This window comes from Apodemus sylvaticus, chromosome 2 (assembly GCF_947179515.1).
Source record: "Apodemus sylvaticus chromosome 2, mApoSyl1.1, whole genome shotgun sequence".
NCBI classification, from domain to species: domain Eukaryota; kingdom Metazoa; phylum Chordata; class Mammalia; order Rodentia; family Muridae; genus Apodemus; species Apodemus sylvaticus.
The window spans coordinates 152,426,195-152,487,789 of record NC_067473.1 but is presented as its reverse complement, the minus strand read 5'-3'; the positions used below and the strand labels follow the sequence as shown (position 1 = coordinate 152,487,789).

At 46.9% G+C, this 61,595-nt stretch overlaps 1 protein-coding gene across 1 annotated transcript; it reads left to right on the top strand.

The window, feature by feature from the left end:
* Window positions 1-14,171: 14,171 nt before the first annotated feature.
* On the top strand, window positions 14,172-19,469 carry LOC127678084 (histone H2A.Z-like). The gene is given in 2 exon segments (XM_052172893.1): window positions 14,172-14,178; window positions 19,081-19,469. Coding segments are annotated over 2 exon segments (390 nt in total). The 3' UTR covers window positions 19,464-19,469.
* Window positions 19,470-61,595: the final 42,126 nt, after the last annotated feature.

Genomic DNA, 61,595 nt, shown 5'->3' with positions numbered 1-61,595 from the left:
CCCTATATATTTCCTGGTAAGTCTGTACATCCTTAATATCCAGAACTGGCATTCTTTTTTTTATTTTTTTATTTTATTATTTTTTTTTGTTTTTGTTTTTTTTTTGTTGTTGTTGTTGTTTTGGTTTTTTTGGATTTGGTCTTTTCCGAGACAGGGTTTCTCTGTGTGGCTGTCCTGGAACTCACTCTGTAGACCAGGCTGGGCTCAAACTCAGAAATCCACTTGCCTCTGCCTCCCAAAGTGTTGGGAGGATTACAGGCTTGCACCACCAACGCCCGGCAGAACTGGCATTCTTTATAGGAGCCGCCTGGGTGTTTCAGTATGACCAGGAAAGCTTCGTTATCTTTCAAAGACAAGGAACAAGTCAGGGCTGGTTACCCTTTGGGCTTGTGACCACCACAGGAAGCTGAGTCAATGGTACTTGTTTGCCCACAGCCTTTCACCCCTTGCCAGCCCAGGCTGCCCTCCATAGTTACGGCAGAATACCACACTCGCAGCTCCCAGCTCTTGGAGTAGCTGTCATCCTGCGTTGGAGACGCGGTTGGACATAAAGTCGTCAGTTAGTCATCCTCCTCTTCTCCCCGAGGGAGTCCAGTTGCAAAACAGCTTAGTCCTAGGCTGTTGTACTGGCTGCATTCTTCCGCCGTTCTTGGTAGCGATCCCGCCTTGTTTATTAAGTGTGACTCAAGAATGACGTCGGGGCAACTGTTAATAAAATTAGATAGGAAATCCAGTGAAAGCAGAAACCACAGACACACAACGCCTAATTTTTGTCTCTGTAGTTCTTTCAAAACCTTTATCTTGTAGTGGTGGGCCCATGTTCATTTGGAAGCCATGTACAAACTTTGTGGAGTCAGTTTTCTCCTTTGGACCTAATGGGAGTTTGGGGGCTTGAACTCAGGTCACCAGACTTGAGTGGCAAGCATCTGTATCCACTAAGCCAACTTGTTGGTCCTTGGTGAGTCTTTAATGTGGTCTGAAATTGTGTGTAAACTATTGTGACCAAATACTGTGATTCCCCAGAAGGCTTTATTCGTGCCAGCCAAGCTACCCGCCCCATCCCTAGTGTGGCGGTTTGAATGAGAATGAGTCCCCCAGGCTTCTATGTTTGAATGCTTGTTCCCTAGTTGGTGGACCTGCTGAGGAAGGGTTAGGGGGCATAGCCTTTTTTGAGAAAGTATATCTATCACTGGGCTCAGGCTCTGAGGTTTCAAAAGCCCATGGCAGGGCTGGAGAGACTGCTCAGTGGTTAAGAGCACTGACTGCTCTTCTGAAGGTCCTGAGTTCAAATCCCAGCAACCACATGGTGGCTCACAATCATCCATAATGAAATCTGATGCCTTCTTTTGGGGTGTCTGAAGACAGCTACAGTGTACTTGCATATAATACATACATACATACATACATACATACATACATACATACATAGATCAACAGCCCATAGCATTCCCATTTAGGTGTCTCTGCCTTTTGCTTTTGGGTCAAGTGTAAATTCTCAGCTATTGCTCGGATGCCACAGTTGCCTGCAGTCACATTCTCTGCCACGGTGGTCATTTATTTAGTGTGTGTGTGTGAGTATACATGCCGTGGTGATTTGTAGAGGTCAGAGAACAATTTCTAGGTCCCAGGGCTCAAACCCAGATTATCAGGCTTGGCAGCAAACACCTTTACAAGCAAAGTCATCTCACCCAACCCCCGGGATTCACACTTTTAGCTTAGTTTTAGTTTTGTTCTTCTTTTTGATCCTGGAGATTGACTCCATGACTGATACTCCCTCTACCCTGGAGACATGCCTGAAACCCAGCCTATACTTCTTTTGTGTGAACCTCTGGTACTGGGGATTGAACTTGGGGTCACATCCATGCCAGACAAGCGTAAGATCACTGAACTGTATCCCACACGTCCTTGTTTCTCTTTTCTTTGCTTGTTTTGTAACAGGGTCTTACTATGTAGCCCTGGCAGGCCTTGAATTCACAGCGATTACCTGTCTTTGCCTCTTTTTTTTTTTTTTTCTTTTTTGGTTTTTTGGATTTGTTTTTTTCAAGACAGAGTTTCTCTGTATAGCCCTGGCTGTCCTGGAATTTGCTCCGTAGACCAGGCTGGCCTGGAACTCAGAAATCGGCCTATCTTTGCCTCTTGAGTGCTGTAAATAAAGGCGTGCACCGCCTCACCCAGCTTCCTTTTGTATTTTTAAATAAACTCCCACTAAACTGTCAAGCCTGGTTTTGAATTTTTGATCCTCCTGTCTCAGAATCCTAGATAGCTGAGACGACACGACCCACTCAGGGTCCACTTTTGAGGCATATTTTATAGGTTCAGAAAAACAGTCCAGCACAGGCAAGGGAATCTGTGCTAAGGTCATTGAACAGAAGCGGAAATCATGCCAGGGCAGTTGAGCCACTGACACAAATGAACAACTTCACGGTCCAAAGATGAATTTGAGAACTATAACACCCCACCAGCCTAACAAATGGTTAGTGGAGTTCCCGGGGCTACCAGGGGCCCTTGTGAAGCCCCTTGACTGTAGCATCGCTTTCCCTGGCTTTCCCTGGCCTTCCCTGGCTCTCTCTGGCTCCTGCTATCATCATTACCCTGACCTTTCGGGAAGACTTGTCCTGGCAACAGTCAGGCTTAGACGCATGTCCTTTTCAGCCACCTGAACGGCAGGTTGGATGGGTTTCATGAACCTATGATGATGACAGAGAAGGCTGGTGGCTAATGCACTCAACCGACTTGTTTCTTGGCATGCTTGATCGACCTTGTCAGACAGCTGGGTATGTGCTAGACGCAGCACAGTGTCATTGCAGACTCGTGGGTTTGGGCCGTCAGGGTTCTGAAGGCCTGGGTTCCTCCTCTGGTGAGGTCACGCATTCTCAGTGATGTGTCCTCCTTGGGGACACTTGTGACCACCCACTATTTCGAAACATCCTTACCCCTAGATTCCAGGGCGGCGGTCCTCCACTGTTACACTCGAGGGAGAAGGGACTGCAGGCCCAGCACATGGGGCTCCACTGGGACTGTCCCTGTTTGTGTTTCTATGACCTCAGAGCCCTTGGCATGAGCTCGGGCAAACCGCTTAAGCCGCTTCTTCAAGCCACAACACTTGCCTCATTAAGTTGTGAGAATTATGAACTAACAACACTTAAAATAGCATCTGGAACTTGGTAGGCGTTAAGTAAGAGTTATACTTAGCTCTCTCAGCCAGATGTGATGGTGAACGCCTTTAATCTCAGCACCTGGGAGGCAGAGGCAGGTGGCTCTCTCTGAGTTCCAGGCCAGTCTGGTCTAGGAATTCCAGTACAGCCAGGGCTACACGAAGAAACCCTGTCTCAAAACAAATTTTCTGTCTCTGTCTCTGTCTCTGTCTGTCTGTGTGTGTGTGTGTGTGTGTGTGTGTGTGTGTTTTCCTGGGAAAATTCAAAGTCTCCCCTACACTAGGCAATATTCTACCCCCGAGTCCTAGTGCTAACCTGTCAGTCATCCTACTTAAAAGAAATCTTAGCCAGGCAGAGGTGGCGCATACCTGTAATCCCAGCACTCTGGGATGCAGAGGCAGGTAGATTTCTGAGTTCGAGGCCAGCCTGGTCTACAGAGTGAGTTCCAGGACAGCCAGGGCTATACAGAGAAACCCTGTCTCGAAAAAACCCAATCCAAAAAACCAAAACAACGAAACAAACAAACAAACAAACAAACCCCTACCACAGGGTGTAATAGTGCTCCTTCGTAATCCCAGAACTCTGAAGGCAGAAGTTTCACAGCCACAGTTCGAGGCCAGCCTGGTCTACATACATAGCTAGTTCTAGGTTAGCCAGGGCCACACACTGAGATAGAGAGAGAAGGGGGCTAATATAAAATAATGCACAAACGTAAATATCATGATTAAACACCTAGAAAAGTAATGAGCCAGTCTGACATAGACATGCTGGTCCATTCCACAGACATGGGAGTCTGAAGGAAGAAACTTTCATTTTAGGAGGGTTGTATTTTTTTGTTTTGTTTTGTTTGCTAGATTTGTATATTTATGTGTACAAGAGTCTTTTACCTGCATGTGCATATATATGCATAGCACACTCATGGAAATTAGAAGAGGACATCAGACTTCCTGGAACTGGAGTTAGATGGTTGGAAGCCACCATGTAGATCCTTTGAACAGAACCCAGGTCCTTTGGAAGAACAAGTGCTCTTAACCACTGAACCATCTCTCTAGTCCCCTTTGTTTGTTTGTTTTTATTGTTGATTTGCTATTGGAGTTTTGTTATTATTTTGTTTTGTTTTGATTGAGTAACTGGCTTGGAACTCACTGCAAGCTGGTCATGAACTTACAGAGATCCACCTACCTTAGCCTCCAAAGTGCTGGGATAAAAGATGTGCGGCCAAGTCTCTCTGGTTTAAGATTTATTTTTGTTTTTATTTTGGTTTTGTTGTTGTTGTTGGTTGGTTGATTTGGTTTGGTTTGGTTTTGGTTTTTCAAGACAAGGTTTTTCTGTGTAACAGAGCCATGGCTAACCGGAACTTACTTTGTACACTAGGCTAGCCTCAAACTCACAGAGATCAGCCTGCTTCTGCCTCAAGGGTGCTGGGTTGAAAGGAATGTGCTACCTCTGCCAGGCCTTTTTGTTGTTTTCTTATAAATAATTTATTTATTTTTATTGTATGTGCATTGGTGTTTTGCTTGCATGTATGTCTGTGAGGGTGTCTGATCCCTTGTTGCTGAATTATAGACAGTTGTGAAGTGCTTTGTAGGTGCTGGAAATTGAACTCTGGTCCTCTGGAAGAACAGTTAGTGCTCTTAACTGCTGAGCTATCTCTCTGGCCCTATTTTTGGTGTGTGTGTGTGTGTGTGTGTGTGTGTAGTGTGAATGGGTGTGTGCATGTGAGAGAGAGAGAAAGAGACAGAGAGAAAAACAGAGAGAGAGAGAGAGACAGAGACAGAGACAGAGACAGAGAGAACAGTATAGCACTCACTTGTAACCTCCAGTCATCTCTCTGGCCCTGAGTCTAATAGTTTAAGTCCTACCAAGGCAAAACCTCATTTCAGAAAGAAAAAAGCAAATGAAAATTAAAAAAAAAAAACCAAAAACAAATCCAAATAGACCTTATATCAAAATTACTTATAAAGTAGCTGACTACAGGAGAATAAAGGACTTGTAAATCAGGCTGCTGTCGATATTAGATGTTTACAACCTGAAATCTAAATTACATAAAATTAAATTTATTTAAATAGAATTGTGTTTATCATCATCATCATCATCTTGTGTGTGTGTGTGTGTGTGTGTGTGTGTGTGTGTACACGCTCACGTCCTATGTGTAGGTCCGAGTGCCACAGAGTGCTTGCAGAGTTCAGAGGACAATTTTTAGCAGCCTGTGATCTCCTTCCACCCGTACATAGGTCCCAGGAATTGCCAGGCGTGGGAGTAAGGGCTTTACCCGCTGAACTATCGCGCTAGCTCTAATTTTGGAATTTTAAAAAGTTAAATACATATAGTTCAATAGGACCAACAACATAGAGCCCACTAATTATGTAATCATCTGTCTGTCAAACATCTATCTACCTCCCTCCCTCCCTGTCTGTCTGTCTCTGTCTATCAGTCTTAAGCATGTAGGCAAACCGTGCTAGTCCCTGAGCCATAACTCAAGTCCCACAAGTCGTCTTTCTTTCTCCTGCTCTCTCCCTTACTGCACAGATCTCAGTCCCAGTCGCCTAAACTTTAGACTCCAGCTCTATCACAAGGGGAATCTTAACCGGACGCCAGCAACTGAACTCTCTCTCGTTCATTCTTCAAGAGTCAGAGTGCATCTGGGCACTGTGGCACAAGACTTGATTCCAGCACTCAGAGGCAGAGGCCAATGGACTTCTGACTTCTAGGCCAGTTAAAATTGCACAGTGAAACACTGTCTCAAAATAAATAAGTAAATAAGTACATACATACATACATACATACATATATACACACATACATAAATACCCAGTGAATGCACATGGCTTCTTCCTAGTGGCCTTGACCACTCATGTGTCATATATACTCTTTTGTGTTCTAACCTTTTTTTTTTTTTTTGGTTTTTTTTTTTTTTTTTGAGACAGGGTTTCTCTGTGTAGCCCTGGCTGTCCTGGAACTCACTCTGTAGACCAAGCTGGCCTCGAACTCAGAAATCCGCCTGCCTCTGCCTCCCAAGTGCTGGGATTAAAGGTGTGCACCACCACCGCCTGGCTTAAATTATTGTTTATAATGATGATGATGTGTCTAATGTCTATATCTAAATAAGGACAGAGGATAACTCGGGAATTGGTTCTTTCCTTTCTCTGTGGATTCTGGGAGTGAAAGTCAAGGCACCAAGCTTATAAAGCAAGCAGTTTACCTGCTGACCCACTCACTGGTCTAGGTGTCCAGTGTTATCATTTTTATTTCAGACAGGGTCTTACTATGTAGCTCTGGCTGTCCAGGAGCTCATCATGACCAGGCTGACTTCAAACTTCCAGAGACCCTCCTGCCTCTGCCTTCTAGGTGTTGGGGCTAAAGGGGTGCACCACCACACCTAGCTCACACCTAATAATTCTCAAGAAATATGGGGGGATAGAGAGATGGCTCAGTGGTTAAGAGCACTGGCGGTTCTTCCAGAGGACTCAGGTGTGAGTCCTGGCATCCCCAAGCTGGCTCACCAACCTCTGAAACTGTAATTCCAGAGGATCCCCCCCCCCCCACCTCCTCTGACCTCTGAGGACACTGTTCACAAGTATATAGACATACACGTAGGTAAAGCACCCATACACAGTAAATACAACTAAATAAGACGCTTAATTTTTAATTTGAAATAAAGATTACTGTGAGCAGCCAGGTAGGCAGAGGGCTTGCCTACCAGGACAAGGCCATCAGTCACCACCTCGACAACCAGTGGAGCCAATGTGTGGCTGAAATGACTGGTGTGTATGCTGAGCCCAGGGCCATTTGTACCTATGTCTAATTTTTTCCAGAAGATTTGTTGCTAACAATGTCTGCAACCCAAACCAGACGGTACACTTTTGGAAATAATTAAATATCCTTGGCTCATTAAATCTTATCATTTGGGAAGTGACTATAGTAATGTGGTCATTTTCCTGCCAACTCCTAAGCCCAGAGCATTAGCCCGTGGAACAGCAGCATTTTGAACCTATTTATTAGCTACTAACCACCAACTGGACTGAGGTATTTTGCTGTTTCAAACAGCTATTAGAGTATTTAAGTCTCCATACTTGGGGCCCAGAGTCAATGCAAAAGAGTAGGGTGTGGCACTATGGGCCCCTGTGTGTGAAAGGGAGAAGCAGAGAGATCAAGAGCTTATTGTCAACCATGGCTAGCTTGGGATGAGACCCTGCCTCATTACACGTTTCCAGTAATGCTTTTGTTACTGTCCAGCCCACTGTCTTTGCAGTGTACACAATAAACTTTGCTCCCTGGGAAAAAAATTACAAGAGATATCGAATGTTTAATATGTCATCATTGCATAGTGGCTTTTAAAAAAAGATTTATTTGTATATGTGTGTGTGTGTGTGTGTGTGTGTCTATATATGTATGTACATAGCCTGTCTGGCTTGTTACATCATGCTGGCTTCTGAACGCCAGACTTCATCTTACACATTATCCTGGTTAGGTCTTCTCCTCATCCTCCTCTTCCTCTTCCTCTTCCTCCTCCTCCTCCTCCTTCATTTGGAGGGGCCCAGCTCTAGACAGGGTTTCTCTGTGTAGCTCTGACTGTCCTGGACCCACTTTGTAGACCAGGCTGCTGGCCTCAAACTCACAGAGTTCAGCCTGTCTCTGCCTCCCGGGTGCATATAGCACCAAGTCTGACTTCTGCTACTCAGTTTTAACTATGTCCGTTTGACATTGTTATGGTCTGACTCCTCCAGAATAGCTGTCACTATGTTGTTCCATGCCTGCCAGCGAGTTCATATTGTTGCTGTAACAGGCCTGCCAGCCATTGTCATCGAGAAGTGACTTGGTTCAAGGTCATGCTGATCACATACCCTATTTTGTTCTGTATTTTCTGAATGAGGTTTGCTAATCTTAAGAAATTCCACAAAGCTTTACGTAGAACCCACCAAATCTAAAGTCAATATGAACTGTTATATCTAAAGTGGCTTGAGTCAGAGCTGATCAATGGGCAGCCCTTCCTGCACCACAGCTCACTGTGATTTTTGTGCCTGACACTGAAGAATGCATAAGCCAAAAAGTTATGATTATAACACTCATGCTCTGTTATCTCAATGTTCTGAAATTCCCTGTTCACCACCCACCTCCCCTTATCTTATTCAGGACCAGTCAGCTTAACATAACTAGGTAACGCTTTGCCTAGTGAGCCAATGGCTCCCCTCCTTGCCTTTTGAACTGTTGAACCTGTTTTTTCCTATAAAAAGCCTGCCCTGAGAACAGACTAGTACTGCAATTAAGTTTCCCAGTCCTAAGCCGGGCAGTGGTGGCACACGCCTGTAATCCCAGCACTCTGGGAAGCAGAAGCAGGCAGATTTCTGAGTTCAAGGGCAGCCTAGTCTACAGAGTGAGTTCCAGGACAGCCAGGGCTATACAGAGAAACCCTGTCTCGAAAAAAAAAAAAAAAACCAAATCCAAAACAACAACAACAACAACAACAAAAAGGTTCCCAGTCCTTTTTGTGGTCCTAGAAGTCCAGGTAAGGTATGCTCAATAAACTATTCTCACTTAACTGAGGTCAGTGTGTCCGCATGGTTTGAGAGGCGATTTCCTGAACCCCAACAGACGCAACCTACAACCACCAGGAAGGGAGTCTTAAAGAGAAGTTTCTGAGTCTGGAGCAATGGCTTAGTGAATAAGAGCTTTAGCTGCTCTTCCAAAGGATTCAGGTTCAGTTCCTAGCACCCACACGGCCACTCCCAGCTTCAGGGGATTCGAGACCTTCACATAAACTTTGTGCAGGCAAAACACCAGTGTTCATAAAAATAAAAATAAGATTTTTTAAAAAGAAGAATTTTCCTAGTTCAGTTGGCCTGTGGGCACATTGTGTGTGTGTTTGTGTTTGTGTGTGTGTGTTTGTGTGTATGTGCATGTTTGTGTGTGTGTGTGTGTGAGAGAGAGAGGGGGGGGGATTGTTTCTTGATTACTAACTGTTGTAGGAACACCCAGCCCCTTATGGTCAGCACTGCTCCCTAGGCAGAAAGTCCTGGATAGGAGAGGAGAGGAGAAAACCAGCAAGCGGGTGAGCATATGGGCATTTCTTTCCCTTCAATAGGATGTTCTTGCTTGGCTTTCCCACCATGATGGACAAAGGGCTAGAATTGCAACCTGAAATTACTCTTCCCCTAGTTGCTTTTGTCAGGGTTGTTTGCTTGTTTGTTTCTAGCACAGCAACAGAAACCAAACAAAACCAAACTAAAACACACACAGCAAGTGCTCTTAACCACTGAGCCATCACACCCATCTCCACTCTGACAGGGTCTCCTCTATTCTAGACCAGCCTTGAACTTACTATGTAACTGCGGAGGGTCTTGATCTCATGATCTTCCTGCCTCCTTGCTTAAGTGGTGAGATTTCCAGGGTGTGCCACCAAGTCCGGTTATCAAATCCAGGGAGAGCCTCCTGCCTGCTGGATGAGCCTTCCACTAACTGAGCTACAGCCCCAGCTTTCCATGTCACTGGATTTTCATGTCACATGGGGGAAGTGTGGGACATACTCTGAGCAACGGCCTAGTGAAGTGAACACAGTTGAGGGGAGACAGAGAACTGCATGGGAGTTAGGCTGAAGCTGGCAAGAAGACCAGGGAAAGGCTGAAGGTGGGAGGGTGCCATCATCTGCATATGAATATGCTCTCCAATCATCTCTGTGCTAAAGACCTGGCCCCCATGGGGATGCTATTAGGAACTACCAAGGACCTTCAGTAGGTGGGCCCTGTGGTCATTGTGGGGCATACTCTTGATTTGTTTTTTTTGTTTTGTTTTGGTTTGGTTTGGTTTTGGTTTTTTGGGGGTTGGTTTTTTCGAGACAGGGTTCCTCTGCCTCCAGAGTGCTGGGATTACAGGCAAGCGCCCCCACCGCCCGGCTGGGGCATACTCTTGAAAAGGACTGTGGGATTACAAACTCTTTTTATCCCTTGGCTTATGATGAAGACCTAAACAATGAGGTGCCAAGATCTTACACCAAAACCTTCAAAACTGTAACAGCCCCAGACCTTAACACAACTGATTCAGGATGGAAGTACCATTCAGGCTGTAAAACTCAGCATGTTGAGAACACCACTGCCAAAACTAAAACAAATGCCTAACCCATCAAAGTCCATAGTTCTGTGGCAGTCCCTAAATGCATTAACCTTGCTTTTTGGTTTCTGTAGTTCTCTGCTTCTGGCTAACTGCTCTTGGTAATGGAAATATATCAACCCAGGACATGAGTTTTGTGCTTAAAAGCTCACTCAGCAAGCCGGGCAATGGTGGCACATGCCTTTAATCCCAGCACTCTGGAGGCAGAGTCAGGCAGATTTCTGAGTTCGAGACCAGCCTGGTCTACAGAGTGAGTTCCAGGACAGCCAGCACAACACAGAGAAACCCTGTCGCGAACACAAAACAAACCAGAACAAGCTCACACTGGCTAATAAAGACTTCTATTGGCTTAAACCATGTCCCAGAAGCCTTCTCTGGTGGATACTCCACAACAGAAAACACAACTGAACAAAACCCTTACTTAGAAGAGAGATGGAGCATCGGTTAAAAGCACTTGCCATGTGCTATGTGGAAGATCTGATTTAATCCCCAGAATAAAACCTGTGGAAAAAGAGTACTGACTTCCACATGTTATATCATATGTATGCACACACACACACATACACACACACACCCTATACACATATAGAGTAATAATAAGATAACAATCCTGCCTCAGGAGGCACATTAGAAGATGAAGCTAACTGATATAAGGGGCTGTAGACAGCCTTTCTTTCTTTCTTTCTTTCTTTCTTTCTTTCTTTCTTTCTTTCTTTCTTTCTTTCTTTCTTTCCTTTTTCTTTTCTTTTCTTTTCTTTTTTTTTTTTTTTTGGATTTGTTTTTTTCGAGACAAGGTTTCTCTGTATAGCCTTGGCTGTCCTGGAACTCACTCTGTAGACCAGGCTGGCCTCAAACTCAGAAATCCGCCTGCCTCTGCCTCCCAAGTACTGGGATTACAGGCGTGTGCCACCACCACCGCCCAGCTACAGCCTTTCATTTTTTTTTAAAGATTTATTATTTTATGTATATGAATACACTGTAGCTGTCTTCATTATAGATGGCTGTGAGCTACCATGTGGTTGCAGGGTATTGAACTCAGGACCTCTGGAAGAGCAGTCAGTGCTCTTAACCGCTGAGCCATCTCTCCAGCCCCCAGCCTTTCATTTTTAAATAAAGTTTCTTTATGTAAATAGTCTTGGCTGTCCTGGAACTTGCTTTATAGACTAGGCTCACAGAAATGGTCTGCCTCTCCTCCCAAGTGCTATAAGTAAAGGCATGTGCAGCTCAAACAGCCTTTGCAAGGGAAGATTCCCTATGGTTAGCCCTGAGCATCAGTTGGAGGGCAGAGCCAACATATTACAACACGCTGGTAGCCCCAGAGCTCGGCACTGGCACAGCCGTGTTTCCTGTGGTCTGTCGTCAAATATTTTTTTCTTCATTTGACAAATGCTTGTGATACAGTTAATTCATTTAATCCCTGCAACAGCCTCATGAAGTAGATACTATTAACAGACTTTCTGCAGATAAGGATCATCAGGTACAAAGAAAAATTAGATAAATTTCCTAGTGATCACAGCTATTAAGTGTAAGGGCCAGGGTCTATCCAGGCAAGATGGAGTGAGCCTGTAGTTCCAGAGGACAGAACGTAGAGGCGGGAGGACCTGGAGTTCAAGGTCGTCCTTGGTTATACTTGTCTCTAAATAAAAACAAACAAACAAACAAACAAAATAAGCAAACAGCCAGAATTTGAAGCCAAGAAATCCACTTTAAGTTCATTCACCACATCTAACTTTTACTCATTGCTAATGTTGTTTCAATCCAGTATAAAACTTTAAAAAGGAGTAATTTGAATTCAAAACAAATCCAGGTTTTTTGTTTTGTTGTGTTTCTCTGGAAAATATGAGAAATCTAGAAGCATTGTTTCTAATTTTTCCACATAAGAATACCAGGTCAGCTACATTGTGAGGCTGTGAGGTAAACCCGCACCCCACTCACTGGAGTTTCCGGCCAGTTGCTCCCTCACTCTCACCTGCCTGGCTACTGTAGATTCCTATGTTTTTAGAGCCTGAGTCCACAAACTCAGCAAGGTAAACTGCTTATTCAGAATCCTGGCTCCCTGAGTTCCATTCCCAGAATCCATAGCAGAAGGAGAGAAAATCTCCCTGAGTTATCCTTTGCCCACATATTTGAATATGTATGAATGAAATCAGAATTCTCCATTGTAGCACTGACAATTTATTTAATATATATTTAATATATTTAATATATAATATACTGACTCTTTGTAGACCTCTATTACAGTAACAAAAGATGAATAATTAATTACACTAGATACACACCTATCTCAGCTACTTAGGAAACTGAGGCAGGAGGCTTGCTTGAGCCTAGGAGCCCGAGAAAACACAATGAGACCTGTATTAGATTTTTTTTGTTGCTGTGACAGATATCAGAGACAAACTTGAAATGAGTTCTTGCTCCATAGCTGGCTAGCTCCAATGCTAAGGGTCCGTGCTGAGGCAGAACATCATGGCATGGAGATCACACGGTAAAGGAAAGTTCTACCTCGTGGTAAACATGAAACTGACAGAAAACTCCCTTAGAGGCTCACACAGTAGTGCCTCACTAAACTAGGCGCTTCGCAGCCCAATACATTGGCCAATCAGAATTCAGCATCATCGGGCAGGCGCACACATGGTGAGGTTGCGCGTGCTAGGCAAATGCTCTAGTTTCCTTTCTGCTGCTGTGATAAAATAGCCTGACAAGTTACGGGAGGAAATGTTTATTTTAGTTTACAGTGAGTTCCAGGTTATAGTCCACCACTAATGACCGGACCGAGTCACATCGGCAGGAGGTCGGAGCAGCCACTCACTCACATAACTACAGTCAAGGTCAGAGACAAATGAATGTGTGCACACTTAGTACGCTGATAGAGTTCTCAGACTAGTGACTGCTGCAGCCCACTTTCAGGCTGGGTTTTCTCACATTAAGGCAAGCAAGCATGTTTGTAGCCCAACCCAAGATAGGCAGCCTCTCACGGAAAGTCTTCTCCCTGGTGATTTTTTTTTTTTTTTGAGACAGGGTTTCTCTGTGTAGCCCTGGCTGTCCTTGAAGTCACTCTGTAGACCAGGCTGGCCTCGAACTCAGAAATCTGCCTGCCTCTACTTCCCAAGTGCTGGGATTAAAGGCATGAGTCACCACTGCCCGGCCTCCCTGGTGATCTGAGGTTGTGCCAATATGACCAGGAAAACTAGCCATCACCATACACAACCGGAGCACCATACCCTATGTCTCCACCTCATTTCAGTATGCATTCAGTATGGACCAGCGCAGACAGGGCACTGCAGGAGCTACCAAGATGCCAAAACCCAATTCTGGCTCCCCAGGAGAGCGTGGTCAGGACCTTTGACTAGTACTGCGAGCTGAACTGTGAGCTCTCCTTGTTTAACCGTAACTGCTTCCTTGAAGGTCCCAACCCCACAAACAGTCACGACAGGAGTTGAGGCTTCAGCCCAACATGCATGGGGGAGGTTTACATGCTTGTAATCCTCTCCTTAAGATCCCAGTGAAGAGTTAACATCGGTTCAAACCTGTCTCTATAACAACGTGACTTTCCCCAGAGACTTCCCAGCAGAGATTCTACACATCTCTCTGCTGACTTGGTCACATTCTGATTTAAAAAGAATCCTGGGGTGGGTGGGCAGGTGGGTGTGTGCTAGAGAGATGGCTCAGGGGTTAAGAGCACTGATGGCTCTTCCAAAGGTCTTGAGTTCAAATCCCAGCAACCACAGGCTGACCATTCCCAACCTATTAGATATGTAATTGCTCCCTATAGAGAACGCTCTTCCTGTGAGCCTATGAGCAAAATACCTGACCAGCAACATATTATAAACAAAGAGTTTAAGCCCAGCTGAGAAAGTCTTCTTAGAGTGGGCATGCGTGGGAAGAGAGCGAAGGAGCTGGTCAGGCAGCAAGATGGCAGGTAAGGTTGGGCCAGGGATGATGGATCTGTGGATCTCCCCCCCTCCTCCTCCCCTCCCCCTCCTCCCCTCCCCCTCCTCCCCTCCCCTCCCCCTTCCCCCCTCCACCCTCCTCCTTTCCCCTCTCCTTCCTCCTCCTCCCCTACCCCTCCCCTTCCCCCTCCCCTTCCCCCTCTTCTCCTCCCCTTCCTTCTTCCCCCTCCCCTTCCTCCTCCCCCCTCTCCCCTCCTCCCCCTCCCCTCCCCCCTCCCCTCCTTTTCCCTCCTCCCCCTCCCCTCCTCCCCAGCATAGGCCTTAGGTACATGAGGACCCTGCTTTACCACTGAGCACTCCTATTTTTTACCACCCCATCCCCCATTATTGCTGTGGTAGCTGGCACACTGTTTTTAAATTAGCCTCTCATTTTTATACTTATTTTTAAAAGTAATTTCATGGTTTTTTTTTTAGGTATGTAAGTGTTTTGCTTGGATATGCGTGGATACCACCTGTGTGCACCTGGACTTGTAAACAGACAGGGAGGACAGCTGTGTTGGTCTTGAGACGTGAACCACATGTCCTCTGCAAGAACATGTGCTCTCAACTGCCAAACCACCTCTCTCGTCCTATACATAGATTTTTTTTAAACAAATTGTATTTATTCATTTTTAAAATATTTATCTTCTATTATTTTACTTTATGTATGTGAGTACACTTAGCTGTACTGATTTTTTTTTTTTTTGATTTTTTTTCTTTTGAGACAGGGTTTCTCTGTGTAGCCCTGGCTGTCTCTGAACTTACTCTGTAGACCAGGCTGGCCTCGAACTCAGAAATCTGCCTGCCTCTGCCTCCCAGAGTACTGGGATTACAGGCGTGCGCCACCACTGCCCGGCTGCTGTACTGATTTGAATTCAGGACTTCTGCTTGCTCTCTGTGCTCGCTCTGATCGCCCTCGCTTGCTCGCTCCAGTTGCTGGCTCCTGCCCCTGCCCCTATCCTGTATTTTTTCTTATTTTATGTGTATGTACAGGTACATTGCTTACATGTATTTCTGTGTACCATGTGGATACAGCACCTGCAGAGGCAGAAAGAGCTTGGACCCGCCCTGGAATAAGAGTTCCAGATGGCTGTGAGCCACCATGGGAATCGAACTCAGGTCCTCTGAAAGAGCAGTCAGTGCTCTTAACTGTTGAACCATCTTTTCATCCACTCATCTTTGTAACTTTACCTCAAGCTAGGTAAAATGAATTTTGTAATTTCAAGTTTGAAGAACAACAACAACAAAAAAAAAAAAAAATCAAAGGAACAAGTGGTTAAGCATGAATCCCACGCTAGCGGTGTCCGGGAGTCTTCACCGAATAGCCCGCCATCCTGGGAGGGGTTAGCACCAGCTAACAGTGAAGACACAAATCCAGGAAGACAAGAGACAAGCGGGAGCAGGGCCAGAACTGGAAGACAGGACGGTCTGGCTCGGGGCCCAGAGTTCTTATCTACTTTTATTCTTATCTGCACAAATCCAAATCTGGACCCACAGGTTAGTTCTGTCTGATTGAGCACTAAACGCTTTAGAAGCAAGCCCAGGAATTTACAGCTGGGAGTCAGAGCACTGGAGCAGGAAAACCAGTTAGGCCTCCTGAGGCCCAACCTGCCAAAGCTTTTTTTTTCTAAGTATTAATTCTTATTTTATGTGCATGGATGTTTTGCTTGCATGTATAATGTATACTACATGAGTGCCTGCTGCCTGTATAGGCTGGAAGAGGGCCTCAGGTTCTCTGTAACTAAACTACAGACAGTTGTGAACCACGTGTGGGTGCTGAGAATTAAACCTGGGAGAGCAGCAGGTTTCCTTCCTTCCTTCCTTCCTTCCTTCCTTCCTTCCTTCCTTCCTTCCTTCCTTCCTTCCTCTCTTTCTGTCTCTTTTTCTTTTTCTTCCTTCTTTTCTTTCTTTCTTTCTTTCTTTCTTTCTTTCTTTCTTTCTTTCTTTCTTTCTTTCTTTCTTTCTTTCTTTCTTTCTTTCTTCCAGATGTTTCTACATAGCTCTTAGAACTCAATCTGTAGACCAGGCTGTCCTTGAACTCACGGGGATCTGTTGTTGCTTCTGTCTCTGGAGTGCTGGGACGAAAGGCCTATACCACCAGAAACAATCTAGCAAGTGTTATTTTTGGTGGGTGGGGTGGGAGGGTAGGTGGTTTGAGACAGGGTTTCTCTGTGTAGCCCTGGGAGAACAAGTTGGCCTCAAACTCAGAGATCTGCCTCTAGCAAATGTTAATTGTCAAGCCATCTTTCCATCCTCTTGACAAATCTTTAAAATTGAGCTTTTTATGATTAAAGCTATGGCTGGAGTCAGGCAACATGATTTTAATCCCAGTGTTCTGGAGGCTGGAAGGGAGGTGGATCTCTGTGAGTTCAAGGCCACCCAGGACTACTTAGAGAAACCCTGTCTCAAAGAACAAACCAAAACTGTGGCTGTGGATGTGGCTCAGTTGGCAGAGTGCTCGCTTAACAGGCCTGGGGTTTAATCCTGTCTGGACCACATCACAGGGAGTGGTGGCACAGATATTTGATTCCAGAACTCCAGAAGTAAAGGCAAGAGGATCAGAAGTTCAGGTAATCGTCCGGGACAAGGCAAGTTGGTATCTAGCCTGGCGTGTGTAAGACCCTGTCCAAAACAAATCACAGCTGAGCTGGGCAGCAGGTACCTGCAACTCTAGCACTCGGGAGGCAGAGGTGGAAGGATCCTTGCAAGTCTGAGGGCAGCCTGGTTGATGTACCGTGTTCTAGGCCAGGCAGAGCTACACAGAGAGACATTGTCTCAAAGCCAGCAACAGCAACAAGAAAACATGATGGCATCTTCCTATAACCACAGACATTGGGAAACTGAGGCAAGATAACGGTTGAGAGACGGAGGTTCACCTGGATCTACATAGTGAGACTGTCTCACAACAACAGAACCCATTAAATAATAAATTGTATTAATTAAAAATGTGTCTAAATGAGATGAAAACTCTGGTGGATATAGGAAATTATAATCCTTCAAATAAAAAAACATAATAATTAAGGTATAGAGATAGAGCATTAAGGGAAACAGAACCTTAGAAGCTAATGATGTCGTTAACAGTAATAATATCACAAAATGGCAAAAAAAAATACTCTTATACTGTATACTGGCTGATTTTGTGTGTCAACTTGATACAAACTAGAGTTATCAGAGAGAAAGGAGCCTCTGTTAAGGAAAATGCCTCCATGAGATCCAGCTGTAAGGCATTTTCTCAACTAGTGATCCACGGGGAGGGCCTAGGCCATGGTGGGTGATATCAGCCCTGGGCTGAGGCTCCTGGGTTCTATATGAAAGCAGGCTGAGCAAGCCAGTAAGTAGCACCCTCCATGTCCTCTGCATCAGCTCCTGCCTCCAGGTTTCAGTCTTGCCTGATTTCCTGTCCTAATTTCCTCCCATGATGGACTATGATCTGTATGTAAACCAAATAAGCCCTTTCCTCTCTAATTTGCCTTTTGGTCATGGTGTTTTGTTGCTACAATAGAAACCTTGAGACATGTGTATTTTCATTATAAGAAGTGCTATTTCTCTCATCATCTATTTGTTGGTGCCAAGGCTGTGTGAATAAGTGCTCAAAATTCAGTTCCATGTGACATGGGTTAATTCTAGCCTGTAGCCCTAGTTACACGGGAATTGGAGGCAGAAGGATCACATGAGCCTAGGGTCTAGGGTCTTAGCCTAGTCTGCACAGGATAACAAGACCTTGTATCAAGAATAGAGGGAAAACATGGCAGCACATGCCTTTATCCCTAGCACTTTCTTTTCTCTCTTTTTTTGGTTTTTCAAGACAGGATTTCCCTGTGTAGCCCTGGCTATCCTGGAACTCACTCTGTAGACCAGGCTAGCCTCGAACTCAGAAATCTGCCTGCCTCTACCTCCCAGAGTGCTAGGATTAAAGGCATGTGCTACCACCGCGTGGCTTAGACTGGCTGGTTTTATGTGTCAACTTGACACAAATTAGAGTTATCAGAGAGGAAGAGAGCTTCAATTGAGGAAATGCCTCCATGAGATCCAACTGGAAGGCATATTGAAGTGGAAACTTCTAGTTTCTTTGGAAGGTTATATCAAATGATGTTTTGCTGGGCCACATAGGGGAAAGGATGTTTTGCTGGAGCAGACACCTGAAAGGACCTGTGATGAAGGAGTATAAATATGACCCCACAGACCGTGGGAGATGAGCACTCAGAACTGGTTTTGTTTATTATGCCTTACTATCACTCAATAAAGACATGCATATCTTGGTTCGCTTTACATAGCATTGTAGAACTCAACTTGTGGTAAAGATGCCATGGAGAGAAACTCACACAAGAACTGCTCGTGAGGTTCCTGGGACAGCTTGCCACTTCAGAGGCCTCACCTCAGGTTGGTGAGTCTTGCAGTTTCTTCACAATTGAGCTACAGTTGCTGGTTTGAGCCTGGTGTCTGCCTGCCAAGAGGATTGGATTGTAGCTGCCGGTTTGCATGTGGTATCTGCCTACTTAGAAGACTACTCTTATTTGGTGTTTGCTACAGGGCTGAACTGCTGAGAAAGAAGATTGAGCTCATCCCCAAAGAACTATTGCTGAACAGGTCCACTTCCCCCATATCCTAATAACTTTTGTCTTTCATTACCTCTGCTGGGTGATGGGTAGGGGTGAGATTGAACCCTTATTAAAAGTAGGTTGCAAAAAAAATTATGTCTACAGTATATTCTCACTTAGTGCTCAGTGGGGGGCAGTTGAGCTCACGATTGGTGTGCCAATCTTAGACTGGTAGTCCTGAGTTCTATAAGAAAGAGGTTGAGCAGTTTGAATCGCGGTGTGAAGGAGGATAGATCTCCAGGATCGCTGGGCCTCAGCCTGGCCTTGTCTCTTCCTAGCTTGTCTGAGCTTCAGCACAGTTCACAGGACATAAAGACTCTGGAAGGGCCAAGACAAAGGAGGTTTCCTGCTCGTAGTGAGCGGGCTTGCAGTTCCCTGTGGGCCTTATTCATCAGCACCCGAAATCTAGGACAATCAGCCAAGGATGTGTGGGCAGGACCGCTGCTGTGTACAGCGCAGCCATCCTGGAGTACCTCACCCCAGAGGTACTTGAGTTGGCAGGAAATGCATCAAAAGACTTAAAGCTAAAGCGGATTACCCCTTGCCACTTGCAACGTGCTATACGTGGAGATGAAGAATTAGATTCTCTGAGCAAGTCTAGAATTGCTGCTGGTGGTGTCATCCCACACATCCACAAACCGCTGATTGGGAAGAAAGGACAGCAGAAGACTGTCTAAGGATGCCTGGATTCCTTATTATCTCAGAAGTCTAAATATTTTGTTTTGTTTTTTGGATTCCGCCCCCCCTCCCCCCCCCCCCCCCCGGGAGACAGGGTTTCTCTGTGTAGCCCTGGCTGTCCTGGAACTCACTCTGTAGACCAGGCTGGCCTCGAACTCAGAAATCCACCCGCCTCTGCCTCCCAGAGTTCTGGGATTACAGCCATACGCCATCACTGCCCAGCTGACTCTAAATATTCTTAACAGCTGTCCAGTGTTAGCGATTCCAGTGGACCGTGAAAAACACAATTTTACCTTTTGTAATTCTATTTGAGCAAATTGGAAGCTTAATTAGCCTTCCACCAACCAAATTTCTGCATTGGAGTCTTAACCATGTTTAAGAGTTACTGTGGCTTCAAAGAAGCTATTGATTCTGAAGTAGTGGGTTTTGATTGAGTTGACTGTTTTTGAAAAAACTGGATTTTAATTGTGATGCAGAAGTTAGAGTAACAAACATTTGGTTTTGTACAGACACTATTTCCACTCTGGTGGATAAACTCAATAAAGGTCACATCCCAAAATTAAAAAAAAGAAAAGAAAAGAAAGGAAAAAAAGAGAAGGATGAGCAAGCCATGGCAAACAAGCAGTGAGCAGCCCCGCCCAGGGCCTCCGATTCAGTTCCCGCCTCCAGTCCTGACTTGAGTTCCCGTCCTGACTTCATCCAATGATGGACTATGACCTAGAAGTGTCCTTTCCTCTGACTCTTGCTTTTTTTTTTTTTTTGGTTATTCCTATGAAGCAACAGAAATCCTAATACACTAGTCTACCTACTGAGCTCTGGGATACCAGGGCTATGTAGAAAGGCCCTGTCTCAGAAAACCAAACTAAACCAAACAAATAAGCTGGGCAGTGGTGGTGCACACCTTTAATCCCAGCACTTGGGAGGTGGATTTCTGAGTTTAAGGCCAGTCTGTTCTACAGAGTGAGTTCCAGGACAGCCAGGGCTACACAGAGAAACCCTGTGTTGGTTTGGGAAAAACCAAAACCAAACACTCTCTCTCTCTCTCTGTCTGTCTCTGTCTCTGTCTCTCTCTCTAGCTCATGGCATGTCTAGAGTTTCCTGAAGTGCTCCACTGATGCCTGAGACCAAAGTGGGCGTAGCATTCCAGGATCTGGATGACCTCATAGTCGTCAGGTCCTGACGAAACCTGGGACAATTCTCACTCCACACCTGTGGCTCCTCCTAGCACTTCTTGCCCTGTGCTCTACAGAAAACTTCTCCAGCCCTGGGGCTGGGCTTCCCTTCCCTTCCCCCAGGCTTCTCTTTTTTCTATATAACCCAGCCTTTTTGGTCTAGTAGACTCTTATCTCCTCGCTGGGCCTCTTGTCCCCTTTGCACTTCCTTTTCTGATCTCCATCCCAAACCCCACAGCTCAGTTCCTGTTTGGTCTGGACTCTTCCAGATGCCTCTGGCTTATCTCTCCCCTCCTATCTACAATAAAATCCTTCTCCTCCACCACACCTAGAATGGTCACGTCCTCGTTTTCAATCGATAGCTACCACCCTAGGGAGGCGAGAGGTTTGGCAGGTCTGGGTCACCTTGGCACACCCTGATTTAGGATAAGGTAAGGCCTAGGAAGCAGTAAGGTGCCAGCTTTAGAAGACAGACCGAGGAGTTGGGGGTATAGCTCAAGACCAAGGGCTTGTTTGTTACATATGTGGTCCTAGTACCTGTCCCCAGGACCAGACAGACACAAGCACACATATTAATGTACACAGAGTTGGGTATGGCAGGACATGGTTGTAATCCCAGCATCTGTGAGGTAGAAGCAGGAGGATCAGAAGCTCAAGTTTAGTCTCAGCTACACAGCAAATTTAAGGCCAGCCTCTAGCCTCAAAGTCATAAGAACCTCACTACCCCTGAAAACAATCATTTACATTTGTAGCCAGGGGGTGATGATGCAGGCCTTTAATCCCAGCACTTGGAAGGAGAGGCAGGTAGATTTCTGAGAGTTCCAGGCCAGCCTGGTTTACAGAGTAAATTCCAGGACACTCAGAGCTACACAGAGAAACCCTGTCTAGAAACAAACAAACAAAAGTTAGAGGCACTTGCCAGTAATTCCAGCATTTGGGAAGCAGAGGCAGGAGAATCAACAAATTCAAGGCCAGCAGGGATACAGCAAGATCTCCTTTCAAGAAAGACAAGAAAGGAGGAAAGAAAGGAAGGAAATGGTGAGGAAAGAGATGCTGAGCTGCTGCCTTGGGCCCCCGAGCCTTCACCCGAGGGTGGGGTTGGGTGTGGTGGGTGGGGACCAGAGGCAGTGTGGGGAAAGCCGCAGGTTTACAACCTCACAGAAACCAGCTGAAACTAGGGCCTGGTGCTTTGAGGAAAGAATCCAGAAGTCAGAGCTGCTCTGCTTGAGTGAGCACCTTTGGCTAACTGATCTGCGAGTCCAAAACAAAGGCCGGAGGGAACGCTTGAGGACCAGTCACAGCTGCAAGGGTACCAACCTCCAGAGCTGAGACCTGCGGCCTTGCCACTTTGCAGTGACTTTGCCCACAGCAAGAAGGACTACAATCTTTGCCTCCTGCCCTCTGGGGAGGAAGTTAGGTTCGGTGATTGTGGGGATTGAACAGCTTGGGGTAATGGCTACGCCTCTGGCTGCGATGGGGTCAGAGTGGAGAGGAATGGACCAGGACTTCCTCCTGGGTCCTGCCTGTTTCGGAACAAACACCGGCCAGCTGACCATAGCTCTGTGTCAGCCTCTGATAAACACCAAAGAGGGGACCTGACAAGGCTGCCAGGGATCTGTTTCTTCGATGTATTTTTTTCTGGGACAAAACCAACACACAGCAGGTAAACTTTGAACTAACACCCAGTAGGCAGGCTTTGAACCAACACACAGTAGGAAACTTTTGTATCAATACATCAGCCCCAAGTTCTCTTTTTACCCTTGTTGTTTCTTTGATGTGGCTATTATGAAATTTCTAATCATAAAAGCATTTTTACATCATGCCTTTTGTTTGTTGTTTTTGTTTTTTGAGACAAGTGTCTTGCGGTGTAGTCCAGACTAGCCTTGAACCCTCTTTCTTCTGACTTAGCTCCAGGATTCTGACCCTGCGAGCACAGATGATCATGCCTGGATTCACACTGTGTTTCTTCTGAATGGTTATATCTACTTCCCTAGATTTGTTGAGTCTTGAAGATTAGTCTTTTGGTTTGGTTTTGTCTTTATTCTTTTTTAGTCTTGGGGAAGAAAGCCAGAGCCTCACGCTTTGCTCTATGTTTATAATGCAGTTACCAGAACACCTTGTAGGTGTGGGCTGAATGACCAGGTTAGAGAGGACTGTCTTTAAGAGGGCCTAAGGAGCCGGGCAGTGGTAGCGCACACCTGTAATCCCAGCACTCTGGGAGGCAGAGGCAGGCAGATTTCTGAGTTCGAGGCCAGCCTGGTCTACAGAGTGAGTTCCAGGACAGCCAGGGCTGCACAGAGAAACCCTGTCTCAAAAAACCAAAAATAAATAAATAAATAAATAAATAAATAAAAATAAAAGAGGGCCTAAGGAGGCTGGGCAGTGGTGGCACACGCTGTAATCTCAGCACTTGGGAGGCAGAGGCAGGCGGAGTTTTGAGTTTGAGGCTAGCCTGGTCTAGAGTGAGTTTCAGGACAGTCAGGGATATACAGAGAAACCCTGTCTAAAAACAAACAAACAAACAAGGAGAATGATTTGGTGGACACCCCTCGGACACATAGCCGGATACATCAAGGGTTGGGACTAGACTTCTTGACTTGGAATTGTGGTGACCTTCAACTCTGCAGTCAAGCGTGGAGTTGTCAGGTGTGGATCCCCTCCACTCTCCTCACTGCAGCATCTGTGGAGTTGTCAGGTGTGGGTCCCCTCCACTCTCCTCACTGCAGCATCTGTGGAGTTGTCAGGTGTGGGTCCCCTCCACTCCCCCCGCCCCAGCAGCTGTGATGTCCAAAGCTTTGCTCCTCCTTTTCTCCTGACTCAGGAAAAGAATTCCACAAGATTGGCGACCTGAGGTCGTGGGCGGTGGTGGGGCACGCCTGTAATCCCAGCACTTGGGAAGCAGAGGCAGGCAGATTTCTGAGTTCAAGGCCAGCCTGGTCTACAAACTAAGTTCCAGGACAGCCAGGGCGATACAAAGAAACCCTGTCCCGAGAAAACAGAACAAACAAACAAACAAACAAACAAACAAACAAACAGAATACTAACATACACCAGTATTTGTTTAATTAAAGAAGAGAAAAATTAAAAAAAAAGGAATAGCGAAGCAGGAATAGGGTCGTCATTGTGATATCTGGCTGCTTGATGCTGACATCGGGGGCGCCGTGACTCTGGGGAACCTAAAGAAAGGGGTATGGACAGTGTTTGTCCAGTCTCAGGAGAACTGGCTGCTTCCTTGCTGTCCAGGGTCTGTGGAGCCATCTGAGGATAGGTCAGGAGAACAGGTCCAGTAGAAGCTGTCTGTGTCCAGAGAAGCTGAAAGGAGATTGGAGCACCTGAAGGTTGCTTCTCTGGAGCTGTCCTGGATGTGGCAAGGGTTTTGACAAGATCTTGAAACACATTAGTATAGGTAGAGAATAAGATTAAATTACATTTGGGAGAAAGGAAAAAAAAATTTAAGAGGTAGAATTGAAACCCAGAGGAATCCCACCCTTTGGAATAGGTAGTAAGCGGGAACTTGGGTAGATGTTCTTATCTGGATGGAGCCCATTTGATCCACGAGCAGTAGATCTGGGTAGGTTTCCTGTAGCTAACAAGTTCATTAAAGAGATAACCACCTCCCCCAGTAATAATGATGAAAGACTTTAGCCCCGTCAGCTCTGTTCATTTTCTGCCTCCTGGATCCTAGACTCCAGTTTCCACCTGCTGCTCCTCCTGTCAGCGAAGAGACTCAGGTTGGGCTGCAACTGTAGCTCTGTGGGTTGAGTGCTGGCTGTGAGGCCTGGGTTCCATCCCCAGTGCTAATGAACTAGGCATGGTGCCCAAGACCTGTAATTCCCAACACGCCGAAGGTTGAGGCAGGAGGACTAGAAGTTCAAGGTTATCCTTAGCTACCTGGTAAACTTAAGGCCAGTCTGAACTACTTGAAACCCTGGGAGTTTGTTTCTTTGCTTGTTTCTTTTCTTTTATTTGTGTGGTTTTAGATTTGTTTATTTGTTTGTTTGTTTGTTTAATGTACATGAGTACACTGTAGCTGTGCAGACGGCTGTGAGCCTTCATGTGGTTGCTGGGGATTGAATTTAAAACCTCTGCTCTCTCCAGTCAATCCTGCTTGCTTCGGTTAACCTTGTTTGCTCAGTCCCTGCTCGCTCTGGCTCAAAGACTTATTTATTATTATTATATGTAAGTACACTATAGCTGTCTTCAGACACACCAGAAGAGGGCGTCAGATCTCATTATGGATGGTTGTGAGCCACCATGTGGTTTCTGGGATTTGAACTCAGGATCTTCGGGAGAGCAGTCAGTGCTCTTACCCGCTGAGCCATCTCACTAACCCCTGTTTATTTTATTTTATTTTATTTTTGTTTTTAATAGGCAGGTGAAATGGCTCTACCAGTTAAGGGGCCTGCTGCAAGCCTAATGACCTGAGTGACCTCGGGGACTCTTTTGGAAGACTATCAGAGCATATACTATCAGAGCATATACTATTAGAGCATATACTATCAGAGCATATACTATTAGATCATATACTATTAGAGTATATACTATTAGAGCATATACTATTAGAGCTATACTATTAGAGCATATACTATTAGAGCATATACTATCAGAGCATATACTATTAGAGTATATACTATTAGAGCATATACTCTTAGAGCATATACTATTAGAGTATATACTATTAGAGCATATACTATCAGAGCATATACCATCAGAGCATATACTATTAGAGCATATACTATTAGAGCATATACTATTAGAGCATATATTATTAGAGTATATACTATTAGAGCATATACTATTAGAGCATATACTATTAGAGCATATACTTAGCCTGTATAAGGCTCTAGGACCTGCTCTTGTCAAAGAAAGGAGACTACTGCATTAGCCTTCTACAGAGGGAAATAGGTCCTTTCTCCCAGGCTTAGGTCACCAGGGAACACAGAGGATGGGAGGTTGAGGGTAGCCCAAGGCCACAAGAGCCCACGGGTCCACCTCCAGCAGCCACCAGCAGCTCTCCTTCTAACCTTGGCATTTCCCAAGAGGAACTCCCTCCTGACCTCAGGGTCTTTTGATACTTGGGATCAGTGACTCGCCAACCCCACCTTTCCTTGTGTACCTGAAAACCGCAGGAGACAAACACCAGACACCTAACTGTAAGAGCTTTCTCTGCAGTCTCTGGGTCTGCCCTTGGGTACAGAAGCAAGCAGGGGACAATGGCTTTATCTGGTCTGCCAGATCCTAGGCCCTCCATTAGGATGGCCTTGAAACCAGCCGAGAACACACAGATGGAGACAGGAAGCAAGACACTTTGTGAATGGGTCACTGGGTGCCATTTTACTTCCTTGGACTTTTGCTTCTTAGCCATAAGACAGACCAAACTGTTCAGAACATCCCACAACAGAGCACACAGATCTCAGACATGGCTCTGTAGTCTGGGTCCCAAGCCAAGCCCTTGGGTTATAGCCCTAGACAATGGGCTACAAGATAAAACCTTAGAGTCTGATAGATAGCCATGGCCTGTCCCTTGCTCTGTAAAGCAGTGCTTGTGGAACACTGTCCTTAACCTTGTCTGCCCGACCACAGCTAGATTCACCTAACAGATAGCCCTCTGGGCATTCCTGTAAGGAATGATCTAGATTAAGTTAATGGAGGTGGAAGACCCACTTCTATTGTCAGGACCATCCCATGAACTGAGGTTCTGAACTAAATAAAAAAGAGAAACTTAATTAGATCCAACATCCTCTCAGCTTTGTAATTGCTGAGACCAGCTGCACCAAGCTCCTGCCACCAGGATACTGATGTGAGGAGCTGTTCCCTGGAGCTGTGAGCAAAATAAATCCCTCTTCCCTTAAGTTGCTTTGATCAGGGAATTTTATCACAGCAACAAGTAACTAAGCCTGCGGAGGTGGTTCACACCTTTAATCCCAGCACTCAGGAGGCATAGGCAGATAGATCTCTGTGAAAGAGGCCAGCCTGGTCTACAGAGTGAGTTTCAGGACAGCCAGGGCTACACAGAGATACCCTGTCTCAAATAAACAAAAGACAAGTAACTAAGACCAACACCTTTTTGATTTGTTAGTTTTTCCAGAGCAGGTCTTTCATCAGCTAGGTCAGAGTGAACACTGAGTCCTACCCCCACTTCCCAAGTATTTACTTTTCGATGGTTACCCTTTGTTATACTGGAGTTTGAATGGAGGGTCTTTAACTTTCCAAACAAGCACTCTTTCAACTGAGCAATAATTCAAATTGTTGGGTTCCCCTCCCACTCACCCACCCAGCTCTTTTTGAGAAAAGGTCCTGCGGTGTAGCCCTGGCTGACCTTGAATTCGATTGGTAGCTCTAGTAGACCTCCAGATTACAGAACTAGTCCATGTGCATATGGTATTTTCATTTTGAAAATTAAAAGGACAGGCCTGGGAAGCTGTCTTAGGGTTTTACTGCTGTGTATACACACCATGGCCAAGGCAATTCTCAGAAGGACAACATTTAATTGGCCTGGCTTACAGTTCCAATCCATTATCATCAAAGCAGAAGCAGGGCAGCGTCCAGACAGGCATGGAGCAGGAGGAGCTGAGAGTTCTACTTCTTCATCTGAAGGCCTCTAGGAGAAGACTGGCTTCCAGGAAGCTAGGAGGAGGCTATTAAAGTCCATGCCCACAGTGACACACCTACTCCAACAAGGCCACACCTACTAACAGTGCCACTCCCTGGACCAAGCTTGTACAAACCGTCACAGAAGCTGATGAAGTCTTGAGTGGATGTGTATTATTGCCATCAGCCCAGCCATGTCAGGAACCCCAATGCCTCAGACCCAGGAGAATTCACAGCTCCTTCCCTGGGTCAGGTTCAGGGAATTGGGAAAGCCTTTTGGTCCATGTGTGGATGTTGATGTGTGTGCAAAAACTATTTATTGGGCTGGAGAGATGGCTCAGAGGTTAAGAGCACTGACTGTTCTTCCAGAGGTCCTGAGTTCAATTCCCAGCAACAACATGGTAGCTCACAACCATTTGTAATGGGATCCGATGCCCTCTTCTAGTGTGCCTGAAGAGAGCTACAGTGTACTCATCATGCAGTTTCCTTGTATGTATATGATAAATACACTGAGTTTCTGGGTTGTTGCATAGTACATGCCCTCCATCAGAGCGAGCACAACCCACCAGATCCCAGCTTTTCTGAAAGCATATCTGTTGTTTCTTCATTTCCAAGTTGCTCAATCAGCTTCCCAGGACCAGGTGGTACAGCTCTCCACACAAAGCCAAGGATGCGACCCCAGCCTTCGTAAGGTGGGCATAGTGGCACATGCCTGTAATCCCAGCATTCAAAGAGCATCGGGAAGAGTATTAGAAGCACAACTTTACCCTTAACTACAGAAGAGCTCCACGCCACGCTGGGCTCTGTGAGATAGTCTCAAGACAAAAAAAGAAAAGAAAATCACACTGAGGTTTAGGTGCTGTGGTATAGCAGTAAGTTTGGCTATACAGATTTGGCTCCCGGTGTGTTGCATGCACACACCTGCCCAGGAGCTCTTTGGATTCTCGAATGAAACACACACACACACACACACACACACACACATCAGTTAATTTTTGACATGTGATGACTAGCTCAAAGGTTGGGCACTCCTAAACCTTCCCCTGCTACCCCAGGCCCAAGTGGGGAGTGATCAGTGGCCTCCTACCCAGTCCTTACATGGTTGGCTGGTTTTCTCTCCTGAAGCTCTTACGTCCCATCTTTCTCCCCCAAGTCATGGAGATTCTCCATCGGACATCATCTCTTTATTATTGATCAATCAAAAACCAATTGACGACAAGGACCTTTACCTTTTGGACACACAGATTCACGATTTCAGGAGCCAGATTAGTTGAAAGCATTAGAACCAATCCCCAACACTGTGGTTGTCTAGAAGTTTACAATAATATCTAAGCCTATAAAAATTATATTGAGATGCTGGGGTGAGGGTTCAAAGGCTTTGAGCACTGGCTGTTCTTCCAGAGGACTTGGGTTCAAGTCTCAGCACCCACAAGGCAACTCACACCATCTCTAGCTCTATTCCCAGGGGATCCTATGCCCTCTTCTGACATCCGTGAGCACCAGGCAGACACATGGCACCCAGACATGCATGCAGGCAAAATACTCATACATGTAGAGTAAATAAATTTAAAAATTACATTAAAGAGTTTCCTTAATGATATAGGAAACTATAACCAGTTAAGTATTTATAGAAGTTGTTGTTGCTTTTTAATGGAAATGTATTGCAATTTAGTCCTTTATTTTTATGTGTCTTTTTTTACCTTTAGTGCTCTAAGGCTGTCAAGGAACCATGGCCACTATACAAAATAGGCAATAAACCATATCAATAATGTATCATCATCATCATTATTTTTTGTTTGTTTGTTTTTTGGATTTGTTTTTTTCGAGACAGGGTTTCTCTGTATAGCCCTGGCTGTCCTGGAACTCACTCTGTAGACCAGGCTGGCTTTGAACTCAGAAATCTGCCTGCCTCTGCCTCCCAAGTGCTGGGATCACAGGCGTGCGCCAACACCACCTGGCTTATTATTATTATTATTCAGGACATTGTTCGGGTTGGTTATGTGTCCAGAGCATAAGAAAAGGCTGCTTTGGCTTTGATGGATCTACAAGCCATCTTGGTAAAACAAGATGTAACATTCAAAGAATCTGCTCAGCAATAAAGCCAAATAAAGGATGCTGGGATGTTGTGCTTGTGTTGTGTGGAGGCAGAGCATGCCACTGGCCTTTCCCTTAGACTTGTCAGAAAAAAGCATCCTGTGCGGAAAGGGACAGGGTCTGTGCTTACCTGTGAGGGAAGGATGGGTGAGCAGAAGCTGTGCCCCTAGACAGCCGCACCCTGGCTGGAAGGAAAGGAAGAGCATCTATGTGGTAGGGAAGGGTTTATGGTCACTCTGTACAGGAGACAGACCTGGCTAGGAAAGTCCCAGGTTCATTCACACTCCTAGGCTCCTAACATTACCAGGAGACACAGTTAGTTCCTCGATATCCCGTAAAGTAAATCACAGAATCTCATGGCAAACAACTGTCTGCTGCTCTCACTGCACAGGCCTCTTCTCACAGACCTAGAGGGAGAAAACCTCAACAGCACTAACGACAAACAGGTAAAATGTCAGTTGTCAATCCCTGAGACATTGCGTAGCTGTTTTCCACGGCAACGTGTGCCAGTTCTTGGGGCCACTTTACAGAAGTTTCCTTTATCTGGGGTCCTTCCCTCCTGCAGCATGCACTCGGGGGTTCTTCCCACCTGCCGTGGGTATGCCTTTGTGTGTCTACCCAGCCAATCCCAGTGGATGCTTAATGTGCTAGCAGTGGTAAACATCTGATTATCTCTGGAGAAGAGTTTATGATACCTCAGTGTCAGTCCTTTGATCGCTGTTTTTCGGGACCCCTCAGATCCCCTCTAGTGTTAATGTTCCTTTCCACTCAAACAAAAAGGGGCCTTGAACTGTCTCCCACACGAGCCAGCCATGCAGGACCAGGTCTGTCTCTAGGTTGCTGCCTTTGAAGTGTGATGGAGGAACTGGGCTCTCACACCTCCCTACACTGACCATTTGCTCGCTCACCTAAGCTCTGTGTTGCTTCCCAGGACCCGGCCTCACCTCCATTTTATTTTATTCTATTTACTTTGGCAGTTGATTGCTAGTTATGGTTTGATTTTTTTTTTTTAATTTTGGGGTTATTTTGGCTTTTAAAGACAGGGTCTAGTATAGTCTAGGCTATCCTCCAATGCAATAGATAGCTAACAATGACTGAACTGCTGAGCCTCCTGCCTCTCCCTCCCTAGTGATGAGTATACAAGAACACCACCACACTTTGCTCTGGGTGGTGCTGGGGACAGACCCCGGGTTGTCACGAATGTCAGGGAAACACTCTACCAACTGAGCTACACCACCAGCCCTTGATGCTATGGTGCGTATTACATAGATGGAAAACAGAAGCGTTTATTTTGATTTGTTTCATGTGTTGCCTGCATGTATGTCTGTACACTACACGACATGGGTACTTGGTGACTGAGGGGGCCAGAAGTCTCTCAGCACTCCCTTTTAAAGGGTTTTTCTTCAGCATCCTAGATCACTCCTTCAAGAAACCCTGACATCCTGGCAAGACACTGAGCCTCTTCTAAACATGGTTTAGACTACACCACATTTCTACCACCGGCCTTGAGAGATAGACAGAAGGACACATGCTTGGCTTGGTGTTTGTCACAGCAAGTAAATCCTTAGCTGACTTCAGTTTTCCTCAGAACTTCTATTTTACTTTTCTTTCTTTTTTGTTTTTCTTTGGCTGTCCTAGAACTAGCTCTGTAGACCAGGCTGGCATCCAGCTCACAGAGATTCGCATGCCTCTGCCTCGCTAGTGCTAGCACCATGGTGTAGACTCCATTTCTCATCTCTATAATCTATGTCTGAAGATCTGTAACCCTGCTGCTGCCCACTTCAAACTCACCTCTATTTTTAGCTGTGGGGCTCTCAAGCCAGTTTAATTCCACAAGAAATTCATTTTCTTGTTGGAGGCTCAGGCTGCTCTAGAGGCTTTGGTGAGAGGATCATTTGCACCAGGAGTTGGAAGGTTCTAGAACAGCCTAGACAGCATAGCAAGACCCTATGCAGTGGGGGTGAGGAGCAAATTTTTTTAATTAATTAATTTATTTATTGTGTATGAAATCACTGTAGCTGTCTGTCTTTAGACACACGGGAAGATGGCATCAGACCCCATTACAGATGGTTGTGAGCCACCATGTGGTTGCTGGGAATTGAACTTAGGACCTCTGGAAGATCAGTCAGTGCTCTTAACAGCTAGAGCCATCTCTCCAGCTCCTGGGAGTACATTTTTTTTTAAAACCACAATCTGAAACATTCACACATATGAATGAAATAGTTTATGAAACAACACTTACTTAGCCTTATTAAAACAGAACACATGATACTTGGAGATTTTTCTATTTATTCTATTTGGTTTCACCAAGAAATGCTGGTTAAGGGATAAAAATGAAAAATATGTCCACATGCTTGTTTGCATACATACAGAGGGACACATAACACACACACACACACTTTTTTTAGGGTTTTTTTTTTGTTTGTTTGCTTTTTGAGACAGGGTTTCTCTGTATAGCCCTGCTGTCCTGGAACTCACTCTGTAGACCAGGCTGGCCTCGAACTTAGAAATCTACCTGTCTCTGCCCCCCAAGTGCTGGGATTACAGGTGTGCACCACCACGCCTAGTTTACACACACACTTTTTTCCCCCTTGAGCCTGGGAAGTTTCTGTGTAGTTCTGGAATTCGCTCAGTTAACCAGGCTGGCCTCAAACTCAGGGATCTGCTTGCCTCTGCCTCCCTAGTGCTGAGGTGCCACCACACCTGGCATTTTAATATTTTTTTTGGAAACTCACTAAATGACTTGGCTGACCAGCCATTAGTTTGGCAGTGATGATTTGAAATGGACAGGTGCTTTCACACAGACCCCTCCTGTGTCATCCACTTGAAAGCTGTCCTTTATATCCCAGGCTTGTCCTTTTGCCCAGGGGTCCAGCCTCAGCCCATCACCCACCCTCCCCTACACACACTGAACTTTGGAGTCAGTGTTCTGGCCAGCTGAGGAGCCTCGGCTCAAGGACAGACAGCACTGGCATGTCTGGAGCATTGATGAACATCTGTGGCCCGGCGTGTTCGTAGTGTATGTTGCATGTAGGCATGTTGTTGACAATTCTTTTTTTAGCAGCCTACAAAGCACCTTCTGGAGCTCATAGACGCTACATCAGGGAGGAGGCTCCAACTCAGTCCTCGCTTGATTCTCTTTAGCATCTACAGCAGTAGTTCTTACAATCCAGTTCTCATGGGCCACTACCAGCAGTGCCGGTCCTGTATTGTCCTGAAGGACTTAGAAGCCTCCTTTGCCAACTTCTTATGGGGAGGAAATACACCCTTGGCACTGGGGATTTTATGGCTCTGGGAATGTTTTCTCCTACCCAGGTTATATTAATTCAAATTGTTTAGCCATTGTTTAACAGTTACAGGTGCAGGCTATTAGAAGACTTTTCTCATTCACTTTATTATTTGTCTTCTGTGCCTTGATCATCCAGAATGTGCCCCCAAGTTTTATAGTTTTATAGCTGTGTCTGACCCTCATATTCTGTGTGAGCTGGTTTTTTTACTCCTTGAGATGTGACATGGGTGTCTTGCAGATGCTCTCTTCTTTCTTTCTTCCTTTCTTTCTTTCTTTTGTTCTTTCTTTCTTTCTTTCTTTCTTTTTTTTTTTTTTTTTTTTTTTTTTTTTTTTTTTTGGTTTTTCGAGACAGGTTTCTCTGTGTAGCCCTGGCTGTCCTGGAACTCACTCTGTAGACCAGGGTGGCCTCGAACTCAGAAATCCGCCTGCCTCCCAGGTGCTGGAATTAAAGGTGTGCGCCACCATGCCCGGCAGTGAGACCATTTTTAGAATGAAAAGCTGAGTGCTTTATGGTTTGCCTTTCCTTTCTCTCTCTCTTTTTATTTATTTATTTATTTATTTGACATATGGTCTGATAGTCGAGGCTAGTAACCAACTTGATCTGTGATCTCAGAAACTGTCCTCGACTGCAGCTGACCCTCCAGCCTCTGTCTGGAGGCAGCTCGCTAATCTGAGTGCTGGGATTACAAATGGATGCTCTAGCCTGCCTCCTACTCTTTAATTCATGTGATGCTGGGTATGGAACCCAGGCCCTTGTGTATGCTGCCTCCTAACTACAACTCCAGCTGAAAAATCGCTGTCTTCTGTTGGCTGCCTCAAAGCAGCTTGTATAGAAACGTTTGAGCATTCCCAATGAAAAGTAATGACAGAGGAGGTAGCTAGGCCATTCTGCTCTGACGGTTACATAGTGTGTGAATATGTGGAAAGGCCACACTGTACTTCACGAAATATGTACAAGAACTGTGTGCTAATTAAAAAATTAAAATACAGGGCCAGGAGATGGCTTATTAGGTAGAGCACAGGCCACACAAGCTCGACAGCCCGAGCTTGATCCCTGGAACCTCTGTAAAAAGCTTGATTCAGGTGGTGTGTGTCTGTAATCCGACACTTCTCCAAGAGATGGAAGGAGAGACTGGAGACTCTGTTGAGCTAGCCGGAAGTACAAAGTGCAACAGCAGAAACAAGAGAGACTCTGCCTCAAAAAAAAAAAATAAGATGTGGCTGGAGAAAAGGCTACCTTAGTGATCTATTACTGTGAAGAGACATCAAGTGAAGGCAACTCTTATAAAAGAAAGCATTTAATTGTTACTTGATTACGGTTTCAGAGGTGTAGTCCATGGTGGTGGTGGGGGGGCATGGTTGAATGCAGGCAGAATGGTACTGCGGAAGAATCTGAGAGTTCCTTTTGGGGATCCGTAGGCAGCAGGAGGGGAGAGACTGTGGGCGTGGCTTGGGCTCTTGAACCTTCAAAGACTATCCCTAGTGACACATTTCCTCCAACTAGGCCACACCTATTCCTACAAGGCCAAACCCCCCAATCCCTCCTAAGTATTCAAACCAATGAACCTAAGAGGGCCGTTCTCATTCAGGCCACTACAAAGACTCAGTAGATCAGAGGAGCTGCCTCTCTCCCGGCTTCTGCAGCCCGTCTGTAAATCCAGTTCCTAGGGATCCAATATCCTCCTCTGGATTCCTCAGGCACCAGAAATGCACATGGTGCTCAGACATACATTCAGGCAACACACACACACACACACACACACAGGTGAGGGGCAGGTGAGACAGTTCAGCGGTTTAGACCATATACTGCTCTTCCAGAGTATCCAAGTTTAGTTTCCAGGGCCCATATTGGGTAACTCACAACCATCTGTAACTCTAGTTCCAAGAAGTCTGACTTCTCCTGGCCTCTGTGGTCACCTGCATTCACAAGCCCATACTCACTCCCTCTCCCAGAAACACATACATAGTTAAAAATAAAATATTATTAAAATTAAAAGCTGCAGTGGAAGAACCCAAGCTCCCTAACAGTTGCCCTCTGAGCACCCCAATCTCAATCCTTGTTTAACTAAAAGCATGTAAAATACAGAGCCTGGCGTGATGGTGCATGCCAGAAATTCCAGCATTTGAGAGGTTGAGGCAGGAGGATTAGAAATGCAAGGTTATCTTTTGATACTGAGTTCCAGACCAGCTCAAGCTATTTGATATCCTATCTCAAATAAACAGGCAAGCTGGGCTTAGGGGCAGAGATAGGGTGCTTGCCTAGTGAGTGTGAGGCCCTGTCCTGCCTTTAATCCCCAGTACAGAAATAGGTATTTATTTAGGTTTTTTGAGTCAGGGTTTCTCTGTATAGCCCTGGCTATTTTGAAACTTACTCTGTAGACCAGGCTGGCCCCTAAATTTACAGAGATCCTCCTGTCTTTGCCTCTGGAGTGCTGCGATTAAAGGCATTTGCCACCACCTAGCTAGACACATAATTGTTTTGTTTTGTTTTTTTGTTTTTTCAAAACAGGGTTTCTCTATGTAGCCCTGGCTGTCCTGGAACTCACTCTGTAGACCAGGCTGGCCTCGAACTCAGAAATCTGCCTGCCTCTGCCTCCCAAGTGCTGGGATTAAAGGTGTGTGCCACCACTGCCGGGCGACACATAATTTTTAACAACTGGATATTCTGGTGGCTGGCACCTGTTATCTTAGCACTTCAGAAGGGAAGGCAGGAAGTGCAATATTTCAAAGTTATTCTTTGCCAAACTAGGAGCTCCAGGCCAGCCTGGGGAATATAAAAAGTCAAAACAAACTGCAAACGATCCAGAGAGGGTGGAAGGTGATGATGTAGATATATCTCTACTTGCCCACCATGGAACTAAACAATTAAAAATGGGTGAATTATTTTCTTTTTCTCTGTTAATGGAATCACCATTTGATCTTCTTGGGTTTTGGTTTGAAGTTACACACAGTAACAATAAGAGTGTGTGTGTGTGTGTGTGTTGCTCTTTTGATTTTGTTTGCTTGCTTGCTGCATGGTGCATTTAGTTACCCTTTATTTGAAGATAAGGCATCCGAGCGTGCTAAAATTGTCACTTGCTAGTGAGATAAACATCAGTTATTGTCACCTCGTCCTCTAGATGGTGTGGCAGATTTTGTGAGGGCCAGGCCTCCTTGAAGTTCAGCTTCAAACAGAGTGAAGGGGTGTCCCGTCAAGGATATTTTAATTGGCTGTCTGCATTGTGTGTAGTCATTAGATAATTGTCAGCCTGTCTTTCAGCTCCTGCTGTACAGGCTAGCTGTGGAAGACAGCCTGTGGGAAAGAGATTAGGGAGGTGAGAGCCGGCGGGGCTGCCACCTGAGCTACCAAAGCCTGCCAGGGAGGCCAGCCGCAAAGGCAGTGAGGCAGGAGACAAAGGGCCTGGAGCTGGGGGAGAAAAAAGAACTCGGACATTGGCGGACACAGGAAGGACCTGGGCTGGATGCGACGTTGGAAACTCCCGCAGGAATCAAGGCCCAGGCCTGGGAACAGCTCCCTTGGTAGAATGCTTGCCCAGAATTTACAAAGTCTCTTGTTGTATCTCAGAATAAACTGGGTGTGGTGGCAGGAAAATCGGCGAGTTCAAGAGCAGCCTCAGCTACACAGGAGTTAGTGCCGGCCTATCTCAGCAGGGAGTGGGAGGGAGATAAGAGAAGTCTTAGAAGCAGATGATCAGGGAGAGCTGCCTACTAGGGAAGTGACCGCGGCCTGACTGACACAAGATGCCTCAAGTTGGACAGCTCCTAAGAAATTAGAAAACAGGCAAGGATTGGGAGTGAACGAATTCCCACTGTGAGAGTGGCGTGCGGCCGGAACAATCTAGTCCTAGTGTTGAGCTGGCCCAGGACGGAGAGTTCTCCCGGTAGCAGTGGGCTGTGACTGAACACTAGCTCACAGCAGGATGAGGACCAGGGAAGGAGGCAAAGAACCGAGGACACGAATGCCTAAAGGATTTAGCACTGGCTCCCTAATCCGTAGACCCTGGGCTCCACCTCAGGATTGAAAGGACAGAAGAGCCAAACCAAAACTAAAGAAAAAGCCCCCCGCAGAGGGGGCCACGCCTTTAATCCCAGCACTCAGGAGGCAGATGCAGGTAGATCTCAGTGAGTTTGAGACCAGTCTACAGAGTGAGTTCCAGGACAGTCAGGGTTGCACAGAGAAACCCTGTCTTGGGGGGAAAAATATAAAGAAAAATACAAACCTGATGCTGGAAGGATGGCTCAGTGGTTAAGGGCACTGGCTACTTTTGCAGGAGGAGCTGGGTCCGATTCCCAGCAGGGGATCCAGCGCCCCCTTCTGGACTCCAAGGGCAGTAGGCATACAAAGAACGCAGACGTACATGTAGGCAAAACACCCATGGGCACAAAATAAAATAATAATTAAGACAAAGCCAAGAAGCCAGGCGGTGGTGGCGCACACCTGTAATCCCAGCACTCTGGGAGGCAGAGGCAGGTGAATTTCTGAGTTCGAGGCCAGCCTGGTCTACAAGAGTGAGTTCCAGGACAGCCGGGGCTATACAGAGAAACCCTGTCTGGGGAGGGGGGGTGGAGGAAGACAAAGCCAAGAACATTCCTAGTGGCTGATCCATCATATTTGTCTGTTGAATAATTTTTAATTTAAATTTAATTTAATGTTATGTGTATGGGTATTTTGCCTGCATGCATGTCTGTGCAACATGTATGTATGTCTGCCTGATGCCTGCAGAGGCAAGAGGCCGTGGTGAGATCCCCTGGAACTGGAGTTAACAGATGCCTGTCAGCTGACATGGGTGCTGGGAATAGAACCCAGGTTCTCTGGAAGAGGATCAAGTGATCTTAATCCCTGAGCCATTTTTCCAGCCCCTGTATAAGGTTTTATTTTTAAAAGATAGTTTCTGGAACTGGCAAGACTTCTCAGTGCCTAGCGGTGTCTGCTGCCAAACCTGATGACCTGGGTTTGAGCTCTGGAGCCCATACGGTAGTGAGAACCAACTTCCAAAAGTAGTCTGCTTGACGTTCACACACGGTGCACGCACGCATACATAAAATAAGTGCGAAAAACAAATGAATGAATGAACAAACACCCCAGCTTTAAAAAAAAAAAGAGAGCATTTCAGCCAGGAAGTCAGTGGTGCACACCTTTAGTCCCAGCACTTGGGGGGCAGAGGCAGGTGGGTGGATCTATGGGTTTGAGGCCAGCCTGGACTACAAAGTGAGCTCCAGGACAGCCAGGGCTACACAGAGAAACCCTGTCTCATGTCTCAATATACACACCCCACAAAAAGAAAGAAAGAAGAAAGAAAGAAAGAAAGAAAGAAAGAAAGAAAGAAAGAAAGAAAGAAAGAAAGAAAGAAAGGAAGGAAGGAAGAAAGGAAGGAAGAAAATAAAAGAAAGAAAAGTATTTCTGAAACCCTACCCGCTTAATTTCATTTGTTAATAATAAAGGTCACTCTAGCTAGGGATGGGGCTCTGTTAGTAGGATGCTGTCTGAGCGTCTGAGATACTGTTCTGTTGTTGTGAAGAGGCATCAGTACCAACACAACTCTTGTAAAAAGAAGCATTCAATTGACACCAGTGTACAAGTTTCAGAGGTTTAGACCATTGTCATCACATCTGGGAAGCAAGCATGGAGCAGTAGTTTCAAGATAGGGTCTCACTGGGTAGCCGTGGCTGTCCTGGAACTCAGAGATCTGACTGCCTCTGTCTCCCGAGTGTTGGAAGTAAAGGCATACACCACCTCACTAAGTATCTGAGACCTTTACATCTTAACAGGCAGAGAGAAAGGGAGAGACAGACAGAAAATAAGTAGCAACTGGACCTGGCATAGGCTTTTGAAACCTTAAATTCCATCCCCACCACTTCCTCTAATAAGGCCTTGGCTCCTAATCCTTCTCAAACAGTGCCACTCCCTGTGACTGAGCATCCAACCGCATGAGCCCAGGGGGAGGCATTCTTATTCAAATCGCCACACTTGGAATGCACACAATCCTGGATTTGATCCTTGGCACTAAATAAACCTGGGCTTGGTAGCACTGGTCTGTAATTCTAATACTCAGGAGATAGAAACAGAAGTATCAAAAGTTTAAAGACATCCTCAGCTACTTATCAGATCTTAGGGTATAAAACAAAACCTGTACAAAAACAAAAGAGGTCCCCTATATTCTAACACGGACAAGGTTCTGGGCTCCATCCCAGCACTACAAAAACAAAACAAAAACCTTAAAAAACAGACAAATTGGCACAGTGGTGTCTGCATGGTTTTAGCACATGGAAGGTGAGGAAAATAAATAATAAATAAATAAATGTACTATAGCATAAAAATGAACCAAGGACTCCAAATATATATGCATATATGGAAATAAGTGAATTCAACACCTAGACTCAACTGTACTGTGATACTGTGACATACTTACAAATAGACAAGCTCACATATTGAGAAGCAAATTACTACATAAAAAGATACCATTGCCCAGTATGCTGTTGAATGCTTATAATCCCAGACAAGGGGTCAGAAGGTCAAGGCTAGCCTTAACTACATATTGAGTTTGAGCCCAGCCTAGGATATATGAAATTCTTTTTTTTATTATTATTATTCGATATAATTTATTTACTTTACAAATGATTTCCCCTTTTCTAGCCCCCCCACTCCCCGAAAGTCCCGCAAGCCCCCTTCTCTTCCCCTGTCCTCCCACCCACCCCTTCCCACTTCCCCATTCTGGTTTTGCTGAATACTGTTTCACTGAGTCGGATATATGAAATTCTATCTCAAAAAAGGAAAGCAGAAAAACAAACAAACAAGAGAAGTCGTAGGCCTAAAAGCCTGGCACCCACTTATAATCTGAGCATGGAGGAGGCTCAGGCAGGACAGTCATGGGTTTAAGGTTACCCTGGGCTACCTGAAAACCCAGTGAGTCTGTTTCAAATAACTAAAGAGAGGCCTGGAGGCCGCTGCTGAGGAAGAGGGCTTGCCTCAAATGTGAGGGCCCAAGTTTCAACCCCTTGGACCCTAAAAATAAAAGTGCACAAGAGTAGTGGTGGAATACTTTTTGCTATTGTCCTTAGATATTTTTTTTTATGTGTATTAGCGATTAACCTCCAGGCATGAATGTATCATATGTGCTCTTGGTACCCATGGAGGCTAGAGAAGCACATCATACACCCTGTTTGTGAACTACCGTGTGGTTATTGGAAACCTAACCCTGGTCCTCTGCAAGAGTTCCTAATGACTGAGCCATCATCTCTCCAGCCCTAGAATTGACGTTGTGAAGAGTATGGGCTTTGCAGAGTGCGGGACTGCTTGAGAAGTACACATTAGGCTACTGTCTGGGTGACGGGCTAGCCTGGGGCAAAGAGATGGCAGGAAAAGGCCAAATGCAAATCTCTAAGATTATCCACAAGCAGGGACAGAAGGCCTTCCAGAAATGACGGGCATGAGGGTGTGTTCAGGTGGAGCTTGGCAAGGAACCAGAGGTCTGTTCTTGCTGTGGAGAAATTGCAAGCGTCATGCTACTGATGGAACAAAGCACTAGGCTTCTCCAGGTGTCCCTAAATTTTTTGTTCTGTTGTGCTTTGAGGTAGAAGGGAGTCCCACTATGTAGCACAGGCTGGCTTTCCAGCTTCCAATCCTCCTACACCAGCCCTGGTGGCACTGAGGCCACAGAGGTGTGTCGCCATGCTAGGCTCTCAAGAGTCTTGAGCTGTATAGTATAGTCTCCTCTTGTTCCTTTCAGACAGGGCAGCTTTCTTGTCCAGGGAAATGAAGGTTGCTAGCCAGGCCACGAAGTCCATTACTAGAAAGATCAAGATGTCTTTGTTGACTGGGCGGTGGTGGCACACGCCTTTAACCCCAGCACTTGGGAGGCAGAGGCATGTGGATTTCTGAGTTTGAAGCCAGCCTGGTCTACAGAGTGAGTTCCAGGACAGCCAGGGTTACACAGAGAAACCCTGTCTCAAAAAACAAAAAACAAAAAACAAAACAACAAAAAATGATTTCTTTGTTAAGGTGTCTGAGTTAGGGCATCTTTGGGTGCAGGGACTTGACCAGTGATTCGGTGTTGGATGCAGTCTGGTTCTGACTAATTCTGTTAACACCACCTTCTTAGAGTAGGCAGGGGTTGGAGGTTGAAACTGGCTCCAGGCTGACCTAGAACTCACAGTAGCCTTCCTGTCTCAGTCTCCCAAATCCTGGGATCACAGGCATGAGGCCTTCCTGACCCCGGTTAGCGCCACCTTCCTCTCTCCTTCTGTGCCCATTTTCTTGCATTCTAACCTATCTCTTTGTGTGCCACCCTTAGTCCTGGTGTCTCGTGTCTCCGTGTTCAGTGCTGTCCACTCCTGCCATACATACCATAAGCACCCCCTGAACAGGGGTGGATGTGTGTATACCAGTCTGCCTCACAACATGGCCACTCCACTAGTCCATTCTGCACTGGGATGCCCTCTATCCCAGCCTTGGCTGTTTGGTACTTGGTGTTCCTGGGTGGGGCTGTCAAGAATGTTCTGGAATAAAGCCTAGCCAGGTGAATGCTACCAGAGACTCCCCGTGATTCACCTCTGCTTGGCTGATTCACCTCTGCTTGGCTCTCAGTGGGCAGGTGAGGAGAGCATCAGACCTTAGGGCCTTTACTGATCCTGAGCAAGAGGGAGGGGGCAGGGTGACTTGTCAGGCCAGAGACCAAGTAAGCGGTGCTGGGGGATGGGGGGTGGGGGGTGGGGGGTGGGGAGTGGGGAACAACTACTCCTCTCTGCCTCCTCCCACTATCATGGGGAATACACCTGGAACGCCCATTCCAGCTGAAGGTTACCTGGAAAAAGAGCTCTCCACACTGCTACGGTGTGTCATTGGCTGATGCCCAGTGTCAGATGTCTTCGGGTCCTAGATCTAGGGAACAATGCGAGTGGCAGATGTCTGCCCTCAAGCCTCAGGGATACAGTTGGCATCTTCCACCATGACCAGTGCATGATGTCTCTCTCACAGAGTGGAGGGGTCTTCCACAGGAAGAAGGGATGGTTGTCCCAGAAGGAAGAAAGGGAGCCCTGGCTCTGGGAAAATGGGGTGCTGCCCTCCTCTGGATGGACCTGGTACCCCTGTATTCCCCATTTCCCTACCCTGCCTGGTGGGCATTTGGTGGTTTTCCCCAAGGTAGAGTAGAAGAATACTTTGCACTTATAAAACTTCAGACTAGGGCTGTGGATGTAGCTCATCTTCAGAGTGTCCTTCAGCATGGGACACAGCCCTGTGTTTGATTATTAGACCAGTGTAAATCGAGCGTGGTGGTGCACACCTGTAATCCCAGCACTCTGTAGGTGTTAACATTTCCTCTAAGCTCCGCCCAACAGTTACCTAGCAACAGTCTTCTGTAGGAGTTAGGAGCCAGGCCTATAAGAACTGCTAGTTACTACTCTCTCCATCTTCCCTCTTCCTCCCTCCCTCCCTTCTTCCCTCTTCTCTGTGCCCACCCTTTCCTTCTCCCCAGTAAACCCTCTTTATATTAGGTCTGTTTCGTGGCCCATTCCTCAGGGGGATAATGCCTGGGCCTGCCAAGGTGCACCACGACACCACCACTGCCGCCGCAGTTTTATAAAACATAACCCAAATGTCCTTCAATAAAGGAATGGATACAGAAACTGTGGCACATTCATACAACGGAGTACTACTCAGCTATTAAAAACAAGTAATTCATGAAATTCTTAGGTAAATGGATGAAACTAGAAAATATCCTGAGTGAGGTAACCCAGTCACAAAAGAACACACATGGTGTGCACTCACTGATAAGTGGACATTAGCCCAGAAGCTTGGAATACCCAAGATACAATTCATAGACCACATGAAGTTCAAGAAGAAGGAAGACCAAAGTGTGGGTGCTTCAGTCCTTTTTAGAAGGGGAACAAAGTACTCACGGGAGCAAATACAGAGACAAGAGTGGAGCAGAGACTGAAGGAAAGGCCATCCAAGGACTGCCCCACCTGGGGATCCATCCCATATACAGTCCCCAAACATAGACACTATTGTGGATGCCAAGAAGTGCATGCTGTCAGGAGCCTGATATAGCTGTCTCCTGAGAGGCTCTGCCAGAGCCTGACAAATACAGAGGTGGATGCTCACAGCCAACCACTGGACTGTGCACGGAGTCCCCAATGGAGGAGAGAGAAAAAGAACTGAGGAGCTGAAGGGGTTTGTAACCCCATAAGAAGAACAACAATATCAACCAACCAGACCCCACTGCCCCCCCCCCCCCCCCCGAGCTCACAGGGACTAACCCATCAACCAAAGAATACACATGGAGGGACTCATGACTCCAGCTGCATATGTAGCAGAGGATGGCCTTGTCAGGCGTCAATGGGAGAAGAGGCCCTTGGTGGTCCTGTGAAGGCTCGATGCCCCAGTGTAGGGGAATGCCAGGGTGGGGAGGCGGGAGTGGGTGGGCAGGTGGGGGAACACCCTCATAGAAACAGGGTAAGGGGGAATGAAATAGGAGGTTTGCAGAGAGGAAATCGGGACTGGGGATAACATTTGAAATGTAAATAAAATAAATAGCCAATAAAAAAATATAATAGAAGGTGCAGGCAGGGAGATGAGTAGTTCAAAGAACTCCTAAGTTTATTAGTCAGGGTTTTCTAGAGGAACAGAACTAATGGGCTACATACATATATACTTAACAATAGCAGAATCATACTGGAGAGTTGGGAATGTGGTAGTTACTAGGTCCTCGAGGCTGGTGCCTTAGCAGTCAGAGTGGTCCCACAATGGCTTTGTCACAGGGATGAATAGGGGTGAGGGGAATTGAGGGGTAGTAGAGGCAACCAGCCATTGGTTAGTCTACAGGCTGAAGGCCCCGCCCCCAGCAGTTCCAATCTGGTATAAAAAGCCTTGAAGTTTCCCATTAGTCCCCTAGTCCACAAAGAAGGCTTGGAGACTCTGGTTCCGGTATCAGTCAGGGGATCCGCAGCAGCGGTGGCACAGATCAGCCCAGCAGCAAGACGGGAAGCCAAGCACACGCAAAGGAAGTGATCTTCCCTCTGCCACACTTCTTATCTGCTTGGAGGTGCCGCCTACCCACAGTCGTCCATGGAAATCAGCCAAGATAGTCAGCACAGTTCGATGGGTGAGTCTAATCTGTGGCAGGTCGACATTGCAACCAACCCTAATATTCAGCTGCATGGGAGACTAGCCCAGGATATATGAAACCCTGTCTCAAAACCAAACACTGCCAACCAACCTAAAATCTTCAAACCACATCATTTGTGACTCAGGGCACAGATCAATGACAGGCAACTGCTTAAAAGGCCAGGGTTTCATCCCCAAAGCTAAACGAAGCATCAAATCCCAGCACCATTGGGTAGGTGAGACCCAAGAGACAGAACCAAGAGAAGGAAAGAAATGTTCAAGCCGGACAGTGATGGTGCACGCCTCTAATCCCAATGCTTGGGAAGCAGAGGCAGGTGGATTTCTGAGTTTGAGGCCAGCCTGGTCTACAGAGTGAATTTCAGGACAGCCAAGGAAGGCTACACAGAAAAACCCCGTCTTAAGAAAAAAAAGAAAGAAAGAAAGAAGAAAAAAAAATACTTTGAAAAAAAAGACATGTTCATTTTTCTCAAAAAACCCTAACAACTGGAAAAGCAAAATGTTAACCACACAGCAGGGAAGCAAAATCACCCAGACTTTGGGTCAGAGATCATGGAGGTCAGAGAACATGGCCACACAAGGAGGGGGGACAGCCAGTCCCGGCTTTCTTGGACGGCATTCTGACTCTAAGCCCTCGCAATCCCCTTTGGCCTTCCCTCCGCTGGCTCACCACTCACATCAGGTCACCCTCCTACTCCCAGCTGGCGAGGGTGGCAGTGTCTGGGCATTAGCAGAGCAGCCAGCCAGGGCATATGCTACAGCATGGTCGCATGGTCCACTTGGCTGTTGATTCTGAACCCTTTCAAACGTCAGTTTGTTCCTTTAGGTCCTGAGGCCACAACAATTAATTTAATTAGAAAAAAAATTTTTTTCTTTTAAGGTTTCACTCTATAGCCCCAAGTTGGCCTCACATTTTGTACAGATTCCTATTTCTGTCTTCCCCAGGGTTGAGATTACAGGCAAGTGCCCCCAGACGTGTCTGTGATAGGTAATTTTGTAAGGAAATGAAATAATCTAATTTCTACTTGTCTAAAATTTCCCCTCAAGAAAAGGGAGTATGGGGGCAGAGATAGTGCAGAGGTGGGTAAGAGTGGGTACCAGTCTTTCAGCGTGGGCCTGAGTTTGGTTCCCACTGCCTCTGTCAGGGGCCTCTCAGGGCACATGACAAACACACACACACACACACATACACACACTAAAAACAAAACTCAGCCTGGCAGTGGTGGCGCAGGCCTATAATCACAGCACTCTGGGAGACAGAGGCAGGTGAATTTTTCTGAGTTCAAGGCCAGCCTGGTCTACAGAGTGAGTTCCAGGACAGCCAGGACTACACAGAGAAACCCTGTCTCGAAAAACCAATAAATAAATAAATAAATAAATAAATAAATAAATAAATAAATAAAACAAAATTAAAATCTTTAATTTTGTTATTAAGGTGGTTTTTTAAAATATATATATATATATATGTATATATATATATATATATATGAATGTTTTGTCTACACATATATTCCTGTTCCACTTGTGTGGTTGGTGCCCATGCAGGCCAGAGGAGGGTGTCACATCCCTGGAGTTGCAGCTGGCTGTAAGCTGCTGTCTGGGCCCCAGGAATCAAACCTGGGTCCTCTGGAAGAGCAGCAAGGCTCTTAACTGCCAAGGCGTCTCTCCAGTGCCTAAAATGAGAAATCTTTAGTTGGGCAGTGGTAGTGACGGCGCACGCCTTTAATCCCAGCACTTGGGAGGCAGAGGCAGGTGGATTTCTGAGTTCGAAACCAGCCTGGTCTACAGAGTGAGTTCCAGGACAGCCAGGGCTACACAGAGAAACCCTGTCTCAAAAACAAGCAAACAAACAAACAAACAAAATCTTTAAAGCAAAGAAAGAAGGAAGGGTGAGTGAAGGAAGGGCAGTGGTGTGGGCTGGCTCCCCGCAGGCTCGGAGGGAAGCCTGCCCAGGGCTCCGAGGAGATTGGCAGGAACACTGTGGCGTGCACCTGCAGCACCACTGGTCCACGCTGAGACATGAGCATCACCTGAGCCCGGAAGTTTGGGGCTCTGAGCAACACAGCAATGTCTTTTCATATTTTTTTTTAAATAATAAGAATACTATTGTTCAATCTTCTATGTGTGTGCATTCCTATTTGCATACATGGGTAGGTAGGTACACGTGATCATGTATGTGCCTGTGTGTGGAGACCAAAGGGTCATATGGAGTATCTTCCTCAGTCCTGTGTGCTTTAGTTTTTGAAACAAGGAGGTTTTATACTGAACCAGGAGCCTAATGATTTGCCTGGACCGGCCTTCTAGCAAGTTCCAGAAGTGTACCCGTCTGCCTCCTCAGCGGAAGGACTTCAGGAGTGTCTAGGGTACAAGAGCTTTCCTGACAGCCATTTCCTTGGCTGTTTTTGAACCTTGACTTTTGAGAGGTTCTCCCGAGGTCCAGACCCTCTTACCTTTACTTCCCAAATAGTGCCAGTGTTGCCTGCCTCTGATGGCTACCATGCCTGGCAGCTCCCTCTTTCAAAATTAAGATGTCTTATTTTGTAGTCCACACTGGCCTGGGCTTTGCTATGTCACCAAAGCTAGCCTTGATCTCACTGCAACAGTGTCACCTCTGACACCCAAGAGCTGGGGTGACAGCTGTGTGCCATCAAGCCTGGCAGGACTGGTGAATTGCCTCCTGAATGTTTTTCTGTTTCTGCTATATAAGTGGAGTGCTGGGGACAAGGGTGCAACTTAATGTGGTAGAGTACTTGTCTGTCACAGGAGAAGATCTGGATCCGTTCACACCAATGCAAAGAAATAAGTAGACAATGGAAGTCATCTCAACCTGCCCAGAGATCAATATTGCTGTCTCTATTTTTGCAACTAAGGACACCGAGGCTCAGAAAATAAGAGACAAGCATGCTGTAGTGTGCACATAATCCCTGGAGTTCAAACCTTTGGTATATGTGTATGTGCATATGTATGTGTATGTATATATGTGTATATGTATGTGTATATGTATATATCATGTTCAAGATCAACCTGGGCAATACAAGACCCTACCTTGAAACAAAAACAAAGCAAGATAGCCAACCAAGGTCATGGAGCTGAGCATTGGAAGAGCTGGGCTTTAGACTCTTTATACAAATCCTGTTCCATTAACACGGAGATACCTAGAATCCTGTCCCACAGCTGTAGCTGAGGCTTCCCAAATGGGTCAGGCATACCCAGCTTTGTAGGAAGCAAACACCCAGTTGCTTAATCCTACCCCAGGATGTCACTCTTGGTTGTCATCTTGGAGGAAGCCCCCCTTGCCCTATAGGAGATGAGGCCAATTTAGGGCGAGGGTTGGATCCTAACCAGGAACAGGAGGCCAGCCATCTGGATCCCAAGGTACACACTTCTAACTGTGCAGCTTCAATTATGTCAGGGATGGGGCTCGAATATTCTAAGTGGTTACAGAGGGTGGCAACCTCTTTCCCAGGAAAGGGAATGGGGGTGGGGTGGGGTGGATTGGTGAGGCTGCTTAATTGAGATGGGAGGGTGGCCAGGGACTTCCAAGCTTTTAGATCCGGTGTTGGTGATGTTCCGGTAAACAGGCGCAACCCTCAGCTCCCCGGAGGGCCTCGGGAGCAAACGGGTGCTTCTCTGCCTCCTTGTCAGCAGCTGCTAGGACGGCCCTGCCACCTCCAGCAGGCTGGCCCAACGGCCTCCCCACCCCCAGCTCCAGCCTCAGGAAGTGGGGCCACCATGAGTATCCTCTCGCCGCCCCTCCTGCCGCGAGTGCCCTCGGTGAGAGAGCATTTCCTGGCCTAATTAAGCTGGGTAATGAGTAGCTAAGAAAAGGGGATGAAAGCCCCAGGCGGCTTAGAGCAGGGACAGTTTATGACGGGGGTGTCTGCAGCTGGTGACCCGCTCAGAGTTATTTCTCCTAAGCCTGGGAAGTTGCATGCTATTTCCTCAGCACGGTGAGCCCCAGAGTGAAGCAGCGGGATTATGCTGTCCTGAGGGGACCTGCTCGGAAGGCGAGGCTCAAGCTCTGGGGCTGGGAGGAACCAAGCCAAACCCTAGTGCCACGCTAGTCACCTGGGGCTAATGACCTTAGCTTAGCCCGAAGCTGGGCTGTCCTTCTTGACCACGGGCGCCTCCGGGGGGGGGGGGGGGTTGTTTTTCATTTGAATGATAGGACTGTACTTACAGGCCATTTCCTAAACCCTAGTCCAGCTGAGTAAGGAAATCTGAGCTCTGTCCCTCCTCCCCTCTGTCCTCCTTTAAAGACCGTAAAAGTTGAGTTGTGTCCAGGAAAATGGCGGGCACCCCAGCAGCTTGGAGTTAGGGAAGCTTGGTAGACAACCCCACCCCAAGAGATGGAGGCCTGACTGCAGAAGCTCTGCACTCCAGGGCGGTCTTCTTGAGAGTTCTGGGAAGCCTGGCGGTGGTGGCGCACGCTTGTAATCCCAGCACTCTGGGAGGCAGAGGCAGGTGGATTTCTGAGTTCGAGGCCAGCCTGGTCTACCAAGTATATTCCAGGACAGCCAGGGCTATACAGAGAAACCCTGTCTCGGAAAAAAAAGCCAAATCCAAAAAAACAAAACAAAAAAAAAAAAAAAAAAAAAAAAAGAGTTCTGGGAGCCTGAGGTGGTCTGTGATTACTACACACACACACACACACACACACACACACTATACTGGAGAATGTATGTCCCCCACACTCTGACACTACCTCAGGTCCCTCATCTACACCTGTGCCTTGTCCTGCTATTTGCTCTTTATTTTAAGAAATTACTTTGTGCCTGGTGTGGTGGCACATCTCTGTAATCCCAGGACTTTGAGTTCAAGGCCAGCCTTGTTTATATAGCAAGTTGAAGGCCACCCTGGCCTATATAAGACCATATTTCAAACAAACAAATTTAAAAAAAATAAAATCACTTTGATGCTAAGTCACTACCATAGGACTGGCTGCTCTTCTAGAGAATCCAGGTTCCATTCCCAGCACCTACGTGGTCACAACCACCTGTAACTCCAGTCCCAGAGGACCCAATGGCCACTCTTGGCCTCTGCAGGCAGCAGGCATGCACATGATGCACAGACAGACATGCAGGCAAAACCACGCAAATACATAAAATAAACAACAACAACAATAATAATACATATTAAACTAAACCAACCAAACAGTAAAGTAAAAAAGAAACTGCTTCGCTTAATGCTCATGTCTTGGCAGGAGTGATTGGTCATGCTTAGGGTGGGGCAAACGTTGGGCCCAGTACACCCCTCAGTCTCTGACTGGAGCTGGAGATAAGAGACCCCAGTCTTTATCTACCCACTTGCAAGAGAAGGGGCTTGGGATATATAGTGTTCATATCGACCCGCTGCCTCTGATAAGAAGCAAAATTAGGACACACATTTCTCAGGCCTTTCAAATTAAGGTCTTCATTGGACGGCCTGACCCTAAGGGAGCAGCATTTTACCCTAGTTCCCCTGCAGGGTAGAGTTGTACCTATTTATTGAAGCTGGTGGAGTCACTCAGCTTCTCACACGCCTGAAAAGAGGAGTTTGACTTTTGGAATTCTCTCTCTCTCTGAAAAATTGTCTCACTGTATAACCCTGGCTAGCCTGGAACTTGTTACCTAGACCAGGCTAACCTCAAGCTCAGAGAAATCCCCTGGCTTCTGTTGCCAGGCCTGGTACCCAACTGACTTCTTGGAGGCTGGAAGCACAGGCATGGAATTGAGACCTTTCCTCCCCTCCCCATAGTCCCACCTTTGCCTCCCCAACTCCTGCCTTCTGTTTTCCTCATTTATTAATACCAGAATGTATTTGAATTCTTCCTCAGGTGGGAGTTGTCCGCAGAGCCAAGATGCCTGACCAGAGAAGGTTCACTTGGGCAGCCCAGCTTGCAAAGGACGGCGAGGGCACCTGCTGCTCTCAGAGTCCTTGGGGAGAGCCCCTAGTGCCACTAGAGAAAACTGTAACAAAAAAATAAGAGCCAGGCCGGAAGCTTCAACTCTGACCCTGGATACCTTCCAGCCGGGCTGCGCAGCTCAGGGCCTGGGCACCGTCCAATGCGGCAGCAGCTGGGCAGCAAGGGAGCCAGCGCACTCTGAACGGGCAATCCTGCTGAAAGGAGAAAGGCCAGGGAGCTTGGGGGTTCCCAGGCAGGGGCGAGGGCAACTGAAAGGGGAAGCCTTGCCCTGGGAGGTCTTCCATCGGAGGGGCAGGGAGGAGGGGAGGAGCAGGAGGGCGAGGAGGGGGCAGGCAGAGGGGAGCACTGGAGGCAGAGATGGCTCTTAGCCTTTGCTGCTCCTGTTCAGTTCCCTGACCCAGCCCTAGTGGGCAGTGACGACTCTCAGAAGTCGCTCTTTATTTGTTCTTAGACCTGGTGTGGTGTTACACATCTGGTTGTTTGTCTTATTTTTCTGAGACAGGGTTTCTATGTGTGGCCCTGGCTGTCCTGGAACTCACTCTGTAAACCAGGCTGGCCTCGAACTCAGAGATCTGCCTTCCGAGTTCTGGGATTGAAGGTGTGCACCACCACCACCCAACCGCACATGTATAATCGGGAGGATCGCTGCAAGTTTGAGGCTAGCTTGGGCTATATCCCAAGAGAAAATGGGCCCAGCAACCCGAGTCTGATCCCTGGGACACACAGTTGCGTTCTGGCCTTTACTCGGGCAGCATGGCCTTCCCTGTCCCCAAGAGATGTTAAATATGTATTTTTCAATTGATACAACAAAAACTAAAGCCTTCAACTAGCCCATCTCTGCACATAAGGAGCTTCCGGCTTTTCCCTGGAGGAGCCTCAGCGCTTCCTCCCAGTGCCCTGTGTAAAGGGATCAGATAGGATGGTTAAAGGAAAAAGTGGGCTGGAGAGATGGCTCAGTGGTTAAGAGCACTGACTGTCCTTCCAGAGGTCCTGAGTTCCAATCCCAGCAACCACATGATGGCTCACAACCATCTGCAATGGGATCTGACGCCCTCGTCTGGTGTGTCTGAAGAGAGCAATGGTGTACTCACATAGATAAAATAAAGAATAGTAATAAAAATAATTTGGTGGTGGTGGTACACACCTTTAATCCCAGCACTTGGGAGGCAGAGGCAGGTGGATTTCTGAGTTCGAGGCCAGCCTGGTCTACAGAGTGAGCTCCAGGACAGCCAGGGCTATACAAAGAAACCCTGTCTCAGAAACAAAACAAAACAAAAAACAAACAAACAAACAAAAGGAATTGACCAAGACTAAAGTCACAGCAGTTCGGGAAGGCTGCTTGGTGACCGGCTTAGGCAAAGACAGCCAAGAGCCTGTCCTTGAGGTACAGTTCGTTCGCCATCTGGCTGTGGAGACAAGGGTTTAAGCCAAGACAACTAGTGAACATGTTCCAAAAAAAATCCAGTAAATGACTCATGCAAAGTGAGCATTCGGTAACTGAAGGGCAGGCGGATCTTCAGTTTGAGGCCAGTCTGAGCTACACAGAGACTTCATCTCAAACAAGAACAGTTTTATAGAACCTGTTGGCTTGTGCCTGTAATCCCAGCACTCAGAAGCCCAAGGCAGGAGAATTGCTGCAAGTCTGAGGCCAGCCCAGTGCTTCAGAGTGAAATCCTATCTCAAAAACAAAAACAAACAAACAAACACCTCAAGAAGTCAGTGAGATGGCTCAGGAGTTAAGAGCACTGAGTTCTCTTCCGAAGGTCCTGAGTTCAAATCCCACAACCACATGGAGGCTCACCACCATCCATGAGATCTGGCACCCTCTTCTGTCTGAGGACAGCTACAGTGGACTTACATAATCTTTATGTATTATGTGGAAGCATCAGCTGTCAATATAAAGCCCATGGCCAATGAGCTGAAGCAGGATTAGAAGGTGGGACATCCAACGGAGGGGGAAGAGATTCTAAGAAATAGTCAGGCACGAAAGGTTCACCCCAATGCTGACAGAGACAGAAGTATGAACCTGAAGAAAGGTAGCTGACCTGTGGCAGGACTTAGAATAGAATAAGCAGGATCGTAGCGTTAAGAGCTAGCAGAAACAAGTCAAAGCTCATGGCCTAGGTATTTATTCATATATAAGAAGCCTAAGAGTCATTATTTCAGGGAACAAAGAGGCCGATGGAAAAGCTCGTGATTATAAGTTCCAGGACATACAGTGAGACTCTGTATCAAAAAGAAAAAAGAAAACGAAAGAGACCATGACCCTCAAAACAGGGACTTGTGGCTTGCTGGAGCAGTAAGTTGAGAGCACATATCTTAAACTGTAAGTGGGAAGTGGAGAGAATTAATTAGGAATGGCTCCAACCCCAACCCACTGCTGGTGATGGACTTCGCTCTTGTACACTGGAAACAACGTGTGCAAACGTCCAAGCCTCTGGGGAATACTCTCACACAGGCCACCACACTCCCTATCATCTATCTCGGCTGTGGATGGAGCCCAGGGGTTCAGCCCGGCTTTGAAGCCAGCTTCCATCAATCTGAATCTACCCCAATCTAATGGATGGTCAGCGTGCTCCACGCAGTGGTTAACCTAACAGGAGGTCCTGGGGTAATCTGGTGAGAAAGCTGCTTTCAGTCAGATAGTCCCCAACATTTTTCTTCCGATCAGTTTATTGGGCAGTTATTGTGTGCCAGGGCCAGAAGAACAGAGACTTTCTTCTATCGTGGTGTCGCTGTCCCACTGGGTATATCTCCATTCTAATTGCACACTTATTAACCTTTACAGTTTATTTATTTGCTCTGCATTTATAATAAAAACACAATCCAAAACAGTTTATAATTAACGACCCAAGTACTCTAAGCCCTGAAACCATGTTAAAGGCTGGATTTGAAGTTGGCCGGGCCAGAAAGCCAGGATTCAAGGAGGCCCTGCAGTACTGGAGCTTAAAAAATGGCTCTGGGTTGGAGGCTCCCTCAAAATGGGAAAGAATGTGTCTGGTAAAAAGGAAGAGTTTCCTGGTAATCTTCTTCTAGGACCGACATTCAGGCGTGCTTCTCCCCGTGCTCTCTGTCACATACTCATGCTCAGTGCTGACTGAGTGCCAGGCTCCCTTGGGAGCCCCCACCTGAATGCTCTGCCTCCACGGCTGAGTGTACACCCCTGACCCTATTTCAAGAGTCGGTACGTAGCCAGGCGGTGGTGGTGCACGCCTGTAATCCCAGCACTCTGGGAGGCAGAGGCAGGCGGATTTCTGAGTTTGAGACCAGGCTGGACTACAGAGTGAGTTCCAGGACAGCCAGGGCTATCCTGTCTCGAGAAAACCCTGTCTCGAAAAACCAAATCCAAAGAGTTGGCACGAGGAGTGGGATGCGATCCTGTTGGCAGTGGGCTTGTTGGCATGCACTAAGGCCCAGGTTCAGTCTCTGGTTCTAGAAGGGAAGCCCGAGTCCCCGTCTTGGTTCATATCTTTATTAATAAAAGAATTTAAGAATGGACACAAACCTAAGTGAGGAGGATAAAGAATAGACTCAAACAGAAGCTTGAGGACAATGTTATTACAGTGGAAAGACAACCCCAGGGCAGGCAGCCTATAAATCTCAGCTGCTGCCCGCAGGAGAATGGAGGGGAAGAAAGGGCTGTACCATTTAAGCTGGCATGTGTTGTACACATGGCAAACAGCCACACAAGGCTGGAGAGCATTAGAAAAACAGAGTGACAAAGCCCAAAGGTTGGGGAAACCAACAATGTTGAGTAAAACATGTGTAGGAAGAGATAGGAAGAAAGGAGAAGTAATTGCTTTCTGAATATTCAGAAAAGCAGGCAGATCTGTGAAGCTGTGTCGCCAGCCATAGCCTGGGAAGCCACTGGACTCGGAGTAGGGACTCTGGGAAGAAAAGTGCAGAAGCGTATTGAAGGGCTAGTTATGTCGCCCAGCTTTTTAGCATGGTTTACGGTGAGTCCACCCTCCTAGGGATTCATCATCTTGGCCAGGTGATGAATTCCTCCCAGATGGAATGTTCACGCCTTCCAGGCAAGAGATCCGTCCGTGTCCGTCCGGTTCTCTGGACCAGGAGTTTTCTCTTAACAGATTTTTTTTTTTTTTACTGTTCTTGCTAGCACTCAGGAAATGGAGGCAGACGGATCAGAAGCTCAAGGTCATTGTCTTAGGGTTTTATTGTTATGAAGAGACACCATGATTCTTTTTTTTTTTAAAGATTTATTTATTATTATATCTAAGTATACTGTAGCTGTCTTCAGACGCACCTCATTACGGATGATTGTGAGACACCATGTGGTTATGTGGTTGCTGGAACTTTCTTTCTTTTTCTTTCTTTCTTTTCTTTTCTTTTCTTTCCCTTTCTTTCTTTCTTTTCTTTCTTTCTTTCTTTCTTTCTTTTCTTTCTTTATTTCTTTCTTTCTTTTCTTTTCTTTTCTTTCTTATTTTGAGACAGGGTTTCTCTGTATAGCCCTGGCTATCCTGGAATTCTCGGTAGACCAGGCTGGCCTTGAACTCAGAAATTCGCCTGCCTCTGCCTCCCAAGAGCTGGGATTAAAGGTGTGTGCCATCACTGCCCGGCTACTGAGGACCTTCAGAAGAGCAGTCAGTGAGCCATCTCTCCAGTCTGACACCATGATTCTTATAAAGGCAAACATTTCATTGTGGCTTACAGTTTCAGAGGTTTAATCCATTCTCCTCATGGTGGGAAGCTTGGCTGCACACAGGCAGATGTGATACTGGAGGAGTCCAGAGTTCTACACCTTGATCTAAAGGCAGTGGAAGGAGACTGTACCACACTGGACGGAGCTTGAGTCTGGGTGACCTCAAAGCCTACCCTGACAGTGACACACTTCCTTCAACGAGGCCACACCTATCCCGTCAAGTGCTGCGCTTCCAAAGAGAACCTCTCCCAGGCATTCAAAAGCCTGAGTCTATGGGGCCATTCCTATTCAAACCACCACAGTCTTCTTCAGGCTACAAAGTGAGTTTCAAGGCCAGCCTGGGGGATGTGAGACTCTGCCTTAGCTACTTAGGAAGCCAAGGTTAAAGTGGCAGTTCAAGGCCTACCTGGCAATTTAGTGGGACCCTGTGCATCTCAAAACAAAAAGTAAAAAGAAAGTTGGTATATAAGCTCAGTAATAGAGCACTCTATAGTGAGACCTTGGGTGCAATCCCTGATACTTAAAGTGTAAATAAATATCAAGACCTGTCACAGTCACTGGCTCTGACCATTTTCCCTCATCTTCCCTAGGAGCAGTGAGTGGGGCTATCTCTGAGGGGGACTAGCTCTCTGAGGGGGCAGGAGGGGGGTGGCTAGCTCTGAGCCTGCGCGCTCACCTCCACTGCTCTCCTTGGCTTAGCCCAGTTTGTTTTGTGCTTCCTGATGCACCAAGCACCAAGCTAAAGGTAGCTCAGACACCCTCCCACTTCCAGCCCCTTGTTTTAGTTTGGTTTTTGTTTCTTTGTCTTTTGTTTTTGTTTGTTTGTTTGTTTGTTTGTTTTGGGGGGGTATGAGTTTCTCTGTGTAGCCATGGCTGTCTTGGAACTCACTCTGTAGACCAGGCTGGTCTCGAACTCACAGAGATCCTCCTGCCTCTGCCTCCCACGTGCTGTGATTAAAGGAGTGCGCCCCCCTCGCCTGGCTCTCACTTCATTCTTCAGTTACCAGGTTCTTAGCTGCTGTTCATGCCCAATTTACAGACGGAGGAGCTAAGGTGAACTGACCCGGGACCATGCAAGGGCTCCTTGAGGAGAAGCTGGGTCCAGCACCAGCCCCGCCAGCCTTTGAAGCCGTTGAGGATGAACGGACATTTTCTTGTTCATTTTACTAGACTGTGAGCCCTTGAAGGGAAGAGAGCACGTGTGTGGTGTGCATGTATGCGGAGCCCTTCCGTGTCTGCTTCGATTGCTTTCCACTCCATTTACCGTGTTCTCTTGGTGAACATGGAAATTAATGATCTGCTTAATTTACCTGGCTGACGGGCCTCACCGACCAGTCTCTGCCTCCCTAGTACTGGGATTACAGGTAGGCCATCACAACCAACTAGATTTTACACAGTTTCTAGGCCCTCAGACTCCAGGCCTTTATACATGGTAAGTGCCCTCTCTAGTCAATAAAAATGTGGCCAGTGGGAGAATCTTAGTAGTAGAACACTTTTCTAGAGTTCCTAACCCAGTGGAAGGGGGATGGGAGAGTAGAGAGGGAGAAGAGGTGAGATTAGACCAGAGAGCGAGTGAGAAAGTGAGAGGAGGGAGGGAGAGGGAGGGGAAGGAGGATTTGAATTTGCATCTGGACCTTAGATCCCCTGCTCCCACCCCCATTTTTCACAGTCCAAGAGACAACTGCAGTGAGGTTAAGTGGCTGATCTCAGGTTCAAGGTCATGACCTTCACTCCAATTAAACAAGGACAAGAACAGATCTGAGACTAACTGCTTCGGATCATTTTCCAATCCAATTAAAAAAATCCACCTCCACAAAGAGACAGAGAAGTCTAGAATTTAAGCTCTTCCACCAAGACAGCACCTCCTAGTGGCAGGGTTGTGCTGATTGATGCCGGCCTCTAGGGTCCTGCCAACCTGCCCAACAACAGGCCTGGTGTCTGATTGACTTTTTGTTCTACTTGTCAATTTGACCCAAACTACAGTCTTTCTGGGAGATGGATTCTCAACGGAGACTATGCCTCCATAAGACTGGCTTTTTTTGGTTTGTTTGTTTGTTTGTTTGTTTTGTCTTAATTGATGTGGTAGGATCCAGCCCATTAGTGCCATGGGACCTACCCATGTCGTGCCACCCTGGGTAGGTCCTGGGTGAGACACAAAAGCAGGCTGAGCAAGCCTTGGGGACAAGACAGTCCTGCCTTCATTTCCCTTCATGATACACTCTACGCTATAAGCTGAGAGAAACCCTTCAGCCCCCAAGTTGCTTTTGGTCCTGATGTTTTCTCACAGTCGATTCTTTTTTTGTTTGTTTGTTTGGTTTTTGGTTTTTCGAGACAGGGTTTTTCTGAATAGCCCTGGCTGTCCTGGAACTCACTCTGTAGACCAGACTAGCCTCGAACTCAGAAATCCTCCTGCCTCTGCCTCCCAAGTGCTGGGATTAAAGGCATGTGCCACCACTCACAGTCAATTCTTGATTCTGCCCCTCCTGGCCCCATCCATGTTATGTATGTGTATATTTGTTTGTTTACATATTTATTGACTTATGCATTTATATGTGGGAATGGAATCCAAAGCCTCATTATGCTAAACATACACGAAGTTCATGGATCTTTTTTGTTTACTTTTGACACAGGGTTTCTCTGTGTGGCCCAGGCTTCCTGAAGCTCACTCTATAGAACAAGTTAGCCTTGAACTCAGAGATCTGCCTGCCTCTGCCTCCCAAGTGGTGGGATTAAAAGCATGCCCCTTGCTTAGAATGAAAGTATTAGAGGGTGTCAACCCTCCCCCTCTTCAGAGACACCAGGCAGTCTTAGTTTCGACTCCACTGAGAAGGGCAGCACAGTTAGTAAAGGAGTTCTTCAGCGGGTCCTGAGGCAGGCCAGTGATTCCAGCTACCAAGGAAACCTAAGATGGATGGATGGCCTGAACCCAGGTAAGTGGCCCTGGCAACTTAGTGAGACCTTACCTCAAAAAAGGATTTTTTAAAAAAATAAGTGTGCGTGTGTGTGTGTGTGTGTGTGTGTGTGTGTGTGTAGACACAGCTTAGAGGTTGAGTTTAGAGTGTTTAGAATAAGTAAGTCCCTAGGTTCAGTTTTCTAGTTGAGGAAGTCCAGTACAAAGATGCTTCAGCCTGCACATCCCTTTGTGCAGCTCTTTTGCCGTGGTGGGGACAGAACCCACAATGTCTTGAACACCAGGCACGCATTCCACCAGTAATCTGCATCCTAGCCCAAGGGCTGTCTTTTATGTATATTTACTTTGCCTTGTTACTTAATTTTATATGAAAAAAAAATGAGAAAAAGCCACGGGGCTGGAGAGATGGCTCAGAGGTTAAGAGCACTGACTGCTCTTCCAGAGGTCATGAGTTCAATTCCCAGCAACCACATGGTGCCTCACCACCATCTATAGGGGGATTTCATGCCCTCTTCAAGCAGGTGTGCAGCAGAGCACTCATCATTAAATAAATAAAAATTTAGACTACATAGATAGTATCTAGATAGATAGATAGAGGACTAGCTAAACTGTGAAGTAGATCCCTTTTTTTCATTTAAAAATTTTCGGGCTGGTGAGATGGCTCAGTGGTTAAGAGCACTTACTGACTGTTCTTCTGAAGGTCCTGAGTTCAAATCCCAGCAACCACATGATGGCTCACAACCATCCATAATCAGATCTGATGTCCTCTTCTAGTATGTCTGAAGACAGCTAGAACTTACATATAATAAATAAATAAATTTTTTAAAAAATTCTATTAATCAGTTAACTAATCAATGAATTGAGTGTGTGTGTGTGTGTACACATGCATATATACATGCTCGGTGGCCAGCACCTTTAACCACTGAGCTCTTTCCTCAGGGCCCCCTTTTACAATTTATCAATGAGAAACCTAAGGCTGAAGAAGTTGAAGTCTCTCCTTCAAGATCAGAAAGCCTTAACTGTAGACCAACCCAACCCTGTGCTAAGTTGGTCTTTTGACTGCTTTCCACACCAAACAGCAGTGCATGTTCAAATACCGAAGACTTGCTGAGCTTGGTCTGGGTCAAGCTCAGTGGTAGAGCCTTTGCTCTGGATGTGCAGGGTGAGGCCCAGCTTTGCCCTCCAACACTGGGGGATGGGAGGCGGGAAGAAATGAAACGCATGCTTGAGTCCTTCAGAATTCTGAGGAACTAGAGGTACAGGGGGGAGGAGTGTTGGGGGCCTGGGAGGTGTCTGGGTGGAGTTGGAGTGTCCGGGGTGAGGGTGTAAGGACAGAAGCAGGGGCACCCAGTTCTATCAACTTAAGCTTCTCCTAGTTCAGGCGGCTGGCAATGCAGGGTTCAAGCGGTGAGTTGCTCTCAGAGCCTCCAGGGTACCTCACCAGCCAGCTCAGGGCACACACTTGCTCCCTGGGAAGAGGCACTCTGCAGTACCTCTCCTGTGTCCCCAACTAATGGGACCTCCTGTTAATGCCTGCTATTGGCGCTGGGGACCTATTTAAGCTGGGGACCTATTAAGCGAGCTAACTTAGGGCTTCTGACTACCAAACCCACAGTGTGTTGTCATAAGGACACACCAAGCACAATAATATATGTAATATATGTAACATATATAAGAACACACCATATATATGATCTCCTCTGCACTCCCAAATATTACACTGGGGTGACTGACTTTCTTCCGGGTTTCAAATGAGCCTTGGCCTCCTGGCCAAGAGCCCTTGCCCTCTATCCCAGAGCCTAGCTCCCCCGCAGGCTGGAACGGAGCTGGGCCCCTTAGGGCTCCTCTCTACAGATTAACCCTTTCCTTTCCGTCTTCCTGTGCCTGGCAAGGGGCTCTGGGCCAAATGGCCAGACACTGACTCCAGGGCTGGCGGATGCCATAAACCTGTTTTCCTTGGGGACTCCGGAGATCCATGCCTGACTTTCAGAAGCTCAAACGTTTTGTGTGAAATGGCCTCGGGAGAAGAGAGTGCTGGGCTCCAGACACGTGTTCCTCATTTGCCGTTGGCGGGGCATAGGGGCGGGCGGGGGTCTGCGGGGTGTTGAGGAGCAGCGCCAGCAGGAGAGAGAGAGAGGCAGACTGCAGCAGCTGCTGTTGCCACCATGCCACCAGGGAGTGTGGCTTCAGGGGGGAATGGAGGGAGAGAGAGTGCACGGAAGAAGGGGTGGGACTTGGGGACAAGGGCGGTGTCACTGGGGAGGAGAGAGCAGGTGGTGGCTTGTTTATCTGCTCAGCTGTTTTGTATCTCGGAGCCTGAGCGCCAGAGACCGAGACCAGAGCAGCTGGGAGGAGAAAAAGCGGCGCAACCGGGAGCCCTAGTGGTCTTTTGCCTTAGTTACAGGTCTCGAAACCAAAGCAGAGCCACAGGAGGGAGATTCACGTGGTGGGTGCGGTCCTCCCTCCTCTGTCTCTAGGGTGGCTTGCCGCCCGCCCTGTATGCTCCCTTCTGCGGTGCAGACACCCTGGCAATGCCCTCCTGCACAGTGCAAAGGCTTTCACTGGGTAGTCACCCCCTGGGCCGACACTGGCACACATGCGATGTAAATATCCCTGGGTCTCACTGGCACAGTCTCATACGTTAATTGGCATGGCCCTGGGGGTGGAGCGGGCAAGCCTGCCAGCTCCTAGCCTTGGTAGCAACCCAGCCTGTTCCACTGGAAGCCATCTGGGTGCAAACAGGTCATAACCCCCAATCTCTGCCCAGTAAGCCCCAGCACCTCCGTCCATAGGGGGGGATTTTCCCTCTCCTATATATAGCCCAAGACCAACGGAGTTACTAACGGGTCCCCTTCACACCCCAGTGCCTCTGTCTCATTTGCATGCTAAACTGTTCAGAGGCAAAGCTACAGCTTAGTTTGCCCTGCCGCCTTTTGACCAGGTTAATAAACACAGTCGCTCTATAGTGCAGGAGCAGCGGCTGGGAGGGAGTCCACCTTAATTACCGTAGTTTGAGAGTTGGCTTGCTGTCTCCTCGGCCCATTCCTCCAGCTTTCTTCTTGTTTGTTCAAATGAGAACATTTTCGAAGACTTGGGCGCCCGAGTCCCTCCCCTCCCCACGAGGATTGCCAAAGGTCTCTTTCTGCCTTCCTCACGGAGCACAAAGCCAGGATGGCTCGGTTGACAAAGGGTCTGCTCCCCTGGCCCTGGGCCTAGGGGTTAGACTGGGTAGGAAATGCAGATGCCTTGTGCAGATGCCTGCTGGGCTCTTTTAAGCTGCCAGTTTAAAGACACACCACACCACACACACACACACACACACACACACACACACACCCATGTCCCAGCTGGCTGTTGGGCACTGCTCCTCTGACCTCTCTCACCTGTGCCCGGAGGGGGCAGGGCAGGAGGGAAGCTTGCTCAGCCTGTTCAGCCTGTGTGTGTGTGTGTGTGTGTGTGACAGAGAGAGAGAGAGAGAGAGAGAGAGAGAGAGAGCGCTGGATCCTCCTGTGTAAAGAAATAGGATTGTGCCTCTAACCCCACTCTTTCCCACTTTACAGATACACTGGCTTTTAGAATGCCAGGCCCATTTCCTTTTCCAGACACAAGGCAAACTCCATTAAAGGTTCTCTCTTCGAAGCAGCAGTTCACACAGCTAGCCTGTTTAGCTGTCTGCTCCTCAGCCCAGCAGCGTTGGTCACCCTACTGTCTTCTGGTCAGTGGCACCTCCACCTTCCTTCCACCTAGAGAATTTGCTTGGTCTACAGAGTGAGTTCCAGGACAGCCAGGGCTATACAGAGAAACCCTGTCTCGGAAAAAAAACCAAATCCAAAAAAAAAAAACCCCAAAGAAACAAAAAAACCAAAAAACCAAAAAAATGGTGTTAAGGATAGCTGTTACTTGCCCTTGTGGGTGCTGGGAATTGAACTCCAGACTTCTGGAAAAGCAATCAATGTTCTTAACTGCTGAGCCATCTCTCCAGCCCCCATTTCACCACCACCCACGCGCCACCACAACCACCCAACCATCACCATCACCCAACTATCATCAATACCGTCGCTCAATTCCCACCATCACGACCTACCACCCACTACCCACCACCAATGGCAGTCATCTTCCAGCAATTAACCGAAATCACACACACACACACACACCACAAAGGGAAGAAGAGGAGCACCTCCTATAAGATCTCTAGGACAGTTGGGAAGTGGCGCTGTCCCTTTGGCCACATGCACGTGAATCTGCAGGAAGAATGATGTAAGTAGCAAGGGAGTGGAGTGGGCACTGTTGAAAAAGGAATGTCTTGTAAACACTACTACGACAAGACTGGAAGTGTCTGTGACGTCACCCAGCACCACACGGCCATCCTCATAAACAAGCGAGT